Here is a 61430-nt window from a genome sequence, read left to right on the forward strand (position 1 = left end):
TGCATCTACGAGGACTCCTCTCTCCGGAATAAGGTAAAGTGCCAGAAATCTGTGGTTACCAGCCACATAGTTCTTTTCCCTGTGCAAATCATTTTCCATTTTCTAAAGGCAGTTCTCCTATAGACCTGACTTTGTTATTAACTTGTGTTCGTAAGTGTTTTTGACGGTGTTTTATAGCCGAGGAATCTTGGTGCCATCATTGCACCCTCAAACCCGTAGTTATGATAATTCTGCCAAGTAATCATACGCATTCTCCATTGCAGATGGAGTTTTCTCGCTGTAGATCCTTTGCTTCGATTGCGCTTTATTGTCGTGGTCATCCCCCTGCAATGTAATCCTCGGTATCATCGAATTGGAATTCCCGGCACCTTCAGTTATCACCTTTCCATCATAATTTTGTACTCTGGCAGGAGCCTATTTGCCTGTCTTAATTATCCCCATCTCCTGATTTCGATATTGTAAATATATGTGATTGTAGTTAACTTAAGAGTTTATCTCAATTTCCCCTTTCTAGCAAGGCCCTCAGCTCATTACCCCTTCTTCTTATGTTTTACTAGTCCAGGAATTTTAGTCAGATCAGCATCATCTCTTGTGTAAGTTACTTCCCTATGTATATATATATGTATATATATATATACATATATATATATATATATATATATATATATATATATATATATATATATATATATATATATATATATATATATATATATATATTATTATGATTAGCAAGAATTTGCTAGCAAATTGCCTCCCCCCCCTCTTTTGTTGTTGTTGGTTGTTCTGTTGTTTTTTATTGTCAGTTGCCCGATCGATAGACCATCTGTCTATGGACTTAGCACAGTCAGAATACAAGGGTTTAAAAGATTAAGGCCACTCCCTTTTTAAAACAGAACTTTCCTTCGAGGCAAAAGTGATCTGTCTTGGGCGTTTTTCTTACAGGCAAAGCCTCCCCTGCGGGCAGCAGGTGCATACAAGTCAAAACCCCTGTGTTGGACGCATCCCCTGCCCCATAGGAGGGGATAAAAGCAGAAACCCACGAGGTCTCGAGGCACACACGCGGGCTGGAAGATATGGAATGAAGACGTCCCCAACACCTGGTCCCATCGATGCCCTTGCATCCTAACCACGTGGCCCTTTCCAAAGTATACTTTTCCTCGTGCCCTTCGACCGTATTCCAAGTGTTCGCTCCACCGTTGGCCTGCCTCGAGCCCACACGCCATTGCTTGGAGTTTCGAGAAGTCCCCATCGCCTTGCCCCTCTACGGAAGCCCTTGCATCTCACCACGTGGAAGAAACTCGCCCTCAGAAATCACAAGTCATCCATGGACCGCCTTCTACGCGCCCTCGGAAAATCTGCTACGGTAAAGTGCCCTTGGAAGAGCCCCATTTCAGTCACGCTTTTATCTCGTAACATTTGCTTAAATAGAAAGCCAGAAAATATTCCTTGTCTAATGTCCGTGCGGCTCTTGCATCGGCAGTATTAATTCTTTATTACTCCTTTGGCACCCTCAGTGCAGCTTCAAATTCATTATTCTTTTGTCTATTTTCATTACTGGCGTATAATGTGCATATCTCTCATTTCAGAGGGACCCTATTTCGTGGAAGCTTCTCGGACTGTGTCTGGAATCCCCTAGTTTCATTCAATCCCGTAGGAATCCCCTTCAGGATAGTAATCTACTTGAGTTCCTCTTTCCCGTACTGATATCATTTATGTAAATACACTCCTTTAAATTTGCCCATGTGTTTTACGTAATATTTCCCTCAGTAACAAGAGCCCTATGCTCATATGAAATTCTCCTTTGTTTTCTCTTTTTTTTACGTTTTCCTGGACCCACGAAGTCAGAATCACAAGGCTAAATTACCTTAAATTGTTGCTACCTGTCTCACAGAGAGTATCTCAAACAAAAACCACGGAAAAACGTAAAAAATATGTACGTATACATATACATATACGATGGCGCACAGGGTATCGGAGTAGTCAGGATCAAGTATACCTTAGTTTTACCAGACCACTGAGCTGATTAACAGCTCTTCTAGGGCTGGCCCGAAGGATTAGACTTATTTTACATGGCTAAGCACCAATTGGTTACTTAGCAACGGGACCGACAGCTTATTGTGGAATCCGAACCACATTATAGTGAGAAATGAATTTCTATCACCAGAAATAAATTCCTCTAACTCTTCATCAGTCGGCTGGGGGAATTGAACTCCGGCCCATCGAGTGACAGTCCGCAGCTCTACCGGCTCACCCAACGGAGAGCATAGGATATGGGGGGAAGAGTTGATGAAGTGCATTAAGGCCATTTCACACCGGATGCGATGCAAAGTGCGCTATGCTATGCTACAGAGCCAAGGTGTGAATATCTGCGATCACACAGTTCCTTTGCTGCAGCAGTTAGAGATGGTACGCTGTGGTCCCTTGAGATCGTGGAGGGGGAAGAAGAGGATGAGGAGGAGCTATTACTGATAAGTTTAGTAATGAATAAGAGAAAAAAGACGTGGGTGCATGACACAAATATGAAAAGACTAGAATTTTGTGAATATCATCATCTTGTTCTAGAGCTGGAAATGGATGAGGAGACATTTAGACAATATTTCAGATTGTCTCCAGTTCAGTTCTCTGAAGTTCTGTCATTCATAGAACAAGATATTAAGGAGGACACCAACTACAGGGAGTGGGAGGCAGGAACATCTGCTGTGAGACCCAAGTGCACATTCGCCAGGCAAACTGTGTCCGCAAAAATCACTCGCCCGGCAGTCTCAGAAGCTATGAATGCTATGTCGCAGACATCGGTAGCATAGCTTCACACCCAGTATGAACGACCTCGCTTAAAACAATGCCAGCAATTAAAAGCCATGTGCGCAGCATGGCTACCATAGCGTGGAGCACACAGCATCGCATCCGGTGTGAAACGGCCTCTAGGCAGCAGGAATGCTAGTCTTTGAATTATGATTTTTTTCTTACAGGTTATTGAAAAATGTAACATTACAGTCCCTTCAACTAGTAAATCACCTGTGAACAGACTCTGTGTAATCTAATTTTAATGATTAGCTTTACATATCAAGGAAGTAGTGTAATGTTGCTTGGCAACATTTATTTGTGATCATTGAACTCTAGCGCACTCTGTCTTGCCGCTTCGTCACGGTGCCATTGACTCTGGAGTCAAGACTAGGCCTTTGCTATGCTGAATGAGTGATAGTGACAGCAGTCATGATGAAAAGGGAAGATAGGTACAGAGAATACTGCGCTTTGAATAATGTCAGCTTTTTTATCTCTTTCGATTATTCTATGAATAGGCTACTTTTGACAGGAACGAAAGAAGAAAGGGAATTTTGAATAATGTTCCTATTCTTTTTCATCTGACAGCAATGAAAGCGTTTTCATAGGTGTGTTTTTTCCTTTGACTGGTGTGTGATGAATACTTTTGATGAAGATAGAGAGATTTTTTACAATAGGTTTTAAATCTTTGATCGTTATGCAATGAATAGGCCTATCTTTAATGGAGGGGAGGTTCCATTAGACTTGCTATTCTTTTCTTTATTGGAGTCCAGTAAATACCATTGATGGAGAGAGAGAAGGTTTCAAAATGCATGCAGTTTTTCCCCTTTGTTCAGTATCTCAAGAATACACTTGATTTGGAGATATTTTATTCACATCAGCCTAATCGCCAATTTCCATTTTTTTTTTATAGCAGTGGAGTTCACAACTGTGTAATCTAGAAATTGAATTGTTGCAAAACTCATAAAAATTATATCTGCATATTTCACATTACTGGAACTGTAAGGCATTGTCTGCAGTTTCTTACTCTAAAAATGAATTAGGAATTTAATACTTGGACACCAGGCACGCTCACTATCTTGGCGGAGAAGTTCAGAGTAACAAGTGAACTGATCAGCTCCATCCCCCTCTCCATATTCCTGACCATTCCAACATCCCATACGCCATCTTACTTTCCCGAGACCAGTGTGATAAACGGTTATTTTAAAAATTCACCTCGCCGACAAACGGAGCCTTAAAATGCATGTTTATAGAACATTTTCTGCTCAGAATGACTTCTTTCATTTCCCAAAATATTTGCATAAACTCGTGTTACACCCTGTGTGTGTGTATATATATATATATATATATATATATATATATATATATATATATATATATATATGTATATATGTATATTTGTGTGTTTTATGTATATACATAATAAAAATATAGTCTATATTTTTTCTATGTCGACGTATGAGGCTGTGGATGTTATCTATTTGTATATCTTACCCCTTTTCTATTGATATCCGTAGGCTTATCATTTCCTTATCTTCAGTTGATTTTTCTCCTGGCCGGTGACTTAGCAAATGCAGCTTTTCACGCGTCTCTATTTTTCTCTCTTTTTCTTTCCAAGCGATAAGGGCGTTGATTTTAGTGGCTTTCTTATCTTTAGCGTTATCGTGCTTCTCTCTCTCTCTCTCTCTCTCTCTCTCTCTCTCTCTCTCTCTCTCTCTCTCTCTCTCTCTCTCTCTCCTAAATACTGATTTATTTTAAATATCATGGGATCCTGTAATGTCTGATTATAATTTACAGAGGTCTGTTAGTTGTTCTTGCAGGTATATCCTCCTGACGCCGCCCATACAAGGTAGAGAAGGCATATGGTAAATATGCCTATTTCTCCCTGGGAGAAAAACCCATATTTACCTTACACTCACTCCCACACACACACACACACACACACACATACATATATATATATATATATATATATATATATATATATATATATATATATATATATATATATATATATATATATATATATATATATATATATATATATATATATATATATATATATATATATATATATAGCTGAGAGGGTAGGTGGCTGCTATCAACCGAGGCAAACAGGACCAAGGGCAGAGGAAGACGTCCATAATAACGGCATACCTTTATTTGTGCTTACGTTTCAAGACATCTGTCTCATTATCAAAGCTGGAATAAGTAAAATATAAATATAAAATCAGACTCATACTTAAAATTACAATCAAAATATAAAAAAGAAAAAGTTATACAAAAGAAAGACAAAATTAAGAAGACCGTTACCGTTTGTACGGAGTATAAAAGTAGAGTGACATAAACAAAGAATTCCAGGCCGGGGTAAACTCACATCAGGTACAGAGTTGTTGAGGTAGTTTGGTTGTTCAATCTTGGTACTAGTAGTTTAATAAAAAGAGATTCAAAGATAGGAAGCGAAGAACTGGGGACTTTGGAAAGTATTTTAAAATTTCTATAATCAATTTCTGTTTTACATCTTTTGGCGTGTTCTCGAATATTTGAGAACTCTGGATTAGATAGTTTGACTCCAGTTCTATAACTGACCCCCTATGACAATCAATTTGCACTTTCAGTAGGCGGCGTGAGGCGCCCACGTATTTCCCTGACTACATCGGGGCAAGCAAATAAATAGACGATGCTTGATGTCATAAGAGGGCTAATTTTGTCTTTGTACTGGAATAATGATTTGATATTAAGAGGATTGACCGGAATTAATTTACAATTAATGGCAGGTGCATACCGTTGAATTAGGTTATTCAAAGTGTTGTAAAAAGACTTATCGTGGATCATAGGGAGACTGGCGAAAAATGTCATCTTAGGAATTGTAGTTATTTGTAATTTAGGTATATATTTATCATTCAGAAATTTATTTAAATAGGTATAAAAAAAGTCTGCAGCACTAACCACCATTGAGGACGCACCTGATGATGCCCTCGCCACCTTAGCCTTCGCCACCCTTCAAGGAACATCCAACCCTTCAGCGACAGGCGACGTTCTTAATGCCACAGAGGCCTCCAAGGCTGTCAAACCCGCCGCCCCCCATTCCGCCTTCAGAAACCCAAGGGCACAGACCACACGCAGCAGCAATCGCCACCTTTTCAGCTTTGCCAATACCACAGAACATACGGCCCTGCCGCCGAGAACTGCCTCCCAGGGTGCCCATGGCCAAAAAACACTTGATGACTGCCACCACTCGTGGTAGCCATAGCAGGTGCGTATCCCTCAACCAGGGGCCATACTAATGTGCACAAATCCAACCATAATTCTGGTATATCCAATCCTACATGCACTATTAGCACATCTGTCTTTTTATACTTGATTCCGCCACAGGTACTCGTTTTTTGGTTGACACAGGGGCATGCTGTTCCCTTCTGCCTGTATCCAGTCAACCAACCAAATGCCCACAGCCATATGAAGCCCGACTCACAGCTGCCAACGGCTTTCCCATCCTTACCTTCAGTCAGAAGCATCCTCACTCTTAACTTCAGCGACTGGAGGTTTATCGTTGCGTACATCTCAGTACCTCTCCTCGCGGTGGACTTCTTGGCACACCACCAACTGCTCATGGGCATTGCCAACAGGCACCTTGTCGATGCCACTGATTTGTCCACAACACCCATTGCCGCAGCACCCGCAGAACTCGTCCTCCAGGTCACCAACTCCAAAGATGATTTTGCATACCTGCTTGCCACATACCCAGACATTTTTAAACCTGAACTACAACAATGTCATCAAATCCCGTCCAAGCACGGTATTTTCCACCATATTAAAACCTTGAACCCTCCCATACATTCCTGTTTCCGGCGCATGCCACCCAAAAAACTCACTGCTGCAAAGAAAACCTTTGCAGGGATGGAGAAGGTGGGTTTGTGTCAAAAGGCATCCAGTCCTTGGGCATCTCTCCTCCACATAGTAACAAAAAAGGATGGCACCCTATGCCCATGCGGGGACTACAGAAGGCTAACATCACAGACGTGACCATTTTCCTACACGGCGCAAAAATCTTCTCAAAGTTGGATCTTCTCAAAGGTAACGTCTAGGTCCCCATGAATCCCGAAGACTGCCATCACAACGCCCTTCGGCACTGTCACCTTCAATTACTCCTGCTTTGACCTCCACAATGCAGGAGCTACTTTTCAGCAAATGATGGATGGCATCCTACCAAACCCTCCCGTCTGTGTCTGTTATGTCAACGATATTTTAATTTTCTCTACGTGAAAGGAGGAGCACTTCCAACACCTGCACATCATGCTCCAATGCCTGCAAGAAAACGGCCTTGTTGTCCGATACGACAAATGCTCCTTCGCCACCAAGAGGGTAGAATTCTTGTGGCACCTCCACCAAAAATGCCCTCGCCAAGGCAACCACCCTCTCTTTCCCTGCACCAGGTCATCCTCTACTGCTGTCCATGGACACCAGTAATGTAGCCATAGCAGCTGTGTTGGAACTGATCACCCATGGTCGTCCCTGACCCCTCACCTTTTTTAGCAGGAAACTTAACAAGACAGAAACAAACTACTCTACGTTTTACCGCGAACTCCTGGCAGCATACCTCGCCATCAAACACTTCTGACATTTTTTGGAAGCCAACCTTTCACCCTTCAAACTGACCATCTGCTGCTAATACATTCTATAAACCGACACTCCGATGCCTGGTCACCCCGTTGTCACTGCCACTTGTCAGCCATTGCCGAATTCAACTGCACCCTTCATCATGTTCTTGGGAAACACAACCCTGTTGCTGACGCCCTCTCCAGAATCTCCATCGATGCAGTACACCTCAGCCTTGATTACAAGCAGCTGGCAGCTAAGCAACAGCAGGACCCAGAGCTCATCACCTGCCAGACCTCATTAACATCTTTGCAATGGCATGATGTCCCCCTCAGTGCCAATGCCAACAGCCCCACCTCCGTCCTCTGTGATATCAGCACCGGCCACCCACACCCATAGATCCCACAGTCACTCAGATGTCACGTCTTTGACATCGTCCACAGTCTAGCACACCCTTCAGGACAATGCATAGCCACCCTCCTGAAGAAGCACTTCATGTGGCACAGCATACCGAAAGACTCAACAAAGGCGTGGGCCCGTGGACGTTCCCCCTACCAGCTCTCCAAAATCCAGTGTCACGCCAATTCAGGTGTGGGCTCCTTTCATCAACTGCAGTGCCGTTTTGCCCGTGTCCACATTGACATTGTAGGACCTCTCCCACACTCCGAAGGACATTGGTACCTCCTCACAATGGTGACCACTCAACAAGATGGCCCGAAGCTGCACCTATGACAGAGGCATCAGCAACAGCATGTGCCAGTGCTTTCCTTGCATCATGAGTGTCCAAATTCAGCGTACCCAATCACAACATCTTCGACAGAAGCACTACCTTCACATCGCAGCTCTGGACATCCCTAAACGGCCTCCTTGGCACCCAGTTGCATCACACAACTGCCTACCATCCTGAATCCAATGGCATGGTCAAGAGAGGTTCCACTGCACCTTGAAGCAGCCCTGATGTCTCACTGCAACTCCTCATCCTGGTACTCGCAGCTTCCATGGGTTCTCCTCAGCCTTCAGACCACATCCAAAGAGGGCCTTGACCTGTCAGCAGCAAAGGTGGTGTATGGCGATCTGCTCGTGATACCTGGCGAGTTCTTACACGACAGTAATCCCTCACCTGACATCATCAAACTCTGGACCATTGTCAGAAAATCTGCCTCTGACCACCCATCCTACAAGTCAACCAACAACACCTTTATCCCTAAGGATCTGCATACTGCAACACACAGAACCAATGCCGTTCAACCGCCTTTAACCCAGCCCTACGCGGGCCCCTACCGGGTCATCCACAGCAAGCAGAAAGCCTTCCTCACTGACATTCGCAGCACGACAGATTGGGTGGCCATCGACCGCCTGAAACCAGAACGACATTACCCCTCCAATCCAGTATCCAAGGGCAGTACGCCCTCTGCAACACCCTGGTCAACTTTAAGGTGGGGGGGGGGATTTTTCCCCAGAAGTTTCCCTCTCTTTACCAACAGTCTGTCTCCACCTGCAGCACACCTGCTCACGGACTGCGACTTCCCACGTCTCGCTCCTTAGCAACAAGTCGAGCCAGCAGGATAGCAACACTTCTGCGACACACCTGGTTTTCATATATTCAGAAGACATAAAGTCTAAAATCAAATACATGTGCACTATTGGCCTGTTAGTTACTATGTAAATTTCCTGGCTGCCGATTGGTCAGCAACCCATACAAATACCACTGTTGTTTGTTAATAAATCAGAACTCTAAGATGTCTCGTCTTAATCATCCTGCTAAATATATATATATATAATATATATATATATATATATATATATATATATATATATATATATATATATATATATATATATATATATATATATATATATATATATATATATATATATATATATATATATATATATATACACAAATATAACAGTCAGTGAGGTTTATTGATCACAACAATTACCCTAACATAGAAAGGACCAGGTTGAGTACAATAGAATCGCATTGTGTGCTTCTTGACCTAGGCAATCAATCAAGTATCTGGTGGTTAGTTGGCTGTGGTGGATTGCAGTTAGGGTAAAGCAGGAATGAGAATAAAAATGTCTTTCTACAGTACTTGCTGCAAATCAGAAGTGCAGCACCATCTTGAATCTGCAGCTGTGAGGGCAGGGGAGAAACCTTGTAAGTTATATATAATGTAAAAAACTTGGCAAATATTTTGAGCCATGCATTGGGTAACATTCATCAGTAGCCATCCAAGCAATCCTGTTGTGATAAGACCTGGGTAAAAATTGTTCTTGTGTTGAAAATAACAGATGCGCTTGCACTTGTCCCTCAATTTAATCTTTATTAATTTGACAGGCCCATTCATCATGGACGTTCTGTGTCCGTATTGAATTACAACTTTACCTATTTGTACTGACCCGCAGTAGCTGCTCTCAAATAATTCATTAAAACTGTACCAAACCAATTCAAGAAAGTTAGACTGCTATTTGAGAAAAGGTCAGTGGGAACAGATTAAAATTACAAGGCAGAGAGAAATGCATCAGGAGCTGAGAGGGCCCTGAATTGGACCCTTGGTGATACTTATTAACTTTCCTCCAGTAGGGCCTGTGAATCTCTAAAATTACCACAGTCTGTAAAGATGTCTACAGTGACGCAGCCAAGGTATCGCCGTCTAATACTTTACAGAGACTCACAATCAAATGTCTTGAAAAGTATAACCTTTGCAAGTGAATACAATAAGACAGTGCCATATTATTATACCTAGATATGTCTGAATTTCCTGCAAAAGCCACTTAAAGATATTCCGACATATATATACGTGTATATATATATATATATATATATATATGTATGTATATATATATATATATATATATATATATATATATATATATATATATATATATATATATATATATATATATATATATATATAACTTTATCACATACACAATTGTTCTGTGCATTAGTAGAATTACTAAAAGGAGGATCAGAGAAAGACCAAGTCAAGTGGGGGTGGAGGTCACACAGGAAGAGCTAGGCGATTATAGGATTAAAAGTACCCAGCACACAGATATAAATACAGCTGGACTACGCGTCTGCTCATTGTACGGATACTTGATAATGTGGACTGTTTGTCCAAGAAAGCTTGTAACTTTTTGAATAAAAACTCCATTAGATACCATCCAGTTTGAATGAGGTCCTTTTAGTAATTATATATATATATATATATATATATATATATATATATATATATATATATATATATATATATATATATATATATATATATATATATATATAGCTGACACAAGAGGAAGAAGCGAGGCAGGAATTTAAGGAGAGAGTATTGAGGGAAGTTAGATTGCTAGAGGAAGTGCAAGAATGGTGGAATCACAACAGTATGGTGATGAAGAGAGTGGGTGGAGAGGTGTTGGGAAAGACATCTGGAAAGAAACCATCTGACGATAAGGAAACCTGTGGTGGAATGATGAAGTGAAAGAGGCGGTGAAAGCCAAAAAAGATGCAAAAAAGATCTGGGAAAAGTGTGGACATCAAAGGGTAAGGAGAGGTACCAAAGACATAAGAAACAAGTAAAGAAGGCAGTTTTACAAGAAAAGGCACGAGCATTAGATGACATGCACAAAGAGCTGGAAACACCTGAGGAGGGAGAGAAAAATTCACAGAATTGCAAAGTCGAGGGGCACGAATACCAAAGACTACTCCCATATAAAAAAGGTTAAGGATGGGAATGGAGTTGTTTTATGCAACGAGGATAAGATAAAGAATAGGCAGAAGGAATATTATGAAGAAAATCCTAGAAAATTCTTTGAAGATGGATTCCAGAACCTTGGTATGACACATGCTATTAGCAGGAAGGAAGTAAAGAAGGCACTAAAGAAGATGAAAATGGTAAAGCAATAGGGCTAGATGGAATTCCTGCAGAGGTGTGGAAGAGCCTGGGAGAAGAAGGAATAGACATGCTGTGGGACCTAGCAAAGAAAATTTACAATCAGCAAAAGATAACAAAAGATTGGAGATAAAGCTTTATTGTTCCTATCTATAAAGAGAAGGGTGACATCCAGGATTGTACAAACTACTGAGGAATGAAGTTAATGTTTCACACCATGACAATCTGGGAAAGAATAATGGATCAACGAATTAGAGAAGAAACATCTATAGGTGAAGAACAGTTTGGTTTCATGCCAGGAAGAGGAACAACAGATGCAGTGTTTCTCCTTCGACGGATGATGGAAAAACACTGGGAAAAGCAGGAAGGACGGCTCATATTATTCATAGATCTGGAAAAGGCATTCGATAGAGTACCACGCCCAGAGGTTTGGAGGTGCATGCGAGTAAAGGGAACACTGGAGAAGTATTTAAGGTTGGTCCAAGATATGTATGAAGGAGCAAAAACGCAGGTTAGAAGCAGTGTTGGGTTAACTGAATGGATGCCAGTACGAGTTTGTTTACATCAGGGATCTGCTTTAAATACATATCTTTTTGACCTGATAACGAATGTGCTATCTTAAGGAATAAGAGATCAATCCAGAGATCAATCCCCCTGGTGCATGTTGTTTGTTGATGACATCGTGTTATGCAGCACCAAGAGAGGGGTAGTGGAGTCAAAACTAGAGCAGTGGAGGAAGGTACTGGAAGACAGAGGTTTAAGGATTAGTAGGAAGAAGACAGAATACCTAAGTTTTAATGAAGATCAAGACTCCGAGATTAGTATGGAAGGGACAAGGTTGAACCAAGTAGAAAAATTTAAGAGTCTTGGTTCAGCAGTGGCTAATGATGGAAATTTGGATGTAGAAATAACACACACAGTGCAGGCTGGATGGAAAAATTGGAGAAAGATGTCAGGTGTCATGTGCGACCACAGAATCAATAAAAAGGTTATAGGAAGAGTGTATAAAACAGTAGTGAGACCAGCTCTGATGTATGGTGCAGAAACATGGCAGTTAAAAAGAGTGCAAGAGAAGAAATTGGATGCGTTAGAGATGAAAATGCTCAGGTGGATGTGTGGAGTAACAAAAATGGACAGGATAAAAAATGAAAGAATAAGAGGAACTACTAAAGTCTTAGAACTATCAAAGAAGGCCCAGGAAAGAAGGCTTCGGTGGTATGGCCATGTGATGAGAAGGGTTGAGACTTATGCATGGAGGAGAGTGATGCAGATGGAGGTGCCTGGTGGGAAAGCAAGAGGAAGACCAAAGCGAAGGTGGATGGATGTAGTTAGAGAAGATCTTAGAGACAAACTATTGTCAGAGGACGATGTGTTTGACCGAGCCATGTGGAGGAAAGCTGTCAGAGACATCGACCCCACATAGAAGTGGGAAAAGATGCAGAGAAAGAAGAAGATATTTATATGTATGTATGTGTATATATATATATATATATATATATATATATATATATATATATATATATATATATATATATATATATATATATATATATATATATATATATATATATATATATATATATATATATATATATATATATATATATATATAGGTGTGTGTGTGTATTGCCTTCAGCACTCAGATTTTAACTAGTAGAAATAACAAATGACAAGAAATGAGACAAAGGATGGACAAAACATACACATCAACACATCAGTTAAGAAGTGCGTGATGATTAAAAAATTCCTCGTTAAAATCGCTGATGAAAAATTGCAGAGAAAGAGAGACAGAGAATAGCATATGTGTAGCTTTTCGATGGCCTGCTCTATTAGATAATTAGTCCACATTTTTTAACAAAATGCTTCTGTGCTGGAGGATAAAATGAAGTGTCCACTGAAAAGACATGTTTCGTCACAGTTTTATGATTCATTTCTGTTTGTTCAGCTATCCTTAAAGGGTCTCAAGTTTGCTGTTTCTTTTGTTAATTACATTCAAGGTTTCATCCTCACCTTGCCCTGGTTTCAAAACTCCTAGACGCAGGGGTTTTTCAGGTGTCAGTGACAAAAGATGTTATATTGAGGAAATTGTAAGAGAGAAAAAAAATTTAGGTGGGTTAGGATGGGGAATGTAAATATAAATGAAAAAAAAAATTTGGAACTTTTGGAGGATGTTCACAAGACTGATAGGACCAACAAGTAAAAAGCAGCCTGGATGAATGGATGGAATTTAGGAACGTAGTCCAAACACTTGGACCCTAGGCCATTCCGTGTTAAATGTGACAAAATAGCGGATTGTATGATACACTGTAAAACGATGAACACTTTTAAACCTTCTTTTCTCACTTGTTTGTAAGTTGCTCAGACATCTGTCATTACCAATTATTTTATAGAAAATAAGATAAAATTAAATAAAATATCTATGATAACAAGCTAGGTAAAAGAGAACATAATATGCTAAAAAAATTATATAAGTTAGGGTAATTAGAAAAGTAATTTTTATCTCTCTAAAGATCAGATTTTTTTTAGCTGAAGAGTGCAGGAATGTCTGCACCATCTGAAATTTCTGAAAAGGATTTTCCATCAAGATGGAATCTCCATCGCTGGTCACTGCATTCGGAGCAATGCACCAATGTAAGCTTAAACGATAACAACGCATTACAATGAGCGCAATCATGGACCCTGTTACCTCCTATCTAATAAATACTGATGGGTTGGGTGGGTGTTCCCAGTTCTCAGCTGCATTAATCACAGTTTCTTCCGATCTGTTTGGAAGTGGGATGCTTCATTCATAAATTATGCTGCTTTTGATACTAGTGTATTTCGTGTTGTTGTGCATTAAAAATCTGCAATTGTATCAGTAAACTGCATTATTAGTAAACGTTGACAACAAAGACTTTCGAACACCAGTTTTTACGTTAATATGAGGGGGAGCATCGTGCAGGTGTTCGAAAGTTTTTTTTTTTTTTTTCAACTTTTGCAAATCATAAAATTAACTGATATAATTGTGGATTTTTAATGTACAACAAAACAATTACGACATTCTGAATTTTTTATCATATTTTGTATCGTTAGTTAGGGGAGGGGGCGACCATCTCTTTTTCCAATTCCTTAAAATATATGACCTTATGGGTCGTTTCCAGGTGGGAAACTCGATTTATTTCATTCACACTATTGTGAACGGCATTTTCTGCGTCCTTTCCAATCTCCTCATTTCCCTTGCTGGGATTCAGCCGAAACGTGGTTTTATTCCGGCACCATATAGGAAAAGCCACTCTAGAGCCTTGCAAAAAATTGGAAGTAAGAAATTATGATTATATATGGAACCTATTGGCCTCCTTGAATCTGAATAAATTATGAAATCCTTGTCTTTTGAGTGACATGTTAGATACAAAGCTTGGGCTATAGCTGCCATCTCCCCTGTATACACTGGTGTGCAATCTGGTAGCTGTGCCTCCTACGTGTCATCGTCAGACATAACAGCACAGCCAACTCCATCTCGATGAGAACTACCGGTATAGATCTTCATCTGGACCTTATCTTATGTATCATATTAAAAAAATTTGATCTGATCTCCTCTCCTGACTGTTGCATTTTTATCTATATTTCTAGGGCAACTAGAGATTTCTGGTAAGAGCCATGGGAAACGGGATGGTGGTCTCACCTAATTAATTTCTGACACTGAATTCAAGTCTTTTATCTATCGTATTTGGAAGGGTTTGGAGGATCTTGTACCAAGCCTCTTCATGTTACGTTTCCCAAGAATCTTGAGAGGGTTGGATTCTCAAGGGAGCTTTTAATCGTACAGTGTGGTGTAACCCAAGCTCGTCTCCACTAAGCTCTAAAGGAAGTTCATTACAGTCAGCATACAGACTTCCAGTGTCTAATGCCTTAAAAGCGATCATACTCAAAGGCCTACACTGCGAATAAATAACTCTCAGTTTTGGACTGACAAGCTGATGAGGTATATCTGACAGCTATAGCCATGTTTAGACGTGCATAGAGAATCACATTTTGTGAGTTCTAAACAGCTCCCTAGTTAAGACCTGTTACAACTTTTAAAATATTTCATGATTTTTTTTTACAGTCACGCTTTATTGGTTTACTTGACTTTTGTCAGTGAACGTTATGCCTAGAAACTTTTAACCTCTTTCTCATCATGTAAATTATTGCCAATGAAGGTAAAAATTGGGATCTCTTCTGCTTCTCTATATGTAGTGAAGCTAATGGCAACTAGTTTGGATACAGAAAATTTAAAGCCTTTCTCGCCAGTCCATTTTTCCTTATTGCATTATTAGAGTTTTGCAGATATCTGTACGTACGTGAATCAAGTTCCTCGTTGGACGAGTCGGTAGGGTTGTCGGCTAGCACTCTGCCAGGCCCGAGTTCGAGTCTCCGGCCGGCCAATGAAGAATTAGAGGAATTTATTTCTGGTGATAGAAATTCATTTCTCGGTATAATGTGGTTCGGATTCCACATTAAGCTGTAGGTCCCATTGCTAGGTAACCAGTTGGTTCGTAGCCACGTAAGATAAGTCTAATCCTTCGGGCCAGCCCTACGGGAGCTGTTAATCAGCTCAGTGGTCTGGTAAACTAAGGTATACTTAACTTGTACGTGGATCCAGAGTCCTATCCAGTACGGTTCCTGCAGAGTCATCAGCGAATACAGAACCTCTGACTGGTGGGGATGCAGACTCGTGTTATTAACAATAACAGGGCAAGTACACTAAGTATGCTGCCTTGTGGGCCTCCTCCTTTCTGGAGATACAACTTTTTATACTACTAACAAGTCTTACTTTAATGTATCTCTCACCTAAGAATGAGTTTATGAGCGTTGTCATTCCCCCTCTGATGCATAGTTTATGGAGTTGCTTCATAATGCCAAAACGCTATACAATATCATATAACTCCTCAAGGACAAACAAGACCAAATAGTTTGATGCTGCTTGATAAATCCAAGCTGGATTTGACAATTTTCACCAGAGGATTAACGGCACTCCTACTTTTGCACACTCTAGATTAATAAGTAAAGAAAAGTTATTGCTCCTCAAGCGCCACACTGTAAGCGGTTTCATCTCATCTGTCCACCCACAGGAGAAAATGGGCCACTTGCAAATAGCAGCACGAGTTGGCCGACAATCAACGTTTCTGGTATCGTTGGTGTATTGTGACAAATATTAAATGGCTAACACATTTGTATGATTATGTTTACAAGGAACCCTCGCCCTTTCAACACACACACACACACACACACATACTATATATAATTTACCTAAACAAATGCACGAAAGACGAGGTTGCGTCAAACAATGTACTTGTATCAGAAATAAACGAACGATGAGCTTTCAGTTATGATTTATCTCATTAGTATTGCTCAAGCTACACGTAGACCTGAGCGCACAAACTGTTCAAAGCACAAGATTTTCTTATTATTCAAACTTTATTTTACGTACAATTTCATTACATGAACAGAAAAATAACTTTATTATGATACCAAAGTTATATCCCCGTCCGTAAGCTGAAAAATACCCTTTTATTTGTTTATCGCGAGAACTTGAAGCATGGACCAATGAAGCTCGGCCTGTGCTACTGATTCGCTTTATATTTTATTTTCCTCTCCTTCTCTTTAGCACACATTCATTCCATTTAAGTGAAAATTACTTTTTTTATTGTAACCTTCATTTATTCATTCTGGGTATCTTTCTAATGCCCAGCAATGAAAAAAAAATAGTATGTCTAGGCTAGCCTTTTATACTGTATGTATGTTATCAGCACACAAGGATGACGGGAACTCAGTGAAATTTCAGGCTTTTGCTCATTTGGCAAAATGCTCCTGAAATCACCCAATCACTGACTTATTATAACGATTTGTATGCTTAAGAAAAAAATATATGTAAATATATAAAGTCTTCAGAAAAGAAAACCTCAATACCACTGCCATATGTTAATTGAAATTTCCCGCCTTCCAGCCAGTGTTGTATTGGTTGTTCCTTTCACCTACCCCAGACAGGCAATAGACAACAATAATTCATTTCATGGTTTCGAATATGTAATTTGCATGCAAGAAATTATTAAAATACCGTTTATTCACATTCGTTCGCTATCGTTCGTTTGAGTTTGATGGGCGTAGAGTATTTGTTATAAGCTCGTCTTTCATATGCTTGTATTGTTATATTCTCGATATAAATCGGCATATTTATAATCTATATAAAGTGATAAGAAAACCTAAGAATAACAATAAACATCGACCAAAAATTGTTTTTACGCAAACAACTTTAATTTCTTTATATATATACTGTATATATATATACACTGTATATATATATATATATATATATATATATATATGTATATATATATAATATACTGTATGAATAGGTAGACCAGTACTGGAGGAAACATTCTTTATTGTGACTAGTTTCGAGGTTCTAACATACCCCATCATCAGGCATTTAAAAATAACAAATAAATACAGTGAAAGAAAAAACACTCACTAAAATCAAATAAAATTAAACACATCAGAACTAACTACCAAATTAAAATTGAACAGTACCGTTTAACCTGTAAAAGCAAGAGTCAAGAGAGGAATACAAGGCAAATATAAAGATGGTTACAGGAGATAGGCACAGAATTAAAAACAAAGCAACTCAACTGACCATTCATTATTACAGTGATGGTTTTTCTCTGATGGAATATAATGTTTCAATTGTGGTTAGCTCCACATCACTAGAACGGCTGGCTAATGTAGAAAAAGAATCTATACTCAGAGGATGGTCATGCTGGTGGCAGTGCTCATGATTGGCACTAAATGCTTGTTTGTTAAGTGGCCTGTTTGCTCTAATTGATCGGCCTAGGTGTTCAAAGGCACGGATCCGAAACTGGCGCTTTGATTTACCAATATAAGTTGTACATTACAGCAACTACATGTATACTTATAGACTACAGATGACTGTAGGTCTTTGGGCACTGTGTCTTTGAACTTGAAAAGCTTTTGTATTACATTTTTAGGCCTGAATATGACTCTGAGTCTCAGAGTCATATTCAGGCCTAAAAATGTAATACAATCAGAATGGGGGAATTCCACAGCAAGTAACTCCATCTGCAATTGAGAACGCCTGCACTTACATGACGGAAAATTAGCTCAATCAAAGGAAAATCGAGAGTTGTGCAGAAGGCACCAATAAGTCTTGATTTGCAACATTGGTAAACACTTACAAATTTAAATTAATGCACTGCAAAAATGAAGGTTAGGTCTATAGGGAAAATTGCACTTGGAAATCGAAAAGAAATCAATAAAAGATAAAAGAATTCATGACTGTTGAAAAACCTCAAATCCAAGCATGTTACCTTATGTTGGCATGTGAGTCCTCGTCATTTTGCCAGATGGGTGGAAGGAATTTTAAGGGACTTAGCACTGGAAGAATACTGGGTTAAGAAAGCAGCCACATGTTTTGGGATATGGCCCTGATGGGGCGGAGGCCAAGGGGAAAATGTTGCTGGATCCGCTGCCAGGGTGTCTCTGCCATGGTTTGGGTCACATGGCTCCTTTTATTATCTCTGCTGGATTATCTTCCTATGTTCTATGGGCGTGCACATGGGTTTTGGTGCAATCCTGTGACCCCACGATTGTCTGGTCAGCCACATGGTAAGGCAACACCCACGTGGCAGTTGGTAGCTATGGGGCCTTCCAAAACTTTCTCTTTGGGTAAATCCCCATCACCAGTTCATCTGGTGCCTGCAGCAGCGATTTTGTCTCTAAACAGCTTCACACCTGGAAGAGAGGTTTCCAGGCAGTTACGGGGTCGAGAGAAAGAATGAACAGTGTCCATGGAGTGAAGAGATTTAAGAAGGGGCAATGTTTTCCATGACCTTCTTGTCGGTCAGCAATGTGATTAAAAGTTAATGTGTTTCTTTTGAAAAGAATAAAACAATTCAAGTGTATGGTAAATTCCCTCAAAGGAATAAAAGTTATGTTTTACTGTACGTTCCTTTGCAAAGCTTGGGACCAGTTGACTTTGAAGGGTATCCCTTCGTTGCAATATATATTTTGTGTGTGTGTGTGTGTATGTTAACTTATTTTCTCTAGTTCCATTTAGAAAGTTGAGAGTATTGTTGTTGTCAAGAATAACTTATTTGTTTCTAAATCATCTGTAAATTTACTTATTACCATAAATTATATTATGTGATATAAAGACTTTTTACAGGACACGAAATTCAAAGCTGATGATGTCAAAACGTTCCCCTGTCCTATATTATTATTATTATTATTATTATTATTATTATTATTATTATTATTATTATTATTAATGTTTACTTCTATGATGAAATAACAGAAATGATTCACGGAAGAGTATGTATGTATGGAATAATGTATGTTAACGGATGGATAAAGACCAGTTAATTTCTCATGTATATGTCTATATTTGCAAATGTTACAGTTTTTTATGTGTAAAAAGCTTTTACTCATATCCAATTTCCATTGTGGTAAAGGTAAACTTTACAAAAATAATGTTCAAAATAATTATATTTATTTTGAGTATGACGATATTCTTGCAGCGCAGCCAGTTCTCTCTCTCTCTCTCTCTCTCTCTCTCTCTCTCTCTCTCTCTCTCTCTCTCTCTCTCATATTAAACTCCACTCGAACTAATGTCTTTAGATACGTCCCAACTGTTGCTCCTGGTGCGCCCATCAGCTTCTTCATGGTCCCTTCACAATACACACGCGAGGAACCTTTCTCTTTTTTCTACTTATCTGTTTTTTCATTAGATTGGAAATTACATTTCCTCTACTTTTAAGGACTTCAGAAGGTGGAAAGTATTCATTGTTGGTTCGGCCTGGGGTTCATGCAGGAATGTTGCTGTCAAGTGTAGAGCATCGCTTTCCTAGCTCTAGGTGCGCTCAAGGTCCTTGTGGAGGTATATAAATCTTGGGTAGGCCTACAGCCCACTGACTCAATGAAATAATTACCACGATGCTAATAAATTAATTCATTGTATCAATATAACAAGAGAAATTCATGACGAGGATTTCAGGTAATACGGTGCACCCTGTTCTAACCTTCCATGTAATGTTATGTTGCGTTTTATGCGCACACACACGCACGCACACAAATTATATGTATGTATATATATTATATATATATATATATATATATATATATATATATGTATATATGTGTGTGTGTGTGTATGTATGTATGTATGTATTTGTGTGTGTGTGCACGCGCGCATGCCTATTTCAATTTTTGTTGTACTTACATCAGTTTTGCAGTAAAAATTAAATTACTCCATTTGTAATTCTTCAAAGATGTTAATTGATGATTATAGTTTACACAAATTATTGTAAAATCTTTATTTATAGAACGTGCAGCATAAGACTAATGGCCTCAAAATGTTGCTTCTTTCTGTTTTTTATTACGTCTGTGATTATCTGATAAAATGGTAACCCTACGCTGAAGAACAAGAAAGAACAAAAACTCTAGTTGACAGGCAACACCCAAAAGGGAAGAGAGAGAGAGAGAGAGAGAGAGAGAGAGAGAGAGAGAGAGGGTGGGGGAATAGGGAAAGGGGAAGAGGATAGGGAGTATCGTAGTGCGTAGTTGCTGTCTCATAGGCCTAATGTTAGCTGCTAGGCCAGCTATTGTCAAGGCCGCGGTGGTGCTGAAGGTTCAGCGTATGTTGTCAGTGCTGATCAAGGTGGCGATGTTCATAGCATATCTCCTCTACTGCTTGTTTAGTTCATGTTTATTTCATCCTGCAGGACGCATGACGGATAATATTCATTCTCTCTATTTATCTCTCTCTCTATCTCCCTCTCTCGCTCTCCCACTTTCTAAAATTAATCACTACCTTCTCTTCATTAGTCCTTGTCATCATAATATATTCTGTCATGGTCATCACACAAATATATATATATATATATATATATATATATATATATATATATATATATATATATATATATATATATATATATATATATCTCAAAATATATATATATATATATATATATATATATATATATATCTCAAAGTAGTGCAATATCAAATAAATGACAAAAATACTATTGTAAAAGTGACATAACCAGTATTAGAGGAGCAATTTTTTCGACCTCTCCAAGCTATGGGCTACACGAAGGTCATGGCAAAGAATGTGGCTTTGTAAGTATGACAGGCATAACTTTCTGGAAGGTTAAGGACGGTCCTGGGTGTGAGAAGGAGCCATACTCAGGTAGTATATACATTAGTGTCCAAGATTGGGTCAGGTTAAGAAAATTTATTTGTGCTTTTAAACATCCTTTTCATGTTTTCGTGTAACGTCTTTATTGCAGACTGATGATGTGCAATCCTTTGCACATCATCAGTCTGCAATAAATTATAAACAGCAGGTAAAACTAAAGTTAAAATAACAATTATTGTACTGACAGTAAAAAATTTTTACAACAAAGTTAACATTTTGAATTGAACTCCAATTGGACACTCATTACAAACTACATATATATATATATATATATATATATATATATATATATATATATATATATATATATATATATATATATATATATATATATATATCTCACTTACGAAGGAAGAAAAGAGTGTTCTCTCTGGCTGCGTGCTCAGTCTTTGTTGACTGTCACCTGTGGCTGTTGCTGTAAGCTAAGAATATTGCCCGCTTTTGTTACTGTTGTATTAACGGCAATCATTTTCACATTATGTGTAAACATAATTGTAGATAAAATATATGTTTAAGTTTTCTTTTTTATGTTGACGAAGAATTGCAACACCCAACACTTTTTATTATTATAATGTAAAGGTACCGTGCGCGTGCATACTCATGCGTCCCTGAGTCTGAACTTCATCTTTGTGAGGATGTGTGTGTGTGTGTGTGTGAGTGAGAGAGTATGTATTTATGTTACGGTTTCAAACAACGCCTGACTAAAATATCAGGAAAACGCCAAAGGAAACCATGATAATGAAACTGAAGCAAACGGATTTTGTGTATTTAGCTTCTACGTCTTAAGATATTTATTGAATTGGATAACTGGATATACGAAAGAGCCTAATACAGAAAGGACCCTCTGGGTCTTAGGCACAGCTTGACTTCTTTTTTCCATCGTTAACGCACCTATATGTATGTGTATGTATGTATGTATGTGTATATACATGTATATATGGGGAGAGAGAAAATATATATTTGTATATATATATATATATATATATATATATATATATATATATATATATATATATATATATATATATATATATATATATATATATATATATATATATATACATATGTATGTATGTGTGTGTGTATGTATATACATATATACATATATATATATATTATATATATATATATATATATATATATATATATATATATATATATATATATATATACATGAATATATTTTATAAATATTACACAAAGAATGATTAACCATTTCAACTCCATTTTATTAGATGAACATTAAATACCTTATCCCCTTCCCGGTCCGTTTCCGAAAAAAAAAGAAAATAAGCCTCAAACAAATGAACTCAATAAGTGAGGATTTGAGCACCAAGGTGAAATTCATTACACATTTATTGAACAAAAGGAACGTGATTATGCAGAGCTAGACGTAAATATTTAGTGTTTACCACATTTATCAGCATTATGTTTAAAAAACGCACACATCCGTTTTAGTCAGGCGTTTGGAGTCAGTTCGCCAAAAATCGTGCTGATGACTCTGTGTTCCTGCTTCGTTGGTCCATCGAGAGATGACAGACGGCCATTTTTTACTTGGTTCGTTGAAGAGGCCCCCTTTGGGTGATCAGCTTTTCCGGCAATATTCTTTCCAGTGAGAGGATTTCTGCATTTCCATGTCGAATTCTTTTTCTCTTTTATTTAGTGTTGTTAATTTAAGGTGAAAAGAACTGATTGGTTATTGTTCGAGTTGAGTAGCGCCAAAAATTAAACGGTCGTCGACGCATCGGATTACAATCAAGTCAGTGGGATGTAGCATACAGGACATACGTGTATGGTGTATGACTTACACATAAATCACTTATTCACATACACACAGACATTATATTCATACATACATACATACATGCACACATATATATATATATGTATATATATATACATATATATATATATATATATATATATATATATATGTATATATATATATGTATATATATACATGTGTATGAGACCTTTATTGCGAATGTACATACATGCGTTATATATATATATATATATATATATATATATATATATATATATATATATATATATATATATATATATATAACGTGTGTGCACATTCACGCAAAGGTCCACACATGTGCGTGTTTTTGTCCCTTATTTACATATCTGTTTGAATGCCTTCCACCATAGAAGCTTCCCAGCATTCATCGTTGCAATGCCATAGGCCTTTGGAGATGTTAGGCCTCCCTCCACCGTTGCTGTCTCCTTTTGAAAAGGAGACCAGAACAGGACTTCTTCAAAAGCGAAAGTTATAAGAAAAAAGGTGGTAAAAAAAAGGACGAGGGAAAGGGAGAACGTGAGAAGAGAAAGTGATAAAGAGGGGAAAAACTTTGTAAGATAACGGCAAAAAATATATGGGCAGTATTACGCAGGATGAGAGGATAGAGAGAGAGAGAGAGAGAGAGAGAGAGAGAGAGAGAGAGAGAGAGAGAGAAATACTTGGGTACAAAAAGAAAAAACTGCACAAAAAGGCCTAAAAGAAAAGAAACCGCCCATAAAAAAGAACGACCTTGTGTTGAAAGGCCTAGTAGCAGCAGCAACACCGGAGGAAGGATATGTCCACGTAAATAGGCCTAAGCACACGAGGCCTAACGCAGGAGGAGGAGGAGGAGGAGTTGGTGGATCGGTAGCATTCGTTGAATCAATATAAGCCTCTCTAAGCCTAACCGTTTCCTTCGTAGTTTTTCAAGTGCAAGGCATGTTGAAGGCCAGACAAAAACAGGTCGGTTGCTATTGCTAGGCCTTTTCTCTCTCTCTCTCTCTCTCTCTCTCTCTCTCTCTCTCTCTCTCTCTCATTGACAACATTCCCCTTCCCTCATCTTCGTCGTTGAATATTTTTTCTCCCCCTACCTCTTCCTCCTTTTCTTCATCAAATGCTATTTGCCTCTTTATCGAAATTTTTCTGCTTCAGTGTCACGTTTTCACCATTACTTCAGTTCCTGATCAAGGGCAATTGTGTATCAGTCCTTTTCCTTATCACATGCGTATAAACACAATGACTGGAGAATTTGCACATGTATATATATGTATATATGTATGTATATATACATTTATGTACATATATATACATATCTATATATACATATATATGTGTGTGCATGTATGTATATATATATATATATATATATATATATATATATATATATATGTATATATATATATATATAATGTGTGTGTGCGTGTGGGCTCGCTCACTCTCAAAAAGACTTTGAATAAATATAATGTGTGTGTGCGTGTGGGCCCGCTCACTCTCAAAAAGACTTTTCAAAGTGATCGGTAAAGGATGCACAAATTATAAAATATAAAAATATTACAGTATGTTACATCATAAATCAACCTCATACTTTGGTTTTAAAAAGCACTAATCTGACTGCCACCTAAACCTGCTGTATTAAAACATTCTAATGTCCATTGCGCATCTTTTCCCATCTCCGTCATCGTCTTCAAAAGATCAAACGGACACTAGAATGACCTCCAGTCTCATGTTCTTTCTAAACAAATCTAAAGTGATCAGGAACTATTCTTATTTCAGTGTTTCTGAGCGATTCTCCAGGACTGCTAATCGGTGTGTTGTTTCTGTCAGGACACTACAGCGTGTACTAATCTCACTCGGAATCATTCCTTATTTTTTATGTTTATTGATTCCTTTTCGAATCTCCGGATGATTTCTCCCCGATTGTTTTTTTCAAGTGATCAGGCTTGCACTTTATTTCTAGGTTTCATAAAATAATAGTAGCATTGGCCATTAACTAGCAATTATATTTTTTTACGGAGAAAGTGCATTAGTCCATTAAAAAGTCCCAGCTACATCCGACTTGATGTCATTAGTGGAACTGACTGCCCGACTTATTCGGTCCTTTCTCTGATAGACGCGGTAGCCGTCGACAAAAGGACATTGGTTTCCTTTCTGCAGAGTAATTCTGTTTTCATTAACCGTTCATGTGCGTAAGTATATATGGGAGCCTATCTGCAAGATCGAGGCCAGGATATAGATCAAGGTAGTCTCTTCCACTATAAATTTAGCTGGCGATATTTGGATACTAAAGATACGTTTTGTCATTAAAACATCAGACAGTTGGAAGAGCTATCGTCTTTTATACATTGCTTTGTAATTCATTAACTGTCGCTTCCTGAATTTTTCCACACGTGGAGTGACGTGACGACGTTTCTTTGGGTTTGCTCTTATATGTACAGATATGAAAACTTCTTACGCTATGTTAACAGTTTTCTGCAAACATTCAGGGGAAAAACCGCCGTTAATGTATGTGAATATGCTTAAGATAAATTCCCTTTAGCTGTAAAAATTCTCTTGTCGTACAAGTCGGAAAATGAAGAAAATTTATATTGATTTAGAAAAGTTTTTCATGCTTAGGATTTGTTCTTTCCCCAATTTAGCGACAGATGGAAGAAAATAGCTGATATAAATTTAAATTTAGTTCATATCCTCTATAACCTGCAAAGTCGTCTCATCCTTTTAATAAGGGTAGTTTTACAACATGATTCATGGAAAGTTGTCATTTAGACATGCTCCGGCAGTTAGTACGGTTTAGCATCCTTATTATTTATTTTATTATATATGTATATGTATATGTATATATATATATATATATATATATATATATATATATATATATATATATATCATATATATTTATCGCGAGTGTTGTTGGTTGGCGGAAGGAGCAACTCGTTCACAGCGCAATAGAACAAAGGCTGAAAATTTCATTAAGTTAAAGAAAGAGTGATACGCATTGTTGCGAAAGGACGATCGGCCTATTAAGAGATAAAACGAAGTGTCTCTGAATCAGTCTTACTGAGACGGGAAACGTGATAAGCACATCCTTTGTGAAGGAAATATTCCTGAGCGTCGTGGGTTGGGAAATTTGAAAACGTTTACCAACTGAATGGTGAATAGAATTCTACTGATAAAACTATGAACTAGCGATCTCCCAATAAAAGTTGAATGAAATTTGTCAGTACTACCATATGAGGGAATCTTGATTCAGGTAGACGTTCAAAGTGAGAATGTATCCACGAAGGAAAGCCGATTCAAGCTTGAGTGCCAATAAAAGAGGATTTGTAGGAAGGTTAACAAAAAAAAACAAAAAAAAAGATCAGCTAAATCCTCAACAGAAGAGGATGAATGAAAACCGGAATGTATGACAAGGGAACGAATCTGTGAGAGGAGAACGTGTAGGTAGGAAAACCATTAGGTGCTGAGAAGAGAGCAGAATTTTCTCTATGAATAATAACAGATGTTAGTTAATCTTGTTTAAAAAATAATGTGCATAGCTTTCTAACAAACTGTACAAACCCCTAGGGATTCGACGACTGATGATGAAATACAGTATTCTCCATAGTTATGCAGAAAGAATAATCAAACATCAGTTAAACAGGAACTTTGGATCCAGTTGAATTTAACTCTCGCAGAAGCCATACTGGCAATTCGATAAAGGACGTAAGATCATATCTTTCAGGTTAACTGGGTTTTCAACATTTTCCTTACCCGTCAATGTTTCCAAGCGGAGGGGTTTGTTTCATGAGCCGCTTTACACAAAATCCCATCAGGAATCATTGTGGAATATGATCCTTGGCAGAAACCTCGCTAAGTTTCAAGCAAGTGAAAACCTTTGCCGGTGTTATGGGGTAGTGCAGTGAGTAGAGGGGATTGGTGTTGCTTTAGATTAAGCTCCCATATGCCAGCACGGGCTCTTGTCCTTGGAGCAGTTCCTGAAGTGCAATAAGGGATTAGACAGGGAGAGATTGATAGGATTAGGAGCACAGCAATCGCCCAGTTTCATCTGATATTGGCGTCTGGAAGCCTGCCCTTTATTTTAGGAGAAATTTCACATAGCAATTATGAAACAGTTAACTCAGTACCTGTCTTAGGCCAGAATTCGGTATTGATCAATAGCCAATTTATGCGGCTCTGGAAGAGGTGAATTCTGTAATCGTAATTGAAAATTACCCTTTTATGTAGATTTCAGTTGTTACCGTGTGATGCTAAATGCTATTGTTTATCAGTTTTATAAGTTCTAAAACATTAAAAAAAAAAAGGTTTACATTAAGCGAGATATTCAGTACAAAAATTCCTAGCAGTTGGAGAATAGTCTTTTGTGATGTGTAAGCTTGTGAACGTGGTCACGCCTTTTATAGGTATGAATAATTTGTACATTCCGCGTTCTTCTGCAGAGGTTTCTGTACTTATTTAGATCTCAAGTCTAGCATATTTTAGATTCCGAATTGGGGATTCAGTCTTGATAACAGTTCATGGTCACGGTGAATGGAGTTGTAGCAACAATGTGGCATATCTTTTTGTATTCATTGTAAAAGAACCCAGTTGTTGTTGAGCTAGCTTTTACAGTTGAGATCTACAGATCCCCAGTGTTTTTCACCTAAAAAAGATAGCGTAGAAAGGACAATTAATAACATCATAGAATCCAATCTTTTCCACCCAGAATTTTAAGACCCGGCGAATGTACCGGTTCCTCGCGAAAGTCATCCCATGCCTCCTGTTCTTCATCGCGAGAAGAGCCACTCCGCAGTTCGTATGAATTCAGAGAACTTCGTTCTTCCTCTTTCGGCGCCATGGCCACGAGTCGGTAGGAGTAGGAGGAGGCTCACGTGTCAACATCACGGCGACACCTCTCCGAGCCTGCTGCCACCGTCGCCGTCACCACCACGCCCGTGGGACCCCTGTTACAAAAGAGTACCCTGAAAAGAGTAACTTCATCCTAACCCTAAAAGATGACCGGAGGCGCGCTGCCTTCCTGGAGGTGAGATTCATTAAGACGTCTAACTTCCATATGAACACAGATGTGGTAGAATTTGCCAGAACTAGGGTGTCACAGCAACGAATACCTTCCTTGGATTAGACCTAGATTTTTTGTTACTTTGGATCTTGCGAATGAACCGTCTTTTGGACTTGTTATTAAACTGAAGTCGAATGGCAACTTCACACAAACACTCTGCGAGTTCGGATTAGCTGGTATTTTGGCGTCGAATCCCGTGTACCCCTTACAGATAACTCAATATTGTTTTTGTGGTTGAATCTAAAGTAGCATTTGTACCGTGTACAGTTTTAAATGCCAGTGTGTTTTAGGAATGTTGGGAGGAATGAATTAAAAAAGATCATTTAGCATGATACGAAAATGTAAAGATTCATTAAAATATTTTGCTCTGTAATTTAACGAGGTCAAATGCACGCCTTTTGCGCTCACGTGTGGATATGCAAATAGATTTATTTATGTAAATTAACATGATATTTGTGTCTGTCCAATTAAGACAATATGTAACGCTTACATTCATCGCTTTTCCGTCATTAGAACACACACATAAATGCTGAATTCCTTACATTTCTAGCGTCCGAACTCTGCCAATCAGTTGCGCTTTTGAAATTTGGTCATTTTGATAAACTTAGGGTTATTAATGACAAATGTTGGTTATCCGCCTGTCTTCTTATGCAGACATCATGAATACATTTGTTTGATGTTTTTTCTCACAATTATTTTTCTACTTTTTATTTATATAAAATAGTCATGACTTTGAAAATGGGCTAAAACTCTTAGGTGGTATCATTCTCTCTCTCTCTCTCTCTCTCTCTCTCTCTCTCTCTCTCTCTCTCTCTCTCTCTCTCTCTCTCATAATATGATAGAGACCGTCCTTACTAATATGCAAAAAATATTTTCTCTGGCTTAGGAAAAAAAAACCCTTATAGTTAGGGCTAGACACATTAATAACGGCCGACCCTCTTGGTAACAAACCATATAGCATAATTTATTTGTAGGGCGCATGATTATAGGTGGGTAAGCGAATTATTTCTCTCTCTCTCTCTCTCTCTCTCTCTCTCTCTCTCTCAAGCTTGAAATCCCATGGTAAAGAAAGTCCGAGTTCTTTATTGTTGCGATTGTATGTAACTGATTTGCATTTTCTTTATTTCCTGTTATCTTGAGAGAAATGTCCATTAAGATTGCGTCCTCTTTCTCTCGTACTGTCTTGTCCAAACAAGGAAAACATTATATCACAGTACATCAAATCAATATCCTTGATAAGCAGCCATAAATATCTTTATGTAGGTCACATTTTAGGCCTATCCGCGCCCATTACCGGTCAACGTCGATAAGACTTGTGTTGCACGGTTTGAACAAAATGTTCGTTAGGCCTAGACATACGGCTCCCCTCTCTCTCTCTCTCTCTCTCTCTCTCTCTCTCTCTCTCTCTCTCTCTCTCTCTCTCTCTCTCTCTCTCTCTCTCGGATCGTCTTTTCTTCTATTAATTCCGTAGAACTGTATTTCCCCTTAGGCCTAGAAGGATAAAATCAACGGGGTGGAAATTATAGCGATTTTGCCTCACGGCGAGTTACGTAAATATCTTAGGCCTAAAGGTTGGTTCATTTCTTTTAACTTTGTTTTCTATCGTTCCCAGATGTGCTTATGGGGAGGAGGGCGAGGATGTGGAGAGAGGCCTAGAGAAAAGAAGGAAACGAAGAAGAGAGGGAAGATGAATGTTATAGACCTATTTAGAAAAAAAGTAACGGAAAAAGAATGAAGGGGAAAGGGGGGAATTAAACGGCAGAAAAAGTATTAATTGAAGGCTTGAAACAAAGAAGCGTAGCTCATAAAGTGTGACGCAGAGAGTTCTATAGCACAGAGTTAGAAGAAGAAGAAGAGTAAGAAGGGAGAACGAGCTTGTAAAGAAAAAAGAGAAAACAATAAAGAAAGAAAACGGGGAATAGGAAACGAAGAGACGAAGGTTGCGGAATGTAAAAAAGGAACACGGCGTTAAATGATGTGGCTAATAGGCTAGACAGTATGTAAGAACACGAGGGTTACCTGTCGTATTTATAGGACACGTGCACAGAGAGCGAGAGAGAGAAAGAGAGAGAGGGAGAGACAATCATAACGCCTAGAGGTTATTTCGATAGGATTGATAAGATAAGGAATAAACAGAGATTCAGGAGAGGGGGGATTATGGAAGATGTTGAGGAGCAGAAATTAGACGGAAATTCATTTGGTCTCATAAAGGAAATGATAGTAATGACAGATGAATGTGTAACCAGAAAAGAAGAAAATAAAGAAAAATGAAATGTGAAGAACCACAGTTGAAAAAAAAAAAAAAAAGACCATAATGAAATACAAAAAAAGAAACATTGCACAAGAACGAAAAATTAAAAGATGAAGAAGGGCTAAAGCCATGCAATAGCTAAATACAAAAAAAAAAATAAAGAATTGACTAGGTTACGAGAGAGAGAAAGCTTCACAGATGTAAATCGACAGAAAAAATAGATAACTAAAATCACACCCCTTTCTGGCTTCAGAAAGCTGAAGGAAATGGCGTCATTTCAGGGGAAGGAGCAAAGGCTACAATCTCCAAACGAAAAGCCACAGAACCTCGCGCGAGAAGAAACCAGAATCGAGCCTCGAAGTCTCAGACGCCTTGACGACGACAGAAACTAGTAGAAGGTGAAAGGCTGATTCATTATTGCTGGGGCGGTGATTCTGAATTTGTATAGTCCACTCAGGGGGAGGCCAGAATTTCATTTCGCCAAGGTGAAAACGGCCAAGACACTATTTTTATTTTCTGGTAATTCCAATGTGTCTGTGTGGACCCTAGCATGGAATTATATACTTGGTAGTTTGTCGACTGTGATGAGTCTCATCAAAGGTGGAACAGGCATGGGGCTTGCGAACTATTTCAGAAAATCTGATGAGAAACCGGAAGGTCAGAGCCCGATAGAGATACTTCCTCTAAGTGAAAAAGACCTCTATTGGAAAACAACAAATACACACACATATATATATATATACATATACATATATATATATATATATATATATATATATATATATATATATATATATATATATATATATATATATATATATATATATATATATATATATATATATATATATATAAACATAAATACTTGTGTTGTGTGTATATATATATATATATATATATATATAAATATATATATATATATATATTATATATTATATATATATATATAAATATTTGTTTATATATATATATATATATATATATATATATATATATATATATATATAAACATATATATATATTTATGTATATATATGTATATATTATATATATTATATCCATACTTGTGTACATATATGTTTCTTATAAAAATTATATCCAATAGACATTATATATATATATATATATATATATATATATATATATATATATATATATATATATATATATATATAATAAATATATATATATATATATATATATATATATATATAATAAATATATATATATATACTTTTTTTTTAACCTAAAAGCAATAAAATCGATTGCCCATTTACCCACGTTGCTGAGGATGGGTCTACTCCAACGCTTGCATGTATCATTTAAATAGAGAGAGAGAGAGAGAGAGAGTCATACAAGTAGGTTATAAGAATCGGATAGATATAGGAATCGACAAACAAAGAAACCGCCTACTTCAACTATGAACCTTTTGAGAGAGAAAAAGATAAACCTTACTATATATTCTTTCTTCCTCTCATTTTTCCATAGTTTCTTGTTTTTCCTTACTTCTGTTGACTTTTATTCATTAATTGTTACATTTCCACCGTTCTACTTTTCTTATCTGTGTGTTGTACTTTTGTTTGTGAGTGTTCTCTCTTCTCTTTTATCAGTCATTTTACGTTCCTAAATGAACTGATTGTGCTGTTACGTAAGTCACCCGTCCAGTCAAATGCCTTTCGCAATACCCGCTGATCCTGTTTCTGTCATCATAATTTATGGACAAGATTTTCCTGTAGCAAAACAACTCTCTGTCGTCATAATGCTCCGATGACAGTGGCACAAGAAAAAAAAGAAAAGAAATAGAATGTCAACGTGATACCTACTGTATAATGCTACGTGTACATTGCGAAACACAGAAATACACAGTCACATGCCTCTATGAATAAAGTATATTTCTGCATGCCTGAAGAGTACGATGTAAAAAATATATATACAGTATATATATATATGGTCACAATCACACTGAGATAGCTGTTCTTTTGACGTCTATCTTCCCAGTTTTGTTTGACTCAGCCTTCCTGACGAAAAAAAAAAAAAAAAAAAACTTCCATTCCGTCCATACCCTGAGCGTTGACGGGTATCTGCGGGCGAACATCCCCAAGGACAAGGTTCGTCAGCTCTCGCGCTCGAGGAGATTTTCGGACTCGTGTCCTCCTCCGATAATGGATCCCGTCGCCGCGAGGGAAAACCGTCGTCCTGCACGAAAGCTGCTGACCGAGAGCGCAGACAGAAATCGGCCGTTTCCTGGAGCTGAAAAGCGCCGCATCCAACGATCGTGCGCTTTTTGAAATGACTGGATGCACAGTCCTTTTGCTGGGTGCTTTCCTCAGTGGGTGACACAGGTTTGATCTTTTTGACCTGGGAAATCTTTCACTTGGTCTGCAGTGTTGGTGACATTAATATTAACAAATAATGTAATGATGAAGATGTGGTTGACCACACCCAAGTTGCCATTTGGTGTATTCCTGACAGATTTTTGTATTCACCGGAGTGCTGCACGTGGTCCCACGTGACATTCATTAACATGAATCAGTATTTATGAAATTTCCACTTTCCCTGTCCTGATTTATAACAGCTATTGCTGAGTACCTACATTATAACCCTTGTCAGACATGACAGCACTCTATAGGCATTTTCCCCTGGTATGGAGGCAGTTCATTTGCACGAAATTGATCATCTGCCTCAGCAGCAAAACGTTATCTCTTTTCCTTCACCGGAAGCCTTTCCAAGAGAACATCACAGGTTTTTTACAACCAAAGAAACATTTCCACGAGATAATCAATGAGACTATGAACTGTCAACTGCCTTGTTGCCTTCTTCATCCTGGATGGGGTTAGTATTACATGTTCACATTTCCCCTTAGATTTATATCCCAGTCTTCTGTTATGCACCTTCCTATTATTCCAACGTGCAGCCTACGATTGACTTTCTTTGTGATGGAAATAACATCAGAAAAACGTGTAAGTCCTAGAGCATCATATCTTAGCAAGAAATTATTTTTTTTATTACCATCATTTCAGTTTCTTTCCCCCTGTTCCACCTCCTGTATGTCTTCGAACCATAGAAAAATGAATTAGCTATTGAATTTATTACTATTAACACCAGTTATGGATGACAGAGGTTTCTTATACTCTCCAAACTTGGATTTTTTCCTCAACACCTTGGGTGAATGCCATCTTTCCTGGCATTTTTGAAGCGTGTAACAAAGTCTGGCATCGTGAAGGCTTTTTTAGTAGATTCTTCGCACCTGATTGTGCAAATCCTTGGCTAATGAATGTCCTACGGCATCCTGGCCTCATCCCTGACTCCAGCGTTTCCTTTCTATTCGCAATAAATTTTTTTTTTATTCCTAAGTAACCCAATAAACTCTTTTCTTCCCTGTTATCCACGTAGTAGGCTAATAAAAATTTACCTTCAGTGTTTTCGCTCTCTTTTAATTTCCCTATGCAAATATTCATTGTCTTAATTAGCCTAAGATTTTTATCACCTTCATTTTTAAAATTCTTTCACTTTATTTTTTAGCACATTTATTTCTGTATAGTAATGTTATGGTCATAGCAGACGATAGCAGCTTGTTTTGAGCATATCCCATTGAAATTCCAGTAATCTTTGTTTACTCAAAATCGAAGAGGCTTGAGTACATAAACTTATTAATCCCTGACTGAAGTATACGGTAAGCTTTTATCTATGACATATGTGTTCAGCATTCTTGATGATAGGCTTAGATTCGAACCCTTTTACTTGTGTGTCAAAGTAATACCTGCCTTTCCATCTCATTGATCAGTGCTCGCAGTTTATACGAATCAGTCTGGGTCGCATCCATCGTTACTTTTTCCGTCCCTCAGAGACGGCGCCCTCTCTCTCACCTTCTCTCGGTCTGGTGGGGCGTCTTCTCTGGTTCTTCTCCGAATTTTTTACGAATTTTCGTTTTCCAAGAATCGGCCTCATCTATGCTTTGGTCTTTGTGGGAGGAAGCCCGTTTCGTTAACGCGTATCCTTTTAGTCTGCTGCTATGCCCTTGTAAGAATTATAATTGATGACGTCACTTGCTTTCCCCGCCTCATGGGCCTGCACCGAAAATATTCCGATTGCAGAGTTATGTTCCAATGAATGGTTGTTTCTTTCTCTCCAGAGAATGGTTTCTACTTTCCACCTTTTCATTATCTTTACAAAATGAGTATGTATATATATATATATATATATATATATATATATATATATATATATATTATTGGCTATAATGACCTCTTAATTTCTTGATTTTCTAATATTTTTTAATAGCCTATCGACCGACAGCCACGACTTTCCCCCATCGCCAAAATTAATTAAAGAAGGAAAGCCTTAAGTACTAACCTTCTGATCTTACGTGCTGTGGGAATATTAACTGATAAGCGATTCTGCCCAGGCCAGGGTTCGAATCTAGTCCAGTAATTCAGAAACAACGATAAGCGGCTAACTTTGACCACTAGACTATCAGGAGATCCTGGTCGGGACAGAGCACTTTACATTTATAATCCTCTTTGGATGGGAGTTATCCCTGCGGTATAGTGAGCTCAATATGAAACGTTTGTTTGCAATATATATATATATATATATATATATATATATATATATATATATATATATATATATATATATATATGTGTGTTACATTCTGAGGCCGGTTGGAAGAATGAAAATTAATTTTTTTATTAACTGCCTTAAGGGCCAACACACCGTGCTCAGAATGTAAGCGATAAACGTAATGAATAAACTGACTTTACCTTGATATCACATCTAAGTAAACAGAAAATTGGAGGTCGTCTTGGTAAATTATAATCAGTGAATGCTTTAAATTGAATTTATTTACAAATGGAGCAATTAGGAAATTAATATGAAAGAGCTGACTGAGGAGCAAGCAAGCACATACAAGGGCCAACAAAAGCTAAACACTGCATAGCAAATCGCTGAATCTGAAACTGAAAAGGCTGCACCCCTGAAATAGTTCAACACTCTAATAACTTTACTGTGGACTGGTTCAGTGATTTTTGGTGGTTAACACAACTGGATCACAAAGGGGGGAACTATGTCTAATGCCCCTGGACTGCATAATTAGAAGACTCTTGCACGTGGCAGTTAAACGGCTAAGGCTATTTTGGGTCACAAGGCAGGGGCAGACAGCTCAAATAGCTAGATAACAGGATTCTGGAAGAGAATTCCAGGTTAGCATGATGGAGGAATTGATCAATTAGATTTGATTAGCACATGGTAACACTATGGTGGCAATGCTCTAATTATTATCACTGAACTAATTTAACTTAAGCTTGGGACGGGTCATGACGGCCAATGGGCTTGCTAAGGCTGGTTGAACAAAGGGGCTTTGTTTAGGAGAATGAAGATGGAGAGAAATTCACAAGAAGAGAAAGATACTGGCAGTAGACTGCAAATTCCAGACGTACCTCATTTCATCTGTGCATGGAGATCGTTTGTAAAAAAACATATTTCGGCCACAGGAGTCTCAAGAGCTGTGCCAGCGTGAAGAGGAAGGAGGACCGCACCAACTTGATGTATTTGTGTTCTGTGACGCAGTGCATGTGAGCAGGCAGGGTGCGAGGCTTCTCATTCAATTTTTAGGGTTGGGCACAAGACATCGATCATCTGGAACAGCAATCAACAGCCAGCCAAAGTTCGAACAGAAATGTGTCTTTTAGCTAAGTCTCTTAAGGGTCAGCATAGAAGCCCACTTACGGCCCTGACTGGTCTTTTTGTCCCTAACAGCTTCCCCAACATCATACGATGCTGGGCTAAGAGGTCGGTATGGTTTCCCCCAAATCAGGTGATGTGGGGGTAGGCCTACATAAGTTTAACCCCCCTTAATGGCATCTCCTCCAGCCGCCATTAAATTTGATTTCCTAGCTAACGGACTGAAGGGGCGAATTTAATAAACATGTGAAAAAAATATATATGTATATATATATAAATATATATAAATATATATATATATATATATATATATATATATATATATATATATACTGTATATAAGCGAATCCCACAGGAAAATGACAGGCAGAAGTTCAGTACCAAGCACTTTCACTTCTGCCTGTCATTTTCCTGTGGGATTTGCTTATACACTGAAGTCATATGCATCTATTGTGATTTTTTTTACACACACACACACATACACACACACACACACACACACACACACACACACACACATATATATATATATATATATATATATATATATATATATATATATATATATATATATATATATATATATATATATAATTAGCATTAAGCCATTTCATATGAATCGTGGCTCTGAACAAAAGAGGGACAGTGATCACTGCCACATTCATACTCAGACAGCTGACTCGTAGGTGCAACCTAAGTGCAGAAAAATTCTACTGCAATAGTTACTTCATACAGCCAGATGGAAGGCTTATTAGCAACACATTAGAACCCTCTACACGCACTGCACCAGTCACTTCTTGCTTGCACACCCCCACTTCCTTCCTGGGTGTTGATGCTCCAACTTTCCAAAACATCTTTCAGCTCATTTGTCATGTCCTTTCCAGGTTACCTGTGCCCCTTCCTCCTTACTGCCGAACAGGTAGTAAGTGGTACGACCTGTTTGCCAAAGGAAGTGCCAATGTTTGGGGTTCAGTTATGATGTACCCCAGTGCAGAGGAGCACCTCCTGAACGGTTGTGTACGCTTTGAGGAAGGGGATGCTTGTTAAATTGCAGATGCACCTCTCACATGAGGGCAGTGGCAAACACATTATCACCCCTGTAGTATACCTTATGATGATGGTACTCTAGCCGCTGTATGCAGTATGAAAGTGACAAAATGTCCAGACTTTAGGCTGTGCCCCCTATCCTGCATTCAAATACAAGAAAGTAAAAAAAGAAAAAAATTCATATATATACACATACATATACATATGTAAATATACAGTATAGGTATATACCCACACACACACATTATATATATATATATATATATATATATATATATATATATATATATATATATATATATTATATATAGGATGAAGTAAAAGAATGCTTTTCAAGCCCTTTAGTTTTTTTACTACATACACATCTTAAAAAGATATGTAATTGCAGTGTGATTTCATCACAAATCTTGAGTGATTTAATTATACACGTTAATGCGCACACACACATACAGGTATATATATTCATATATATGTGCATGTGTGTGTGCGTGTGTGTGTGTGTGAGTATGTTTGTGTGTGTATGATCAAGTAACTTAAGATTTGTGATATATATATATATATATATATATATATATATATATATATATATATACTGTACATACATACATATATATAAATATATGTATGAATGTATATGTATATATATGTGTGTGTGCTTATACATACATACATACATACATACATATATATATATATATATATATATATATATATATATATATATATATATATATATGTGTGTGTGAGTGTGTGAGTGAGTGAGTAGATAAATATTCTATCTAATCATTAATGTATTTTATTGTTTATGAACTAGATATATGTATATATAAGGAGAGAGAGAAGAAGAAAGTGCTGCAGTGGAATAAAGAAACGATAATTAACTTGAAGAAGGGTGGCAGAGAGAGAGAGAGAGAGAGAGAGAGAGAGAGAGAGAGAGAGAGAGAGAGAGAGAGAGAGAGAGACGCAATAAATGTGTGAAAGGAGCAAATGCAGAGTGGGGGGCAATCAATATGTTTTATGAGGAACAAGAGAGAGGGTAGATAAATGAAACAGAAGGGTGTGTAGAGAGACAGACAGACAGACACAGGGAGAGAGAGAGAGAGAGAGAGAGAGAGGTGTTATGCATACACCAGGGAAACTAGCAATAAAAATAAAAAAAAAAAAAAAAGAAAGAAATTCCCCCTGGTAGTCATTAATAAGAAATTGCCTGATGACTTTATAGTCTTCTAATGATCTAAAATGTATGTTATGAATACACGACCATGTATTATTGTTTAATTCCCCTCTAGATTTATTTCTTTATTTTCCCTTCTTTCAGGCATGGGTGGGTGTACTTGTACTTATATATATATATATATATATATATATATATATATATATATATATATATATATATATATATATATATATATATATATATATATATATATATATATATATATATATAATATATATATATATATATATATATATATATATATATATATATATATATATATATATATATATAAATATATATATATATATATATATATATATATATATATATATATATATATTATATGTGTGTATATGTATATATATTCTAATGATATAGCCTTGTCATATGTGTGTTTTATGTAATTTTAATATATTTTCTCTTATATTTGTCATGTGTTGTATGTGATAATAATGGTTGTTGAAGTATCAGTATCAGACCTCAAAAGAATTAACTTGACTGCATGATTTTAGAACTAAGATACATTTTGCTGTTTAAGATGTTTGCACAGGTGTCCAGTAAGGGCAACCCCCTTTTGTGAAGGTTCGTTCCCGTATCCACTTAAACTGTCATCAAAAGAGATGACAGGTTTAGATAACATTGGTAGGCTGTTGTTTGAACAAATGTTCAGTCAAGAAATCCCCTGTCATTAGAATGGATATGTGCTGACAGGTCTAGATGACCCTTTTGACCCAGGGGGAAAAATCCCTGTTGTTACCCCTTCAGCCAGGGAAAAACCCCCTTTTGTCTTGGTAAAATTCCTGACTGATTGCATCATGTTTTAGTGTCACATACCCAAAATGCCTTAGTGGCAACATAGATTTCTTTTCAAGTAGAATCTGAGAGGATTCATTGCTGTAAGAGACCTTGTAGGAGTTTGTTGGCTGGGTTCTCTCTCTTTCTCTCTCTCTCTTACCCTGTCTTTCTTCAAAAAAGAGTAATTTTAATATAATATATATTTGTGGCCACTAGTAATAATATTCCCTTTTTGAGATCTGAATCTAAGAAAAGTGTGTTAGTAGTGTAACGCCGCCTCATAAAAAGTGTGTTTTTGTGAATTTTATAAAGGTTTTCACAAGCTTGTGTAAGGTAAAGTAGATTTTACTTATTATTACCATGGTATAATAAGGTGTGTTAGGGAGATTTTTCCTTACTGCATTTTTTTTGTGTTCTTGTGTTTGCAATTTCTTAATTTTACCCAATTTTTGTGTTGGTGATTTAACATTTATTTACTTGGCATTTTACATATTTGTGATACTTTAATATTGCATACTTGATTTGCTTTTCATGTATTAAGATTTCCTTTTCAAAACTTGATTAATTCTTAATATTTTAAATTTTGCTGGGTTAACATAATTTCTTGATAAATTAAAGTTTGTGAATTAATTTTGTTTAAAAATTAATTAAATCTTGTGTTGTTTTCAAGTAATGGTAAATTTTTCAGAATGTAAATTCTAATTATAAATTTTGAAGATAAAAATACATTTTTGTATTTAAAATTTTTAAACAGTGTTTCAATTGTTGACCACCAGTGAATAGGATTAATTGTGTGTGCATAAGGCAAAGTGATAAACATGTTTTATTCCCTTTAGTTTTGCTGAAGTGAATTAAGACCAGGGGAAACAATTATAGTTGTTTGATGGAGTGATGCCCTTTTTCTCTAGTATATTTCTTGTTTAATTGTAATAGTTTAATTGTAATACCTCAAACATATAGTTTGATTTTTCAAGTAACAAGTAAGTTTTAAAGGATCACTGTTACCTTTAGAGTAATTTTATTGTTATGAGTGTTCTGGTATCTGGCTGAAGTGAGGTAAATTTTTGGATTTTTGTGAGTAGTTGTGTAATAACCAGGTACTTGGCACACATCGTGAAAAAAAAAATATATATTATGTATAAATTTATATATGTTTGTATGAATGTATATATATATACACATGTATATTTTTGAATGTCATTGATAATAGATGTAAATTATATATACATATACACATTTATATACAACACACACACACACACATATATATATATATATATATATATATATATATGTGTGTGTGTGTGTGTGTGTGTGTGTAAAATATTTGATCGAATTCCTCTTGCAATCATTTAACCTCGTTAGACAAGCCAGGTTTCTTAGTCGCTAAGGTAATTAGCGGAAGTCATGAACTCAAGACCGAGTCGCATTTAATCAGACGTCATTGCCATGCCCTCTTTCTTCCCAGTGCCTTTCGCTCTGCTTCTCTGAAGAAACCTGGCCATCAACATACTTTTTGGTGCTACTGACCTGCACGTTTCCTGCTCTCCCCAATTGGTCTCTTCACCAGCTTTTATATATATATATATATATATATATATATATATATATATATATATATATATATATATATATATTATTTATATATATATATTTTATATATATATATATATATATTATATAATATATATTTTTTATGCATATACAGTATATACATAATATATACATTCATGTATACACACATATATATATATATATATATATATATATATATATATATATATATATATATATATATATATATAACGAAACACTTTTTTTATGTCACTATAAACAGTTTATAGTGACAGTTACTTGATGTGTATTGCTACACTTCTGAGCACAAACATACTCACTAAATGCAATTGATAATCCCGGTCAAAAATTGTGTGATTTCTCTCTCTCTCTCTCTCTCTCTCTCTCTCTCTCTCTTGAAAATCTACACTACAGGTTAAACGTTTTTCATTATTGCCGTACGTACCCTCCGTATCTTATGTTACACAGGGGATTTGGCAACGTGTCTGCGCATTCATCGGCTTGAAGAACAAATCCTCTGAAATTTGATACAATTCTTAATACTCCCAAAAAATATATTGTTGTTCTCTGCAGGTAAATCACGGATCATAAATTCTTGGATGCAACATTCAAATGTAAACGGAAGGGTCTCTCTTTATGTAGAGATTTCTGCATTGATGTGGGAATATACGACTGTTTGTGTTAGTGTTTTTTTTTTTTTTTTTGTATATGAAAATTTAATAATGAAAAAATGGTAAGAGCCCTATAGAAATGGAAAAGCTGCTTTCAGAAGCTGCAGTAGTTGTCCATATGAACTATTTGCGTTTAAGACGTAATGTGCGGCAGCGTCTGGAATTTGGAAATCCATTTTTGATGGCTTTTGCTGGTCACGAAAAGGTATTTGACAACGTCCTCAGACCAATATTACGGAAGGCCTCGAGTCACCGGCATTCTTGTTTAATATGTGAAGCTAATTTAAATGATCGTCGAACGACGATGAAAAGTGAACACATATGGGTCTTGTCAAGTGAATTTGAGAGTAATTAGTATGGATCTATAAGAAAATGTTATTTCACCTTTGCTGTTCAACCTCCCAATTGGTATTATATTGAAAAATGTGGTCTCGGATGGAAGAGAGAGTTTAGATATGAGTAAAAACAAAGTTAACAGATCTAGAATATGCAGGTGTGCTTTTTAATTAGGAAATTCCTCAAGATTTATAATCTTCCTTATTAGAATGCATCATACACCTAGGGAGAAGGGTATCAAAATGAATCTAAGAAGTAAAGAAGTGACGAGGACAAGATAGAATAGGATGGAGAAAGGATTAATGAGGCAGAATCTGTCAAATATTCAGGAACGGTGGTTATACCGAACTCAGGTTCTCTTGACTGGAATTTAGTGAATGATTGGAATGAAGAAGATTTGGGAATTGCATACGAAACTGATTACGAAGTTAGGATTATATGAGTCTGGTATGATCTGTTTTGCTAACGTCTAAGTTTTATCACCAGTCGGGGTCACTGTTTTTAGTATTTGTTTCTATTTTATGTCCTTTCGTTTATTCCTTTGTCTGTCATGTCCTCTTGGGATGCAGTCTCTTCATCTTCGCTAAGTCCTTCCTCTCCCTCGTGTGCCTAATACTTCCATTTCCTTGATCTGTCCTGCAACATATTGCTCCTCATCTCCCTTCCTCACCAGGTGGCCATACAATCTCATTCGTGACTCTTGTGCTTTCTTTGACACGTCAGTGACTTTTGCTGATCCCCTGATCCTGATGTGTTCATTTTTACCCTGTCTCTTCTCGGCACTCCACTCAGCCATCTGAGCATCTTCATTTCTGCCGCATCCAGCTTTTTTCGGTCTATTTTCTTCAGCCCATATGACATAGGTGGTCTTACCCGCACTTGATTTACCTTACTCTTCAGCCTAATATGGACTCTCCAGCATTAGAGCATGCCTGATATCCCCCTGCAATAATCAGGCTTGAGTGTGATGGTTGACCTCTTTATCCATGTCACCCTCTGCATCTATTAACGAGCCCAGATATTTAAACACTCTTGGTGTTCACTTCTCCCCGCTAAATCGTGGCTCACGGGTTGTTATTCATCCCATTTGTCATACATTCAGCCTCGTTCGGCATATCTGCATCCTTCTGTTCTCTAACGCATATCTCCACTTTTCTAGCTTTCTGTCTAGTTCACTTCCAGCTTCTGCAGCTGAGACAAGTCCTTCCTCACACCCTTAGCATTACATTCAGCACGATCCCTGGCGCAGTCCTTTGACCTGGAAACTGCTAGTCACACCCACTATTTCCTACGCAGGCTTTTACATTTCAGTACATTTCGCTTATTACTCTCACATACTTTTGTGGTACCTCCCCCTCCTCAACTTTTCCTTTTGTGGTACCTCCCCCTCCTCAACTTCTCCTTTTCTGGTACCTCCCCCTCCTCAACTTCTTTTCTGGTACCTCCCCCTCCTCAACTTCTCCTTTTCTGGTACCTCCTCCCCAACTTCTCCTTTTCTGGTACCTCCCCTCCTCAACTTCTCCTTTTTGTGGTACCTCCCCCCCTCAACTTCTCCTTTGTGGTACCTCCCCCTCCTCAACTTCTTTTTGTGGTACCTCCCCCTCCTCAACTTCTCCTTTTGTGGTACCTCCCCTCCTCACCTTCTCCTTTGTGGTACCTCCCCTCCTCAACTTCTCCTTTTCTGGTACCTCCTCCCCCCAACTTCTCCTTTTTGGTACCTCCCCCCTCAACTTCTCCTTTTGTGGTATCTCCCCCTCCTCAACTTCTCCTTTTGTGGTACCTCCCCCTCCTCAACTTCTCCTTTTGTGGTACCTCCCCCTCCTCAACTTCTCCTTTGTGGTACCTCCCCTCCTCAACTTCTCCTTTTCTGGTACCTCCCTCCCCCAACTTCTCCTTTTCTGGTACCTCCTCCTCAACTTCTCCTTTTGTGGTACCTCCCCTCCTCAACTTCTCCTTTTCTGGTACCTCCCCTCCCCAACTTCTCCTTTTCTGGTACCTCCTCCCCAACTTCTCCTTTTGTGGTACCTCCCCTCCTCAACTTCTCCTTTTGTGGTACCTCCCCTCCCCAACTTCTCCTTTTGTGGTACCTCCCCTCCTCAACTTCTCCTTTTGTGGTACCTCCCCTCCTCAACTTCTTTTTGGTACCTCCCCCCTCCTTAACTTCTCCTTTTCTGGTACCTCCCCTCCTCACCTCCCCTTCTCCTTTTCTGGTACCTCCCCTCCTCAACTTCTTTTTGTGGTACCTCCCCTTCCTCACCTTCTCCTTTCTGGTACCTCCCCTCCTCAACTTCTCCTTTGTGGTACCTCCCCCCTCCTCAACTTCTCCTTTTCTGGTACCTCCCTCCCCCAACTTCTCCTTTTCTGGTACCTCCCCCTCCTCAACTTATCCTTTTGTGGTACCTCCCCCTCCTCAACTTCTCCTTTTATGGTACCTCCCTCCTCAAATTCTCCTTTTCTGGTACCTCCCCCCCCAACTTCTCCTTTCTGGTACCTCCCTCCCCAACTTCTCCTTTTCTGGTACCTCCCCTCCTCAACTTCTCCTTTTGTGGTACCTCCCCCTCCTCAACTTCTTTTTTGGTACCTCCCCCTCCTTAACTTCTCCTTTTCTGGTACCTCCCCCTCCTCACCTTCTCCTTTTCTGGTACCTCCCCCTCCTCAACTTCTTTTGTGGTACCTCCCCTTCCTCACCTTCTCCTTTTCTGGTACCTCCCCCCCCTCAACTTCTCCTTTTCTGGTACCTCCCCTCCTCAACTTCTCCTTTCTGGTACCTCCTCCCCAACTTCTCCTTTTCTGGTACCTCCCCTCCTCAACTTCCTTTTGTGGTAACTCCCCCTCCTCAACTCTCTCAACCTTTGTGGTACCTCTCCCTCCTCAACTTCTCCTTTTCTGGTACCTCCCCCCCCAACTTCTCCTTTGTGGTACCTCCCCTCCTCAACTTCTCCTTTTGTGGTACCTCCCTCCCCCAACTTCTCCTTTTCTGGTACCTCCCCCTCCTCAACTTCTTTTCTGGTACCTCCCCTCCTCAACTTCTCCTTTTGTGGTACCTCCCCCTCACCTTCTCCTCTTCTGGTACCTCCTCCCCAACTTCTCCTTTTGTGGTACCTCCCCCTCCTCAACTTCTCCTTTTGTGGTACCTCCCCCTCCTCAACTTCTCCTTTTATGGTACCTCTCCCTCCTCAACTTCTCCTTTTGTGGTACCTCCCCCTCCTCAACTTCTCCTTTTCTGGTACCTCCCCCTCCTCAACTTCTCCTTTCTGGTACCTCCTCCCCAACTTCTCCTTTGTGGTACCTCCCCTCCTCAACTTCTCCTTTTGTGGTACCTCCCCCTCCTCAACTTCTCCTTTTGTGGTACCTCCCCCTCCTCAACTTCTCCTTTTCTGGTACCTCCCTCCCCCAACTTCTCCTTTTCTGGTACCTCCCTCTCCTCAACTTCTCCTTTTCTGGTACCTCCCCCTCCTCAACTTCTTTTTGGTACCTCCCCTCCTCAACTTCTCCTTTTCTGGTACCTCCCCTCCTCACCTTCTCTTTTTCTGGTACCTCCCCTCCTCAACTTCTTTTCTGGTACCTCCCTTCCTCACCTTCTCCTTTCTGGGACCTCCTCCCCAACTTCTCCTTTTCTGGTACCTCCCCCTCCTCAACTTCTCCTTTTGTGGTACCTCCCCCTCCTCAACTTCTTTTTTGGTACATTCCCCTCCTCAACTTCTCCTTTTCTGGTACCTCCCCCTCCTCACCTTCTCCTTTTCTGGTACCTCCCCCTCCTCAACTTCTTTTCTGGTACCTCCCCTTCCTCACCTTCTCCTTTTCTGCTACCTCCCTCACCCAACTTCTCCACACTTTTCACGTCTGAATACGCTATCATAAGGTTTATCAAGATCAATATTGACCATGTGAAAAGCCCTCTGCTTTTCTCTGTATTTCTCTATTACCTGGCGGATGGAGAATATTCCATTAATTGTGCTAATCCCTTTCATGAAGCCTGGTTGCTGTTTTCGACTCTCAGCTAAGTCTTCCGTCCATAATCAGTCCTTTTTGGTATGGGCCCCTCCTAAACTCCTTTTTTCTCACTACTTTGCACGTCCCTTCCTCTCTTTGAAACTCGGTATCATTGTGCTCTCCCACCATTTCTCTGGTATAATTTCTTTTTTCATGATTGACTTCTTTAGCTCCCAAAGCATATCTATACCCTCCTCACCCAGAGTCTTCTAGCCTCAGCAGATATGCCATCTGCCCCAACGGCTTGACCTCTCTTCATCTTTCTCAGCGCTTCCTTTACCTATCTTCTCCTCCTCAACTATCTCAACACTTTATGTCTAGAATACACATATTACCATACAGATATGAATCAAGGCGTTACAGTAAACCTATATCTAAAAGAAGAATATTGGATCAGATGACAGGACAGAGTTAGAAGCGATAACATAAGGAAATTAATTAAATTCCATATATAGATGAGATAGTGATGGAAAATATTCCATTAATTGTGCTAATCCCTCTTGGGAAATCGAAGCCTGGTTGTCAGCTTTCATCTATGGTAGCAGAAGAATTAGGAGACCCAGACCTAATGAGATGACGACTCTGAGAAGGGAGAATTGTGAAGATTTGTGGAAGACAAAGCACAGTTGCGGAATTTTATAGAGGCCTTTGCATCGCGCACTGTTTGGAAGAAGTATTCCTTAGTTTAAAGACCACTGAGTGATTAACAGCTCTCTCTCCCAGAGATTTCTCTGAAGGATTAATTTTTTTTTTTCATGATAAGAACCAATTGGTTACCTCCCAAAGCATACCTATACCCTCCTCACCCAGGAATCTTCTAACCACATTATAGCAGATAATGAATTTCTATCACCAGAAATAAATTCTCTGAATTCTTCATTCATCTGGAGACTCGAACTCGGGCCTTCCTGCTAGCCGATCTTCTTTGTCCAACGAGGAACTGCCATTGGGAACGATGATCTACCCACACATAGGTATGTCTTTCTCTCTTTGATTTAGTACTAAACCTTACCATTTGACAGATATTCATCACGTTGTACAGTAATACCTTCATCTAAAAATATGCAATTGGTCAGGTAGATATTATAACACCACTCACTAACAGCTTTTGACTAACATTCAGTGAAGAACTTCCAGTTATCTTTTACATTCATTATTTCGATGAGAAGATAATGATGCAAACAAATTAGTGCCCCGTATAACAAAAACAAAGAAAATAATCTCTAACAGTACCATTAATCGATTATTGAAGGAAATATAACCTATATAATGTATATGGGCATCTATATATATAGAAGAATTATATATATAGACCTAATGAGATACTGACTATATATAATGAATATTTGTTACATTTGTGACAGACAAATGCACAGTTGACTGTGAAACCAGGGTTTTTGCATCGCGCACTGTTTTTCAAGGAAGAAGAAATCACCTTCACTTTAACATTTGACCACTGAGGGCTAGTATTAACAGCTGATTCATCTACACTAGAGAGACTGGCCCCTCAAGGATCAAAAGACTTATTTGATCCCCGATGGCTAGTAAAACAAAAAACAGTTTACCTAGCAACCGTGGGACCTCGGGATCAAAAATTATCCCTAAGTGCATGTGATCCCCGAGGGGCTAGTACTAAACACAGAGAAACACATTTGGTCCTGAGGGGCTAGTACTAAACACGTAAAAACAGTTTAGATTAATCCCCTTCGGGGATCAAATGTTCCTAAGTGAATTGGTGATTTCACGAATTCCCTGAAAATTTCGTGAAATCCCTGGTTTGACAATCTTACTGTAACATATACACAAACATTAAGCTACAAAATGTTGTTTAATATCCAATTCGCCGAATGGTTAGCGACGTCGATTGTAAGTCGTTGATACGTACTGTCGGGCTTTCGAGTCTCCCAGTTACCGAATCATTTATCAACTACAGTAGTACAATTCCCGTTTGGTGATATTCCCGAAGTAGAGCGAATCTGATATGAAACGACAATTGTAGCTTAATGTTTTATATATATATATATATATATATATATATATATATATATATATATATATATATATATATATATACATACATATATATATATATATATGTCACCAAAAGGAATTATACTAGTTGATAAATGATTCTGTACCTGGGAGACTCAAAATATTTATATATATATATATATATATATATATATATATATATATATATATATATATATATATATATATATATATATATATATGTACAGTATGTGTGTGTGTTTTGTTTGTACAGTATGTATGTGTTTAGAGTAAATGAAGAAAACGGTTGAAAGGTAAAGAAAGCAAAGGATCAAAGAATAAAAAAAAGTTGCAGACATAATGTCTGAGAGGAATGAGACTTCTAGCCAATATAATGATCATTTGAAAAGTTGTTGAATGTGAGGTTTAGAACAGAGGTAGATGGAGATTACGCAAGTGTGGAAGAGGTTAGCGTCTTTCGAACAAGACTGCTGAAGATATGAGGAGATCAGTGATCGACTGAAGAATTGAAAAGTGTCATGAGTTGTTGAACGGATTGCAAATGAACTGCTAGTCCACGTTTTGGACGTATGCCTGAATAACGGAATAACCCCCAGAAATGAATGAGAGGAATAAGTAATCCTCTATATAGGGATAAGATTGATAGAATCACAGAGGCATAACTATACTAGTATACGGAGAAAGGAATATAATAAGATTTTGATTGAGAGAATAAGACAAATGACCGGAGAACTGACAGAGGAAAAGCTTTGCTTAGACGAGGAAGCGGGAGAGTGCATCAAGTTTTGTATGAAACAATTGTGGGAAAAATTTGGCAGTACAGGTGTATGTGGCATATCTAGACCTAATGATATCATATGATCAAACTGATCAAGGTCAAAGGTAGAGGGTGTTGAGTATATGAGTCTATCAGTCGAGAAACATGCCAAGCGCCATCCTGGGCCAAAGTATTTTTTAATAGAATTTTTTTATAATTTAAAAATGGCACTTAGGATGTTTCTCGACTGAATCGCTCATATATAGTGTACAGGACTTTCTGAGAGTAGTTACTATTCTTTTGAAGGAAAGGAACTTTTATTTTTTGAACAAGCACTGGTAGACATGAAAGTAACCAGGTCTCAGACAATGATGTGCCATTTATCTATAGCTATTTGATATCCCAATGGATGAAGGATTGCAGGAAGTCAGAGAAAGGAAGTTAGATGTAAATGCAAGGTTTGGAATCAGAAAATGGGCCATGCTTAGAGTTTAGAGTGGCTGATGTTCGCAAATCATATATATATAGCGCTGTTTTGGGATAATGAAGCAAAGGATCAGAGACCAGAGAAAGACACTGAAAATGTTGGTAAGAGTAGGAAGTTTAGAGTGAATGTGAGCACGAGTAGGATTATGGTAGTAAATGGAAAACACGAAGAAGGGCCAGTGAATGTTAATATGGAATGTATGAGAATGGAAGTAGTTGAATCATACTGTAATGGATGATATTAGGCTGAGAAAAGGGAATGGTCACAGATTATGCGAAGCAAGGAAGGCAACGGGGTTTACGCAAAACATCTGGAAATGAAGGTAAGCATCTATGGAATCCTGTGTTAGGACATAGAAGTTAAGTGTAACTGGTGAATGCAAATGAACGAAGAAGTTAATTGTAAATGGTGAATGCAAATGAACGAAGAAGTTAATTGTAAATGGTGAATGCAAATGAACGAAATATGGTAGAAACTTTTCAGATGAAATTTTTTTTGTAGCATAAGTCGAGTTTATGAAATGAGGAATGGAGAGATACGAAAAAACTAAATATTTTAGGATAAAAGAATACATTGATGCATGTGTTTTGAGAACATTTAATTATACGGAGAAAATGAAGGACCGTAAGCCCGTGAAAAGAGAGTAGGATTTGCAGGAGCTAAGAGGACGGAGGACAGGAGGACCCAGGACTGCTAGAACTGAACAGTATTGGAACAGGGTTTGGGGCTGGGGGGGGGGGGACGGCTTCGGTATCCAGAAAGTGGAAGAGTGCGAATAGGTTAGAGGTGAAGAGCGCTTGGCGTTGTTTTTTATCTCTGGAACAGCCCTGTATATACATGAGGCCATTAGTCGTATTCCCAACAGCTCTACTACCACTACGGACCCGTACCAACCCCAGTGAAATTCTGTTGTTACAGTGGACAGCGCCGTTAGCTCTTAATGGTAGGGTTCACACACAAAATACTTTAATAGATTTAGTAATATCAAGTACATACGGTCAATTCTGAACATGTACGTAAATTTTTTGTACATCTCATCAGTCAGTTGATTATAATGGAGTCAGTAACTAACTATGGTTGCATCACAGGACTGGTACCTTCTAATGGCAGTGTGTTTATATAGCCCCAGAACTCGTCTCTATACACAAGCCGTTTAGATTTCACTGTATAAATAAGTAGCTTGATACAGTGTTGTATTAATGTTATCTCTAGATATATTAAACTTCAATGGCTTCAGTTAAATGAGTTGTGTTTGGTTGTCCGTACCAATCTTCCATATGAAATATAATTCAACCAATTGCCACCGTGGATACATCCTGTCGCTGGCAAATGTTAGTCTTGCTTTAAGTCATTCATCATGGAATTCAATAAAAGGAGTAAAATATATAGAGTACAATTGAAAACAGAGTTGATGGTGACTTAATTGAGTAGCCCAAGGACCCTGGTTATCCAAGGGACTAATACTCGCATTCTTCCTCCAGAAGCTTGGAAAAGGCAGGATACCCTCTCTGGCCAGTGTGTCTTCCTCTCACTTCAAGTAAGGTATTTGTCTATTTTTTTTTTTTTTTTATGTCATTTGGTACTACCTTTTCCAGTAACTCTCTTGCACATGTATGAATTACTTTGAATTATTTAATTCCTGCAATGCCGAAACTGGGACTTGGTCCCAATTTCAAAATGCGGTTGTAGGGGGCGAAATTTGACCTACTTCCAGAAATACCAAAATAATTTCGATACAAACCTGGAGAAATGGGTCAATTTTAATTTTGAGCGTGGCTGGAATCATTATTTCCTCCTCCTTATCCCCCCCACACTCTCTCTCTCTCTCTCTCTCTCTCTCTCTCTCTCTCTCTCTCTCTCTCTCTCTCTCTCCTGCCTGTCTCTGTCTGCTTGTGTGGTTGCAAGCCTGAAATTAGTTACCAGTCTCAAAACTGATTGCCAGTTTCGCAAATGCTGATCCCCACCTCTCTCTCTCTCTCTCTCTCTCTCTCTCTCTCTCTCTCTCTCTCTCTCTATTAAAATAGGATGATTTTATTGTTCCTTTTAATGAATTTTTACATTTTCTTTTATTTTTCGGAGGGGCGTGTGATTTAAAAGGCATCTTCCTGATATATATATTTTGGAGATGTAATCGGTTGAGAGAGCTGTTGTGAAGTTTCTGTGAGGAGAGAATCGGGAGGGTCATTTCCCTATTGTGTTTGTTGTCATGAATAAAGTCTCATCATTTAACAACATTCTTTTTTGAGTTAAGACTGGGGTGACAGTGAACTAATCCTCTCAGCAGTCTAGTTATAAATGTTAATTTCGACTCTGCTGTAAATATTCCTGTTGGATTCATGGTTTGTATTTAGTATGGAAATGAGCCTATCACATTATGCATAAAAACAACAACAACAATAATTATAATAATAATTTTTGCACTAATAAGATCTTTCAAAAGAACTCAAACATGTAAGAAAGTTATTGAAAAGGTTAATGATATGCATACAACAATAAGACAGCTTGTCCTTCAAATTCCCCTTTAACATAAGTGGAAGGCAAACTGGACAAAAGCGAGCTTCTATAGGAAGGACGTGAGCGTTCCCTTTGGATAACCAGAGTCCCTGGGCCACAGTTAAGCTAGGAAAGACGACCACTTTAGGCAACAGGACCTTTGGGCTCCTCTAGGGAGATGCATCCGTTGCCACTGTATATCAATCTATATAATACTAAAACTCTGAAACGTTTGTTTGTTTGAATGCACACTTCGAGATTCGCGAGGCGCTAGCAGGAGCCGAAGACAGCTGGATTCTTGAAAACTTCTTCAGGAAGCCGTGATAATTCAGTAGATGTTTATCCAGGAGTTCTTCAGGAGCTGAAGACGGCTTCACAGGATCCTGGAGTCGTGAAGACGTCTTCAAGAAGACGTTACAATCAAATAAGCGGCTCTCCAGGAATTATTCAGGAACTGAAGACGTCTTCACATGATCCTGGAGTCTTTAAGACTTCAAGAAGTCGTTATAATCCATTGGGTGTCTCCAGGAATTCTTCAGGAGCTGAAGACGTCTTCAAGAAGACGTTATAATCCAATGGGCGTTTCTTCATGAGTCCTTCAGGAGACGGAAGAATTCTAAGCAGAATGGTTCCGAAGACAGATTCAGGATTTCTCCAGAGATTTTGCAAATTCACATATTTCACAGATGACAAACACTACAGACTGACTTCCAGAAGTTCCAGGTTATTCTTATATCAGCTAATGAAGAAAATATGGAAAAATTAAATAAACAAGGAAGGTTTCATCTCTAACCTAGACTTGATTGAGATATACTAAATATTAAATGCTATAGATTCTTAAAGATTGATTTATGCAAGAGAGCAAAGATAAGAAAGTAAATTCTTTCTATCAATTCTTTCTTCTTCTCCTCGTTTAAACTACATCATATATATATATATATATATATATATATATATATATATATATATATATATATATATATATATATATATCATACATATATTTCTGACTCACATCAGGATCAACCCAGGTCATTCAAATGAAAGACCTGGGTTCGATCCTGATATGAGTCAGAAACTTATTTCTGTTATATATATATATATATATATATATATATATATATATATATATATATATATATATATATATATATCTCTATATATCTATATATCTATATATTTATATATATATATATATATATATATATATATATATATATATATATATATATATATATATATGCCTGTACATTTTGTCATGAAGGGTGACAATTTTTATATATTAAGCTACAAGTGTCGCATCATCAAATTCACTCTATCTCGGGAATAACATACACCCGATGGGGAATTATCATTGATATGCGATTCTTCACCACTTCACCATGGTTTTTTTTTTTTTTTTTTTTGCAAAGGCAAATTTTATTCTATCGACCCCTTCCGGAGTATGAGAATTACAAAATTACACAAACATATATATTTTACACAAAAACCACAAAAAGAAGAGACCAACAGATTGCAACCATATTTATGTACACATATATTTAGCAAATTACATATTTAAAGCATAAAAGGTATTCTGACAAAGGAAAGTACATACATTGAAAATAATACCAGAATAATGAAAATCCTAGAAAGTATTAAATCTAAACTAAAGACATTATAACGTTAACAAACTTTGCAAGTCTTTTCAATTCTCTAACTACTTGTATTGAGGAGCAGATTGAATTTAAAAGTGGTAGGTCTTCTACAATAGTAGGGCTTAAAGGTATCTCTCTCTTATTTCTCTAATCACAGGACAAACTAAAACATAATGATATTCATCCCCAACTTCAGTGCTGTTGCATAGTCTGCAAGGGTGCTGATTCTCAGTCAGAATATCTTTCAGTTGCTACAGGAAGTTTGTGGGTACCACACCTATATTTACTAAGGGCAATTCTTTCTGGTATATCTAAATTTATAATATACTTTTCTTGGCCAAATTCAGTCTTAAAAAAGTTTATAATTACTACATAATATATTTCTTTCTACTTCTGCATGCCACTGTTGTCTCTCTATATCTTTGAGTTTCATTTCTAGGCTATTTATTATCCACGTGTGATTGAAATTTTCTGGGTGTTCCCATATTTTGATATACCACATGAATCAAGGATAGTTTTAATTTTATGGATCAACTAGACTTATACTCATTCGACTCATACAGAATTCTAAGAAAACGATAAAAACATTTGACAATCAACTACCGACTGATTGGGAAACGACGGCATGCAGTGGCTTTTTTTTACCATTTAGCCATCAAGAGATGTGTAATAGATACGACTCTGCTGTATACAAGCCTCTCGAAATCAGGATTTTGTACTTAGAATCGTAGATACTTATAAATTTTTGTCATATACACCGTGATATATATATGTACACACATATATATATATATATATATATATATATATATATATATATATATATATATATATATATATATATATATATATATATATATATATATATATATATTATAATATGTATATACAGAATACACAGTATATATATATATATATATATATATATATATATATATATATATATATATATATATATATATATATATATATATGTGTGTGTGTGTGTGTGTGTGTGTATGTATATATATAACCTAGCCACTGGGTGGCAATCCGGCCCAACTCAGGCCCGGTCCCAGGCCGGTATAGATAGGAAGAGTTGGAGTCAGGAAGGACATCCGTCCGCATGACATATACCAATGTCAGTTGTGAAATGAGCCGTTCAAGACAGAAACGACTGGAGGAAATTCATTAAAAACAGCGACCCCGGTTGGGGATTGAGATAGAAGAAGAGAAAGATTGTACATATGAACAATTATAATGTGAAAGGAGAAGCAGGATTAAATGTGCCGGTTATTTATTGTCTTAATATTAGTAAATTCTTTAAAGTTATTTACTCAGTGGTGCCTTAGCTTAAAGAGTTTTCATAATGTTACCACGTTTGCTTATTAATAGTCCAATCACACATTTCAATAAATCTACAAGTATGAATTTAGTATATATATTTTCATTTTATTAATTTTTCGCGCCAGTACGTTCCCCTCATTTTTGCCAAATATGTTTATTATCCTACTGATTTCTCTCCGCCTATATGTTAAAAGTCAAGTATACCTTAGTTTTACCAGACCACTGAGCTGATTAACAGCTCTCCTAGAGAGGGCTGGCCCGAAGGATTAGACTTATTTTACGTGGCTAAGAACCAATTGGTTACTTAGCAACGGGACCTACAGCTTATTGTGGAATCCGAGCCACATTATAGCGAGAAATGAATTTCTATCACCAGAAATAAATTCCTCTAATTCTTCATTAGTCGGCCGGAGACTCGAACTCGGCCTAGCGAGTGCTAGCCCACAACTGTACCGACTCGGCCAACGAGGAACTCCACCTATATGTAACTGGTCAAGTTCTGCAAACATCAATGCTTGTTTGTTCTTTGATTTTTCGAGACATTCGTCTTGTTCTTCCGCGCATTTCGTCTTTTTGTTCTATATCTTGCCTCAGGTCACTTTGTCTTTGGTTTTCCTAGCTTGAAGAAGTCAGTATCTTCACTCCTTGTTATTTCTTGACTTCGTTTCACCCGTTTTATTGTGCCGCCCCCTTTCTTTGTCCTATTTCTAGCTCTCATTTAGGGTGCTTTGTATGCATTGCCTTTGTCTTGAATAATTTCTGTTTTATTTCCTCTTCAACTTGCCTTTACAACAGTTAACAATATTGTTAGTGTTTGTTAGTCGAATGATGACAAATATTAAGAATATATTATCGCCCCTAAATTTTTCTCTAGATTTCTGTACCTAGACCTAATATAACATACATAATGTAAATAATTTTTATTATTACGTATGCTCTGTGCATCCTAAAGGTCCTCTTGCCTATTGGCTTTCCTTGTTTTAAGCTTCCTTATCCTGGACTGCTATACGCGTCTGATTACATTATCCCCTTTTCGTTCCCAGGATTTACTTTATTCATAATCTCCTTTTTCAAAAGATTTTCCCGCCTCAGTTGATTCTTCTTCCTTATTTCTCTGTTGTCATTGTGTTACGTAATGATTTTTCTCATGATTTCTTTTTTATTTTAAAGGTTCATCTTTTGTCCCCTACGATTCATTCCTCTGGTACTTTTCAACCTTTCTTCGTCCGTACTGTCTCTGAGCCAGACTACATTCTCTGGTTTTCCTACTATCGCTCTTCATCCATAATATGCTCACCGATTCCTTGATTCCTTAAGTTCCAGGTTTCATAAAATGCCCTTCCATTTAGTATTTTGTCTATTCATGCTTTATTTATCGAGCGTCTGACTTTGATCTCCAGTTCTATTTTCGCTTCACCTCCATATTCTTTCTCTAAATTTTACAAGTTCTTCATTGGACGGGTCGGTATCGTTCTCGGATAGCACTGTGGTGGGCCCGCGTTCGATTCCCCGGCCGGCCAATGAAGAATTAGAGGAATTTATTTCTGGTGATAGAAATTCATTTCTCGCTATAATGTGGTTCGGATTCCACAGTAAGCTGTAAGTCCCGTTGCTAGGTAACCAATTGGTTCTTAGCCACGTAAAATAAGTCTAATCCTTCGGGCCAGCCTTCTCTCAGAGAGCTGTTAATCAGCTCAGTGGTCTGGTTAAACTAAGGTATACCGTACTTAATTTTCTAAATTTTACAGTATTATCTCTTTCATGTTTTCCTCTTATACCTCTCTGTCTTCGGAATGCTCTCCTTTCAGTAGTTTGTAATCAACTTCGGTTAGCACTGGACTCTCTTCATAATACAAGTAGTCTTCGCTAGAAAGTTGTTACGATTTCAGCGTTTTCTTCCTCACTATAAAAAGTACATAATTTGTTTCTTCTTATCTTTTGTATTTTTTTTAACTCTTTTCTCTCTTTCTAGCTTCTTTTCGCCTTTTGTGTTGTCATCACATCGCATACTCTGTCTCCTTATTCTTTATAGTTATTTTATTTTAAACTTGTTAGAGTAGCCGATCCAGTTTACGAGATGCGAGCAACTTTTTTTTCAATTACAGGTTTAATGGTTACTGTCTATTATGTTGTTCCTAGTGCGTGGGAATGTTAACAGGCTTGCGTGGGATGTATGAATGTTAAAGTATCGTGCAACAAGCAGTTTCATCAAAATTTTTAAACTATAAAGGGTATTTGTAAATCATTCTGGTTCCGATGACCTTATTTCAGTGACTTTAGTTTACGGAACTGAGCCAGAGTCAACTTTCTTTACTTTGACCTGTCACCAAAATGCCTCATTAACATTTTATTCTCCCTTTATCTCTCTTACATTAACTTTTGTTCAGTTCTCAATAATAATAATAATAATAATAATAATAATAATAATAATAATAATAGATTCCTTTTAACGTTTACATATCTGATGGGTCTCTTATTTCCTCTAGATGCTCATTCGAAGCTTTTCTTTCTAGATCTCGGACTTTAGCTCTCTGTCTTTTTCCGTTTAGATTTGATTTCTCGTTAGTTTGACGTTTTCACATATATTTGCCTCAGAAACATTCACCTCTCCACCTCAGGCTTGTCAAGGTTTTTTGCCATTATCTTGCTCTGTCCGAATAATGTTTTCAAAATAAATTTCTAATAAATTTTGGTCTTTTATTCTTTCAGGTGGACTTCTCTGTTCCTTTGGGCTCATTTTACTTCCGTTGAAATTTCTCTTTCTTTTGATTCTGTCTTGTTTACCTCAGCTTAGTTTTTGCTACATAGGCGCTTCTTTATCGATTTTCATGTTATATTTAAAAGGTATTTGGAAATTTGCCGTTTTCAGCCAAAGCGAAGATATTTTCTGACTGCTTATGCTGTGCATCGTGGGGTGACATCATTGCTTTACAACCTAACCTAAACTAACGTGATGTTAAAAATTATTCTAACAGACATCAACCAATTACCGGACATGCTGTTTGAACGGGACGTCTCATACAGCAGCAGAAATCTTCTGATGTATAGAAAACTGTACTGATAATTCCGTATACAGTCAATCGGCTATGTAAGGGAGTCTCTGTCGTCAAGATAGGATAATGAAAGAGAAGAATGGAGGCAGCGATAAGAAGAGAGTGGACGATCAACTTGCTCTTTAGGTGTTTACTAAAGGCGTATTTTAGGATGGTGCCTCGTTCATAAAGGCGAGTTACCATGCTCTCTAAATAAAGTCTATCACATTTGGCTCCACAGAAGGTTTTACCCTTGAGGGTCTCAGCAAGTCTTACATTCCCTTCTCCCTGTTACAACATTCCACACTTTACGAAATGCCAGGCCCTTGATTCGCTCCTTCATCAGTAACAACGCTGCAGGTTTTAAAGGAACCTGTCAAGGGTGTCGGCTCGCTAAAGATTCGAACCAGGGACCTCTAGCTGATGAGGCCACCACCCCAGCCATTGTGGTACAACGCACGCGCGCGTACGTGCGCACACCTACACACACACAACACAAACACAGACCTATATAATGTATATATATAAATTTCTGACTCACATCAGGATCGAACCCAGGTCTTTCAATTGAAAGGCAAGGGCACTGCCCACTAGGCCACACAAGTCCAAAAGAAGCTCTGAGGTTCCAACTTCTTTTAGATTTGTGTGGCCTAGTGGGCAGCGCCCTTGCCTTTCAATTGAAAGACCTGGGTTCGATCCCGATGTGAGTCAGAAATTTATTTCTGTTCCACACGTGATTGTGTGTTGATTATTTCTATAATGTATACATATATATGCACACACACACACATATATATGTATATATATTATATATATATATATATATATGTATATATATATATATATATATACATATACATATATATGTGTATGTGTGTATGCTAGTGTATTGGTTAATGTAATGAAGCTGGGTGATGCAGTGCCCACATAGTACACGTGCTATACACACAGGGGGAATTAAACATATACTCTTCCTTGTTTTACCCTTCGACCTTTTGACCTCTCGTGATGGATTCACTGCCTGGGATATAAACGTGATCTGGGTTTATGCCAGTGACTATTGGTATGTTATGTGAAGCATCTGGCTGAGGTACCAAGAACAAGGGCTAAAAGCGTTTTGATAGATGTGATGCTTTGAATTTACTCGAGTTAGCTTTATGTTCACCTACTTGGATGGTCTTATGGAACTTGCAGGTTGGTTATGATCACCTTAAAAATGAATATTGTATAATGACGATGAAAAACACCGCCCACTCTCTGATTATCGGTTAATTCGACACGAAGATGCCCAATGATATTTCCTGGAGAGAAAGTAACGCCTACATGAAGATAAGGTCACGGAAACAAAAATGCTATAACAATCGCAAGAAGGCAGTCAAGAGTCACTCAGGGGACTTTGAAGCAGAATACGAATAAGCTTACTACCGCTGGCCAGTCGACCCCCTGAGTCTCGGCAGATTCTGTCGGTAACCAGAAGTGTGGCGTCCTGGCAGAGTCAACATTGCCACTACATAGGATTGTTCAAGTTACAGTTTTGCCAGTAAAGTCCAGTGCCAGGAAGAATTCTTTCAATCAGCATTCGGTCACGGCTACATATATATGTGTATATATATATATATATAATGTGTATACAGTATATATATATGTTATGTTCTGAGGCCGGTTGGAAGATTGAAATTGGATTTTTACTGTCATTTGCCTTAGGGGCCAACAACTAGCGCTCAGAATACAAGCAATAAATGTAATGACCAAGATGGCTTACCTTGATATCACATCTAATTAAACAAGGAAATGGAGGTTGCCTTTCAAACCAGTCGAATAACTTTGAATTGAATTTATTTACAAAAACTGAGCAATCAGAAATTCAGTATGAAATGACTGACTGAGCAGCAAGCAAGGCACATACAACAATGTGCAATAAAAGCAAGACAATGCATAGCAAATAAATGAATCTGAAAGGGCTACAACCCTGAAAGAGTTTGACACACAAATGAAAACCACTGCTGTTGAGACTGGTTGATACTTCTAGTTTAGCTCAATGTGAACACAAAGGGGAGGACTGTGTAAAGCACCCCTGGACTGCTGATAGTCAGAAGACTCTTGCACATAGCAAGATGGCAGTTAAAAGTCTGAGGCTATTTGGTTCACAAGGGCAGGGGCAGACCACTCGAAGAGCCAGATAACAGGATTCTGGAAGAGAATTCCAGGCTAGCATTCAGATCTAATGGAAGAGCAGTGACAGCCAGCAAAAAGGTCAAAGGGAAATAGGTCTTATAGCTAAGGCTACTAGGGTCACAATAACAGCCCAATTACGGTCCTGACTGATCCTTCTGTCCCTAACGGCTTTCTGTCCCCCAAAATCACACGATGCTGGCTAAGACGTCGGCATTTTCCCCCCCAAATCAGACAATATGGGGTAGGATGTCTACATAGGTTCACCCCTAGTGGAGTGTCCTCCTGCCGACATTAAATTTGATTTCCTAGCTAACAGGCTCAAGGGACAAATATTTTCTAAATATGTGAAAATACATATACATATACATATATATATATATGTATATATGCAATATATATATATATATATATATATATATATATATATATATATATATATATATATACATGTATATATATCATATATAATTAAATATATATTTTCACATTTAGAAAATTCATTATGTAATATATATATATATATATATATATATATATATATATATATATATATATATATATATATATATATATATATATATATAGAAATAATCAATATACAAATAATCAACACACAATCACGTGTGGAACAGAAATAAATTTCTGACTCACATCAGGATCAACCCAGGTCTTTCAATTGAAAGGCAAGGGCGCTGCCCACTAGGCCCTACAAGACTTCGCAGTTAGCTTGCCCAGGTAATTCCTTGGGTGCAGTTGCTCTCAGGTTCCAACTTCTTTTATACTTGCCTTTCAATTGAAAGACCTGGGCTCGATCCTGATGTGAGTCAGAAATTTATATATATATATATATATATATATATATATATATATATATATATATATATATATATATATATATATATATATATATATATATATATATATATATATTTATATTACTTACTCAAAGACCGTGGCTGAATACTGAGCATTTACATTTTAACCACTGATGCCCATTTCAATTTACTTTATGCAAAACTTACCTTGGCTGGCTTTGAGGTACCATGGTCACTATGAATCCTTCCCTAGACACTGGGCACCAGAGTGTTATCGTCAAAGCCCTCTAGGTAACATCATTCCAGGGCAAAGGCCGTTGGGATGGCGATCTGATTCCCTAAACTAGCCCAGGCTTAGGGGAAATAAGACGGTGAAGGAAAACATATTGGTGCTCAGTATCGAGGCAGAATTATATCTGCCTCCTGAGAGATGGAAGAGTATATGAAATGGGCCAATTGGAATCGGGGCCAAAAGGGAATTCCAAGGTTTTGCAGTAGAGGGAAAGAAACTGTCTCTGGAACTCACGGTCCGAAGTCATTTCTTCTGCTATATGATAATCTTATGACGTTATAAGTTGCATAGAGTTCCTCATTGGACTGGTCGATATCGTTCTCGGCTAGCACTGTGCTGGGCCCGCGCTCGGTTCTCCGACCGGCCAATGAAGAAGTAGAGGAATTTATTTTTGGTGATAAAAATTTATTTCTCGTTATAATGTGGTTCGGATTCCACAATAAGCTGTAGGTCCCGTTGCTAGGTAACCAATTGGTTCTTAGCCA

The 61430-nt window shown here is 37.7% G+C and overlaps 1 protein-coding gene across 1 annotated transcript; it reads left to right on the forward strand.

Moving 5' to 3' along the window:
• Positions 1-8337: 8337 nt before the first annotated feature.
• LOC136850548 (uncharacterized) lies at positions 8338-37329 on the forward strand. The gene is made up of 2 exons (XM_067124172.1): positions 8338-8816; positions 37167-37329. Exons 1-2 carry the CDS (start codon positions 8338-8340, stop codon positions 37327-37329), a joined length of 642 nt encoding a protein of 213 aa, XP_066980273.1.
• Positions 37330-61430: the final 24101 nt, after the last annotated feature.

Source organism: Macrobrachium rosenbergii, chromosome 3 (genome assembly GCF_040412425.1).
Source record: "Macrobrachium rosenbergii isolate ZJJX-2024 chromosome 3, ASM4041242v1, whole genome shotgun sequence".
NCBI lineage: Eukaryota > Metazoa > Arthropoda > Malacostraca > Decapoda > Palaemonidae > Macrobrachium > Macrobrachium rosenbergii.

Excerpts from the sequence above, each read along its gene's own strand:
- LOC136850548 (XM_067124172.1), top strand. The coding sequence starts at position 8,338 with ATGTCTCACTGCAACTCCTCATCCTGGTACTCGCAGCTTCCATGGGTT. Across the intron at positions 8,817-37,166 it reads ACACCCTGGTCAACTTTAAG|GTTACCTGTGCCCCTTCCTC; the intron begins GTGGGGGGGGGG and ends TGTCCTTTCCAG.